Raw genomic sequence first — 72089 nt, forward strand, 5'->3', positions numbered from 1 at the left:
TTAATTAGACTTGAGCAATGTGAATCCATGCCGCAATGTCATTACCTTGATCTCATTGCATTGTTAATTGTTAAAGAAACAAATTCCGTGATTCACACTGTAACAATGTCACGAGCATGTACTCTTTTCTCCCGTAATACAAAAGGAACAATAACTAATTTCCAATAATTAAAATTTCTATCAAACATATGATTGGATATTCTTTTCTAATTAAATATAAAGAGATTGGCTGCAGAGATTTTAAGAGTTAAGACTAAAAGTTGGTTGGACTATTCGCATATATAACAAAAAAAGTTAAATTACTGCCATAACAGTAGTTAACTTTATTTCATTTAAAAAAATCACTTATTATTAAGACAAGAGTACTAATTTGTCAATATTTAAATAATGATTTTAATTAAGACTTGAAAATCTAACATTAAAAGTTATATAATGGAAGGTAGGTGAGAGAATAGAGATCCAGCTTTTTTTTGTTTATCTATCCTTTCAGTTTTCATTTACTTAATGAAATTTGTTAATGTACACTTACTGATTTTTTAGTTGAAATTATAGTTATATTTTAAAATAATTTTTAGTTATAACGTGTTAACATATTCAATTAAAAAATAAATAAATGTATGCTAAAAAAAATCTAAAAAACATTTATTAAGGTTCGCTTGCTTATTTTTTTTTTTAATTGGAATATGTTAGCATCACGTGAGTGAAGTATTTTAGGAAAAAATTCTAATTATAACTTGATAAAATACTTCAACTAAAAAACATGTGAATTTATGTTAACAATGCCCTTACTTAATAACTTTACTTCTTGTCTTGAATCATCAAAAGAGACAATTTAAAGCTGCAAGTTGACCTTATTATTGAATATAATGGTACATCTTGGGCCCTTGGCTTGACTTAAGGGTCATATCAATTAGTCTATTGATAAAGAAAAAAGTAACGATATACTAATGAAAAACATTGTAACATTTTTATATTTTTATCACATTATTTATTTTATCTAATATTTTTATGTTTTCAAATTATATAATTTGTTGTATAAAAGTGACTTCAATTTTGTTACACCATGAGTGTTTTTTTTACATTATCTAAAAAATTATTAAATATGCTTTTAGAGTAATTATGACAATGTAAAAAAAATATTTGTGACAAAAATAATAATCTTATCCTATATAATAATTAATGATTAAATAATAGTATAAAAATGTTACGTATTATATTATTTATGTGATTGTCATAATTAAAATTTTAATATTACGTATTATATAGATGCCTCCTTGTTAAGGTAAGAATCGGGGTGTTCCAAGTTCTTCTCTGGGTGAAAGATCTAGACATGACTCACATTATATTTGAATCAATCTGATTGAAAGACAATTGTCCACAAGATCTGTGTTCCTAAGTTGGAGTCCTCATAAGTTGATGTCATCATTAGAGATTGTTGTTGCATTCTTTCTCGCAATCCAAACTTTAGTTTCGATCGAGTTTGTTAGCAAGACAAGCTAATGTGGTTGTCCACACTCTTCCTAGGGCACCCACAAATAATGCTAGTCCTAGTTTATATCATTCATCCCCTGATTATGTTACCGTGTATATATATATGAGAATGTTAATGCATTTACATTTTTTTTTAATATGAATAATCAACTTCATAAAATTTTGACAGAAACTAATAATTTTTTTTTCTGTAATGAATTTAACTTAAAGATATTGTAATACTTTACTATTCAATTTAAACAATCATTTCTTTCTCTTTTATGGCCAATATTGGATTTTTTAAACGCTCTTTTCTATCCTCTTTCATAGGCATTAAATTTTCAATTTCTCTCTTCTTTCTCATCTCTCACCAGATATAATGTATTAAAAAACAATATAAATTAGAATATGCATTTATTTAAAAATTCATAAATGCGACTGCTTCAAATTTATTTTTAAAAAAGTAGTAAATATTGTACTATTTAAATAAATTTGAAAATCTAACTATTTTTCTAAAAATAATTTATAGTAAAAAATAAACATAAGTTTGACCTCTGCTATCCATATTTTATTCTTTAAAAAAATAACGTTTTGCAAAGTTAATTTACATTAAAAACAACTGTTTTTAATTACTTTAAAAAAAATAGATAATCATTTTTTTATATTTTTTACGTCATTATTTCTTTATATTTAATTGTATAGAAATCAACTTTTAAAAAATAGGTTCCCTTTAATATGTTCGGGAAATTTTTAATTTTACGACATGATTTCTTTATATTAAATTTTACTTTTAAAAATAAGTATTATATAGAAATCAACTTTTTCTTACTTCTCTTTAATATGTAGCTGATTTTTTTAAAAAGAAAACTATAAATTACAATATATGCTTATTTTCGTAATTCATTTATTATATTATGTTGAGAGATGAAAGGGGAGATGAGAGAGGAGAGAATGTAGGGGTGTTTATGGGTACGGGTCATCCGCAAATTCGGATTGACTCAATCTGATCTGAATAGTTTGGGTTGGATCATTTATGTATTTGGGTCAAAACCAAACCGAATCAATCAAAACTGTTTATGTACGGATTGGATCATGAGTTTAGATTAATAGATCCGATCAAAATCGAATCGAACCGATCAAAATTTTTACAGTTATTTGGTTTGACTTTAAATATTACTAATATTTAGACTCCAGGTGTTGAAACTACAAGTGTTGAGACTACTTGTATTGGAACCTATTACTTTCAAGTATATTGTTATTTGTTTCACATTTTTTGTCCATATTTATTTTTCTGTCATGTTTATAATATTAATGGATCATATTTTGTTCATTTGTTTAAGCAAATCTTGTAACAAATTTGATTGTAGCAAATTTGGTTGCAACAAAACTTATTATAAGAAATTAATTTGTAAGAAATAATTGTGATTTAAACTATTATAATAAATCTCATTGAATAATATTTTATTTTAATTTGTATTAATCTATTTTAGAATATTATGCTGATGATATTAAATGAATCAACTACTTTTTAAACATTTGATAACATTGTGTTAATTGTATTGAATATTTGAATGAATCATGATAAGTTGTGTAACATGTTGACCTCAATCAAACCAAATCGTTCATGAATAAGTTGTGTTGGGTTTCAAAAAAAAATGTGAAAACTAAATTGAACTAAACTAATCAAATTTGATTGAGTTAAGTCTTGAATTTAACAAAAATTGACTTGAACTGGCCCAATTTAACCAGTGGGCATAGTATTATCTAAAAGTTAGAAATCAAACATAGGATGTTAGGCAACTATGTAACTTTAGGTCACTTAATTAATTTACATACTTTGCATTACATTTTTTACAATTGTTGTTTCATTTTAACATTAAATAACCTTTGTTGATAGCTAGTTTTCTGCTAAAACCTATTTGAAAGCAGAATGCAAATGATATATGTTTTGTGCTGTGTGATCTTATTTTAAATTTACAGGTTAAATTTTGGTTTTTTTGTAAAAACAGAGACATTATTTAAAAAAAATTCCTAAAAACAACATCGATTTTTTGGAAAAACCGATGTTAACGAATGTGTTAATTTGACAGTTAACATCAATTTTTTAAAAACACCGATGTTAACATACGTTAATATCGGTTTTTTGGAAAAATCGATGTTAACAAATATGTTAATGTTGACAGTTAAAATCGATTTTTTGAAAAAATCGATGTTAATGTACGTTAATATCAATTTTTTGTAAAATAACCGATGTTAATATCGAAAACGTTAACATCGATTCTTTACAAAAAAATCGATGTTAACTTACGTTAACATCGATTTTTTCAAAAACCCAATGTTAACGGTCAACATTAACACATTCGTTAACATCAGTTTTTTACAGAAAAATCGATGTTAACTTTTGTAAAAAATCAATGTTAACTTTCAACATTAATATACATTTTTTTTATGTAATTCATATTACCAACATCCGTTATTTATATAACCGATGTTGGTAATTTTACGTTAACATCGATTTTTAAAAAACCAATGTTAACGATAATACTATCAACGTTGATACTTTTAATATCGATTCAAAAATCGATGTTAAAAGTCATAAATAACCGATGTAAAAAGCATATTTTTTAATAGTGTTTTTTTTTTAGTTTAATTTCATACAAATTAATATATTAATGCATGCAGCTAAGGGTGCAAATAAAGTTGGGCGTTGACTTCATCAACATAGATTTGACATCTCTTTATCAGCATTATTGCTGGACTACTATTTTGAGTAACATACAAATGCATGTAATCATAATAGCTAAGACATCAATCTCCAATTTTCTTTAAGTACCTGGACATAGCACAAGAACATAAATTTGGGCGGTTATTAGAATATATGGTACATATATGACCATTGACTAGCGACCCATATGATGGCATGAAGATATATATTGTGGGTGAATTATGGCTCTAATGTCTGCTGCAGCTGGGACCCCTACATTGTGGCTGAAATCCATTTAGGATAATAGTTGAGTTATAGGCTTATAACAACGCATGTTTAAACAAGGACCCCCCCCCCACTAAAATAATATTCTAACATTGAGAAACTGTGGCTTACGTCACGCAATGGTTATATATTAGATGAATGTTACGTAAACATCCAATTATTTTAAATATTTCATCAACATTTTATTTTTTTATTATATCATAAATCTTATTATACCTATATATTTTATTTTCTTTTTAAGTGTTGCATGTAGATTTGAGATGTCCATTAAACTTTTTTCTATCTATTATAGTGACCCTTATAGACTTATGTTATGGTCTTCTGATAGGACCGGAGTGATCGTTTAGCTTTATGCATGATTCTTACATTTAGTACATATTGCCGTTTTATCTTGTTATGGACAGCGTTGTACCATGCCTTGTGCAGTTCAGATGAAACCAGGAGTTGGCAGAGTTGAAGAGGGTGTCAATGCAATGCAAATTCGAGTCAAATTAGTGTAATTAGTTGGTTTTTTTTCATTCAGACCTTCATCATATGATTTGATTTGGCCGGGTCCAATTAAATTTCTTAAAAAATAGTTATATCTTTTACATTTCCTTTATTTTCATTATTAAACTCATTGTTAGTCGTTTAATTAATTTGTCGTATATTATTTAAAATTTTAAAGCTATTATGATTCTATATGTTAGTGTTGGAATAATAGAAAAGAATTTATAAACCTTAAACGGAATGGGAGATTTTAATCTACTTGGATTTCGGATATAACCTGGACATGTATACACCACTAGTTGGCAATTCAAGACTGGCCCCACTATATATCCTTCAAAAATCCGGAAAATGAAATGTCTATTACAAAGTATTCGCCCACATTACCGACTACTGAACGTTTGAGTGAACTTAAAGATTATGCGACTTCAAACCTAGGCCTACATTACATTTTGTCCCTTTTTTTTTTTATTTTCCTTTTGTATTTCAATAAGTCTTTGAGACACATTTTTTGTTCATAAAGGTGAGGTTGGCATGCCACCGAAGGTGGACGAATTGAAGTCAAGCCCTAGTTGAAGATTGTACGAAATGAAAGGTAAAGAGCTGAAGAAATTTTGCTACAGAATATTCATAGATAAGGTACGAAGGATTTGATATGCATGTGTGGTTTTGATCGGGCTACGACTAAGCTCTGAGTTGACAAGGGAACATATGGTGCAAATTTTAGTGTTATATATAGAGTGCCATCATATCATTAAATTAGTGAAACAAGATTATAGAGTGCCATTTTAGTGTTTAAGAAATAGAATATTTGGCGAGTTAATTGGAATCTTTGGTGAAATCTTGTGCATCAAGTTATTATGGTACTCAAATTAATAATATTTATAGAAAATGATGGAAGTGAATAATCGTAAATGTGTGTATTGATATCATTTATGCTTGCTTGTGCTAGGGTAGTGCCACATGCACCCTCTAGGTTTCCACAATTACCCGATTTTGTTTCAACCTTGAACTGTCTTGCTACCAACCCCATCACTTTCAACTTTCAAGGTTTATTTTCAATTTAATTATTATCCGATCCAATCACGTTTTGGTAATTATCTTGCTATATTGTCCCTACTGGCTACTACTAGAATGTACATAGATAATGAAAAACCATATGCAATAGAAAAAAGTGAGAGAAATTACTCGTCCAAGGGGTAGCAATTGAATCAAAATTAAACTGTATACAGAGCTTTCTTATGGTGCATAAGTTACAGTAGCAACTTAAAATTACATAAACTTTTTTTTTATGATTGGTGTTGAACTGTTTACGATAAACAATATTAATATTAAAATTAAATTAATCATATAAACCTCATGTGTTAATTTTCATTAAGTGTTTTGCAACAGAAGATTCATTTTGCAACTTGTATATAAGTCATTAGGAGATTAATTTGCACAGTTTCAAATTTTAGATACTAATTGGAACATGACTCAAATATTAAGGGAATAATGTAAAATGATTAAATGAAAATAATTAAAAGTAATAATCTAATAATTTTTTAATTATAAATATCAAAATTTTACCTATGAAAAAGTTATTATCAAGATATAAACATACTATTTTTTATTTAAAACATATTTTATCATTTAAAAAAATCATCCCATAAATAATCTTTACTAAACGTATTGTAACACTGGTTTAAAGGCCAAGAATTGATTAGAAAAGTCTTATTGTATTTTCAGGAAACGTATTGTACCCTGGTTAAAGGCCCAAGAATTGGTTAGAAAAGTCTTATGTATTTTTCGGCAAATATATATATATATATATATATATATATATATATATATATATATATATATATATATATATATATATATATATATATATATATATATATATTTTTTTTTTTTTTTTTTTTTTTTATATGTGATAGTGATACTTCATGATCCGACTATTAATTTGTTGATGGAAAACAATATCAAGTACCAAAAAGTTCTTCTAAAAAAGAAGTACCTAAAGTTACCATGGAACTAATGGTTGCTGATAAAAAAAGTACCTATATATTTAATTTGAGAATATATTTATTTTGTTTTATTACAAATATATTGCCTTAATTTTACTTTATTTTCTGATTTTAAATACTTTACAATATAGTGAAAATAATACAATCATTTAAAACACAAAAAATAAAATGAAAATAATTAAAAAAATATAACAAAAAAATGAAAGTAATCAGATCCAAAAAATTCCTCGAAGTGGTGAAGGCATAAATGTATGCCAATGAGAAAAAATTGTGGCTCATAAGTTGTGAGAAACCTTGTCCTCGCATTGTGATATCAAATAAATAAATAAATAAAAACATGTCCTCGACCATTTAAGCTATTTTTTAGGCCTAGTTTAATATTGTAGAGTCATTTTCCAGTTAAAACTCAAAAGGAAAAGGTTTCCGTATATGGAAAGCCAGTATAATGTGTCTATCGATTTCCTGTAGAATGAATATATATATATATTAAACCTAAAGCCAAGACCACATATAGTGCTTCTTTAATTGATCGCTATTCACACTACCTTAGCATTTGTTGGGTGATAGCTACGGTACGTAGTCAATGGTGGTTAACATTATGTTTGTGATTTTTTTTTTCTTTTTAGTTGTTTTAATTATTTCTAAACTAAAAACTTTCACTGTGCTTTTCGTTTTCAATTGTACGTGTGATTGTGATATGAAAATCAATATTTGTGCTTAATCCAATTATATTATATGTTCGTTTTATTTTGATTTTTTTCAGATAATTCGTTGTTTTTATATGAATTTATTCCTAAATAAACCACATATTGGTCTTTATTTTTTGTGCATACTTAGCACTACAATTTAATAGAAAGGAAACATCCAAATTAAATTACGTTTCATGCTTCGTATTTATACAATTTGAAAGAAAGTCCTGCAGTATATTTAAATCAATTTGGTCACTTATTAGGCTATAAATAAAATAAATGACCAGTTTCATTTCTAAGAGTGTGAGACATTGTGAATTTAATCTTTAAAAGTGATAAAATAACAAAAAAAAAGTCGTATAATTTGTCACTTATTTTAATCTGAAATTCAAAAGGTTGTGTAACTTTAGTAATAATATTAATATATTTTTAGGGACTAAAATAATAATAAATATTTTAAAAAATTGATCGTATCTTTTACTTTGAAGGACAAAATTAATCATTTACTGACAGTAAATATAAGTTCTCAAATTTATTATTTTTTGCAAAATGTTGCGATAAATATAAGTTTAACCAAGATAGTTGAATTGGTTTACACTTGATCAAACAATCTCATGATCAAATCTGTGGTAATTGAATATATATTTTTTCCCTTACGTAATATATTAAACACTTAAAATTAAATTAAGATCTGACATAATATTTAAAACAATATTGTCCGTCCTTATATATGTGTGTGTGTGTGTGTAAAGAAGAGAACAAACGGGAACCAGCATAGTATAAGAAATAGAGCCGCTCTAGCTAAACTATGAGAACTGTTTTCACTTAATTGCCTCCTAAGTTAGCAAACTTATTGAGATAAGACAACACCAAATTCAGAAAAATCTTGCCTACAGCTATTGAGACTGTTAACAACACGCTGGTTAATTGTCCATGCATGATCTCAAATCTCAATAATAACATTCTCAACCATCCAGATTCGCCAGTTTAGAGCCCATGCTTCACCTTCATGCACCTCTGGAAGTAATGCTCTCCAATCAGAATATATATGCATCATAGATAAACAGGCCATGATCACCTCTGATAATTTATATAAGTCATTTAATTAAAGAAATCTTTAAAGCGGTTTAACAGACTTTGTAGATTTTTCATCAGTTTGGTCAATTATATACTTTTATTGATTTAATAATATATCGAGCATATGACGAGTTCATCACTTTCTTAATTAATTGAAATAACCAGTCATCAGTCTAGTTTAATATTTTTTATCAATGATTTTATGGGACATGACTATGGTGCAACAATGACTATGGTTATAAGTTATAAGGTTGGCTTGATAATAAAAAGAAAAAAAAAGAAAAAAATTGAGTTTGATTTATTCTGCTAACAAAAAGTTAATCATTAAAGATTAATATTTATTGATAAAAAGAGAATTCTAGTCTTTTTTTTTTCTTTTTTTGCATTTTCTCTTCCTGGTTGCCCTATTTCATTTAACAAGCCTTCATTGAGTGCTACTTTGGAACTATACTAAGCCCAGTAGTCCAATTAAAATATCGAAGTACTAGGGCTTTGCTATTCCAAACTATACTTTACTAATTTCATATGCAATTTTTCATTTTTTTTGACAAAATTACTCTTGACAAAAATTGTTTTCATTGTGTTATAGAGGTGTGATTCTGCAATACACAATGAAAATATATTTATGTTGAAAAAATAAACACAATGGAAACATATTTTCATTGTATATTTAATCTAATACACAACAAAAACTTACTTTTATTGTATATTTAATTATATATACAATTTTTTTAGAAAAAAAGTTACTACCCTTTAGATGAAATTAAAGAAATTATTATACATTAACAAGTTGTTGATTTAAGTAGAAGTGGGTTTGGTTCCTTTAGTAAGATTTCAGGTTCAAATCTTTCTTATAGTAATTGAATTAATTATGATATAAATTAGTATCATAGTTAATTTGACTATAACTAAAAAAATATAATTTGTATAATAATTAATTTGATTAAACTATAAATGGTAACTTCTATCATTATTAATTCAACTTCAATTAAATCAAATTAATTTATATTATCATTAATTTGATTACTTTAAAAAATAATTTATATCTATAAATTGTGAACCAACACAAAAAAAAAACGTGTTTTTGTTTTGTATTGCTTCAACACACCCTTGCAACAAATTTGAAAATGTTTCTATTGTATATTGTAAACTATGAAAATATGTTTCCATCAAGGATATTTTTGTAAAAAAAATTAGATATAAGCATGGAAGTAAACTTAGTAAAAATTAACATGAAATAGCAAAGCCCAAGTAACTATTACAGCATTCGTTTGAAAAAAAAGTATAGCATTTGCCTTTCGTATGATATTATTAAGTTAAAAATATAATATTTTATGTTACTAATTTAATGATGATTTATAAAAGTTAATAAAAAGTATTCTTACTAAGCAAATTTAATTATATATATATAATGTTACTACATTTTTCTTATGTTTGAGAAAATTGTTTATCTATAAATTGATATAAAGGTGCATATATAAGTGATATACGCGAATTAAAACAATATATAAAGCCGGACATTAATTTTCTATAAAGAAGATATGGACAACCTAACTTAAATTAACTTAGAATTGACATGTTTGTAAAAAAAAAAAAAAAAAAAAACTTAGAATAGGCATTGAAAGAACTAAAAACTAACTACAAGGGAAAACGGTTCTTATAAATTTGGATATGCATTTACTAAAAGGTGAGAGATATATCAACAAGCTGCATTACTAGTATGATTAATGCATTTATTATTAGTTATCGTCTTTATGAAATATATAGAAGTGGGTATGCTTTAGGTAGATTAGATACATGATTAAAGGAATCAAAAGTACGTAAAGAAAGTCACGTTTGGTAGGATAATTTTTCTTCATACATGGGAATTATAATTTTTGGTTGTCATAATTCTTGTAAATAATTAAAATTTGTTTGTTAGACATAAATATTTTTTTAGAATATTTACAATTTTTTAAATAAAAAAATTGTTATGTTTATTTTTAATAGAAATTTTCTAAATATATATGTTGATTTTTTGCCTAATAATACTCTTTTAGTGAAATAACTTCATTATCTTCTTTACTCAAATTATAGACAGCCATAAAGCGGGTGTTTAAAGGAAGATGTTATGTTAAATTTGTTAACAAAAATCTGCAACTCTTTTAAAAAAATGTCATACTAAAATAAAAGTTAAATCATTTTTTATTTTTATCTTTATTTGAAGCTTTAATTTTTTTTTCTTAATTTAATCCTTTATCTTCTATTTTTATTGTCATCGCCGGTTAGGTTGTGACTTAATTAATCTACCTAGAACTTAACCTAGTTTGATTTTTTTATAATTATTAAGGTAGTTACTAACCCTGCTTTTTTATTTTTGTTTTGCTTCTCCTTAAGAGCTGAAATTGGTCCAAACACTCTTTATACAAAAGCTCTTAATTAAAAATATAATTAACTTATTTGTTTAGAAGAAATTGTGATAATAAGGAGCTTTTTGAAGAAAAAAACTAATTGAAAAAAACTTTAAAGAGCTTTTGTGGACTTTTTTTAATGCTTGACCTCACTTTGAATCTTATATACATATATTTTGTGTTACTTTTCTTTGTTACTTTGTTGTATACTTTTTTCTGAGTTTTCTTATTACATGGTCTAATTTTTTTTTAATTATTACTTTGATTTTTTTTATTAATGCTTATTGTAATCAATTCTTATTTTTATTCCTTTAATATACTATTAAACAAAAATATAGAATAATTTAAGCGTTTTGTCATTTATAATCAATATATAAGTTTCTTTGATTAATTAATTATATATATAATTTAAAAATAATCACTTAAATAAATCATTATTAAATATTTTTTAATATCTTAAAAATTAAAGTTTTAAATATATGAATTTAATATTTTTATTATCATTAAATTAAATTAATTTTGTTGCTATTTAATATTTTCAGTAAAGTTTGACTTTGCCTAACCTATTTTCTAATTTTTTATTACATAGAATTATAGTGATATTTGTAATAATAGTATTTTGTTGACCATTATTAAAACCAATAGTTTGATAAAAAAAAAGAATGAAAATAAAAAAATAGAACACTTTTTTGGTTGAGAGAGAAGAAAGACAAAAGTGAGATTAAAATTTGAAATTAATGTATAATAATAATTTAATCTGGGTTAAATTAGTTTATTATTTTTTTAATTTATTTTAGGTTTAATTTGATCTTTTAACTTTTTTTAGATTTAATTTGATCATTTAATTTTTAGAATCGATTCAACTTGATTCTGCTATCTAGATTGAATTAATGACGTTAAACAACTATACTTTTGTGATTGACTTTAAATTATTTAGTGATGATTTTAAAACGTTACAAAATACACATATGATCAAAGTTAAATGAAATGATCAGTCAAATTAATTTAGATGATGAGATCAAATTAATTTCATTTTAAAAATTAGAAAATCAAATTAAATAAAAAATAAAGAATTAAATCGAATCAATTTTAAAAAATAGAGAATAAAATTAAAAAAATAGAAATCTAAATAAACGTTAAAAATAAATTATTTGATAAAAAAAAACTGATATAACCTTTAATCCGAAAAAATTGACAACACATTAGCACATATTTTGAAGGAGAGAAAAAATATGATGCGTATCTGGTGGCGGGGTGCGGTGCGGCGGTGTGAATAAGGTACGTTTATGCCACACCACCCGTGCACCTCTTTTGTCCTTAAGTGCTCTCCCTTTCCACCAAAAAGCTTTTACACTTAGGAGTCTTTGTCACTCTCTTATTATTTTTAAGAGTTATATTATATATAAAATATTTTTATAGTATTATTTTTTCCCATCATATTAACAACTTTATCATATGTATTTTTTCTTTTATTTTTTTTGTTAACATATTGTTTTTCTTTTTTCATCGTACAAATTTTTGCATGAAAAAAATATGTAAATATAATTTAACATTTTGGAATCACACGTCGCTTTTGCGTGCACTTTCGTTCTTCTTTGGTTTTGGCGCTCTCTCTCTTTCTAATATTGATTGCTCGATTTCAAAATAAAATAAAAGCAACAACATTATTTTATCATATAGTATTTATTATTAATATATTATATTATTATATGATATGGTTATGCTAACTTAAAATATTAACAGGGGCTGCTCAGTGCTCACTTTTAAAAACTGCAACTGCAAATTTCTCTGTACCTTTGCCAAATTGCGTTTTCAATTTCTTGAATTCAGGTTCTTTTCTCTTCTCTCAGTAAGAGTTCATTGCAAATCCTGCTCTTGTGCTATCTGCATATGTAGCTTTTGCCTTGTAACTTGTAACTTGCTTGTTGTCTTTTTGTTATGCTTTGTGTATGTTTCTGAGAATTCCATGTTTTTCCCCTCTTCTATGTTTTCCGTTTCAGTTTTCATTAGTTTTATTTTTTTTCATTTTTGGTTATTAATTAATTGTCAAATTTCACAGCTTGTCAAAATATGAGGGGTATATATAATTAAATGCCAACTTCATATTCCGAATTATGCACGTACTATTAATAATTGCAATCATATTTAATGTAACTGGGTTTTACATGAAGTTGATTTTCTGCGTTTTGTTCCACTTTTTTTAGTTAACAAGTTTGAATTTAACTTTCTAAAAAAGTCCAATTTTTTGGGGGTGGGGTGGTCTTGTAAACATGTCTTTCTTTCGTCCTGGGTAAGATTAATGAGTAGATGGACACAAGAAGGATCAGTACTTGGAACTGAAGATATTATGGACAGTTTATTCAGCAGTTCTGAGTGATTGCCCTTAAAGTTTAACCTCATAGTTGTTGGTTATGGCCTTGAACAATTAAAGGAAGTTAAAGAACCAAACCAGAGTTGTTTGGTCACATTTGGTGCTCTTTATTACTTGTATTGTATGGCAGTCTTTCTATGTTTCTTATATAATTATGAGCCTAGTGTGAGACAGTTTAGAAACTTTGGGCTTTACCATTTACTTTTTTTCCAAAATGATGAGTTCCTTAATGAAAGAGTTACATATCTGTCATAAAGTGTTGAATGCTTATTTGATTTTAGTCGTGTTCTATTTCTATGTCCATACTCCAGATCTTGTTCGGCAAGAATCAGGTAGAGCTGTCAGTTGCCACCACAGAATTGTGTTTTGTGGCTGTACTGGTGGCCTAACATCTGGACCTGAAATACATTCCAGAGCTGAAAATTGGTTTTTCAATTCTTCTGTTGTAGACAGACTTTGTCAGGTAACTTTGTTGCATGAAGTTTGATTTGTGTTGTAAAGCATGTTGCCACAAAATATGTCGCTAGGGTTAGCGACTAAATTTGTGCATCATATTGTTCTGAATCTGATTATCAATTGTTGTTATTGGAAATAGCTCAACATATTTGAAGCGACAAGAATTATGTTTCATTATGGGTGTGTTTGTTAATATTTATTTATGACTAGTCATGAGCTAAATTTTGCTAACATTACTCGATCATTCATAGTGGGAGGTAAAGTGATAGGTTCAAATGGAGCAGTATGAAATTCTAGAACAGATTGGCAAAGGTGCATTTGGTTCTGCCCTTCTTGTGAGGCACAAGCACGAAAAGAAAAAGTGAGGATCATTCAATCTCTCAATGAAATGTGTTTTAAGATATAATGTATCTCTTTGCAGGTTAAGGTTAATTTTTTTTTTGTTTAGGTTGATTGGTTAATTATTTATTTGTGAACTTAAGAGTATTGCTAATTTTGGTTACTTGTTATATCATATGGTGTATTTTCTTTTTCTTAATTTGTGTCATTTACGTTTTAGGTATGTCCTTAAAAAGATCCGCCTTGCTCGTCAAACTGACAGAACCCGTAGATCTGCCCACCAGGAGGTAATTTACTCTACTTTTTATTTCCCACTCTCCAGTTGTTACAGGAAAATTGAATCGAGTGCTTAAGTGGCTTACCTCTTTGTGTTTCAATGATTGATTGTCCTTTCTCTGGAAGAGATTAACAAAGGCAACATGTTTTGATGTTGAAAATGACACATTCATTCTTGTACATTTTCTATATTATGTTGTGCTAGTTTTTACAGCTTGAAAATTTGAAGTTGATCTTTAAGCCTAAGTTTTATTCATTCCAGTCATTTTTACATTTGAATTTTCTTGTAATATTTAATGTTAATTTCGTTCTTGTTATTTTATATCCTTAAATGTGAAAATGATATTTATGTTGTCTTTCTCATTTATTAGATTGTAAGATGCTTTGTGGGTTCCTTGTCTTGTAGATGGAGCTTATATCTAAAGTTCGAAATCCATTTATTGTGGAATATAAAGATTCCTGGGTAGAAAAGGTCAGCCTTGTTTCCAATTAGAACTTCCTAATTTAGTTGTTTTTCAAGTTTGTGTGTGTATATTTTTGCTCAACTTATTAAGATTGTTAGGGGTCGTTTCAAATTTAATGTTTTGTTCCTTACTTATCTGTTTACAGATGCTTTTATTTTTTTCATACTAATGGAAATGCTGATAGCAGAACCTCTTTTGTAACCCATCATATTGGTCTATAAACTTGATTGATTCATCATACTGAAATTGGCAAAGCCGGTGTTTTTATTTCCAGGGTTGTTTTGTATGTATCATCATTGGCTATTGTGAAGCAGGGGATATGTAAGTGTCATAATTTGCACCTAAGTCAAATATTTGAGGAAGTTATTGCATTTATTAACACATAATATCTTTTACTGGCCATTATGTAGTCATTTGAGAGTTTGCTTCTGTTGTACAGGGCCGAAGCTATAAAAAAGGCTAATGGTGTTAACTTTCCTGAAGAGGTTGATCACTCTTGCAGCAACTCCTTTCACATATGAGCCTGACAGTTTTCATTCCTATTTCCGAGCTCTTTGGAACTAAATGAAATAATCGATATTCATCAACTTTTGCATACAGAAACTTTCTAAGTGGCTTGTTCAATTGCTGATGGCACTTGATTACTTGCATGGAAACCATATTCTTCATCGCGACGTCAAGGTAATGGATAGGACTTCTTTAAGTTAAATTACAGTTGATGTTATGTAGCTAATAATATCTCAGAATTTTGAGGACTAACTTTATGTTGATGTTAGATTTTCATCTGTTTCAGTGTTCAAATATATTCTTGACAAAAGATCAAGATATACGTCTAGGTAATTGGCCTTTACCCATTTTATCCTCACACTAAACTTTCAATTAGATATCTAAATTGGGATTTGGTGTGTTGTATATCCTTATGTTATGCATGATGGATGTAGGTGACTTTGGTCTTGCTAAAATGTTGACATCTGATGATCTTGCTTCTTCGGTGAGTGATATTGCCAAAATATTGTTATGTTCATTGTTTCAGCATTTTTTTTCCTGAATTAATGGTTGTTTGTTCTTGCTTTAAACTTAGGTTGTTGGGACTCCAAGTTATATGTGCCCTGAGCTTCTTGCTGATATACCCTATGGCTCGAAGTCTGATATTTGGTCTTTGGGTAGGATAGATTCCATTTGTACTCCTGAAATTGCCTAATCTTAATTACTCTTTTTGTTTCCCTCTTTTACAATGTCTTTTTAACTTCATTTGTCATTTGGTTTTGACATAACATTTTACAGGATGTTGTATCTATGAAATGGCTGCTCACAAGCCAGCTTTCAAAGCTTTTGTAAGATATGATCTGAAGATTTTGTATTCATTTTTTAATCAAATGTTGTTCACAATGTTCTATTCTTAAGTAGGAGGATTTACTAGGATACAATAATTCGTTTAAAACTTTTAAAATCATTTGAGACTTTGAATTATATTGTTTTGGAAAACTCATTCGTTTATGATGGCTTACTGACTTTCAGTATTTCACATTTCTGAAGTTTGGTGCTCAACATTAAATCATTGACTCTTTATTTTATTTTATTTTATTGTGTTGTCTTCATTTGAGCAGGACATACAGTCATTGATTATCAAAATAAACAAGTGTATAGTAGCTCCCCTACCAACTATGTATTCTGCTGCTTTGTAAGTTCTCTGTTTCGTGATAATCCTTAGTTATTTAGAATTATCTGTTTTTATTTTTGAACTTCTTTACATAATTGATATGTTAGTATCTATAGTTGCTGAATTTGAAAAACACCAATGGCTGGTTTATGTGAGTATACATGCAGATATTGATCAAATTTGTAATTGGTAATGATCCTCCTACACATTCATAGTTAACATGACCTACCACTAGATTTTATGGTAATTATTGTGGAGTTGGAAGTTCAAGTATTCTTCCATCATGGAATGATCCTTGTAAATTGTCAAGTGTCATGTCATTTAAAATTTGACAGCATTTTTCAATACTCAATTTACAAAATTACTATTTATTATGGTAGAACTAGAAGAATGACACTTAATTCAGTCATGGCATTTGGTTTACCACTATACATTTTGCAATGCTGCCTTTCTCTCTTAGCAATGCGCAATACTATTCTGTTTAACTCCAGAGTCCTGATATGTGTCCTGACCTGTAAATATTATATTATATCTCATGTATTCTCCTTATAGTTTGATCTTTGCCATTATATTTTCCCTCTCTTTTAGTTATGAACCTCATTCAGTGACATGATTAGTTTAACTTGTGACATACATATTTCTTCTTTCAGTCGAGGGCTTGTCAAAAGTATGCTGCGGAAAAATCCAGAGTTGAGGCCAACTGTAAGTTTTATTTGTTGGGTAATTTCTTTGCATTTATTAAGACACTACTTATTTATAAATTATAACTAGTCTCAAAGAAAAATAATATGCATATGATATGCTACTGTCTATGTGGCCTACATGATTACATCAAATTTTAAGTGATAAATATGACTCATGTTATCAGTTTGACAATTTTAAAGGTAGTTTTATATTTGTGCTCTCATATTTTTCCCTTTCAATTTTTAAAAAATAATTTTAGCTTTTAATTTTTTTCACCTAATTTGTTGTTAGGGAGAGCAATTCTTCTAGATTATTTCCTCCGTCTTCCTGTCTCCTCTTGGGTTCTAGTCTCAAGGCATAATGCTTTTCAAGCTTGACATGTGCTGTTATGAGGCATGATCTATTTTCTTGTGGAAAATGGCTAATGGGAAAAGCATAAACGTATGGCATTTCAGGAACTTAAACTAGTTTCACACTTCTGCTTAACAATACTTATCTGATTAGTCAAGAGAAATTCAAAGTCAAGTACAACTAAAAGTATATTGATTGAGGTTATGCTGGACAATGTGAAGAGTTGGTGAACATTAATATTTGTAGAGGCAAGCAGTAAGAGATTGGGAGATTTAAATTTTAAAATAATACATGTCCTTTACTTGATGATAGGAGTAGAATTGTAGAAAGTTTGGGAAACTCACATAATATGGTAACTTTTACATTATTTTTTATTTAAAAATGTCAAAACTTAAATTGTGAGGCTACTACTTTCATCACTTTTTAAGGAGATATGTCTGCACTATGCAGTTAGAAAAGAGGAAAAACCTTTTGAGCATGCATATTAATGTACATACACTATACAAATAAATAGCTAAATAAAAGCTAAAAGGCTAGTTACACTTACAGGACCATTTGCTTAGACCAGACCATTAGTCCTTTGTATTTCATTTCCATTTTCACCATACTTTTGGGTGCAGTAAGTGTGTTGTTAAGCACATGATATATTAATAATAAGATTGTGCGTACTTTTCCTTTTTGTCCTCCCCATCTATTATTGACTCTTGTGTTGACCAAGTGTAATATAGTTGAAACTCCAAGTGTAAATGTTTTAAGTTGATATTATCTTTGTAGTCATTGTAATCATTAGTTTAAGTTTCACTTCTATTTTATGAAGCAAATCTTGAAAGTTGAAACTCCAAATGTAAATGTTTTAAGCATAGAGCGATGGCCACAATAAATTTTATGTGAGACATTACTATATTCCAAATTCAATTGTTTGCTATAAAAGTTTTCTTTGTTCTTTTTCAACCCTTACATAATTAATCTGTGCAAAATTAGCATCAGATTGACCCTTGGCTAACTTCGTTTTGATGTATTTTTTCAAAACAAATTAACCTCAGTTTGTTTTGACAGGCTGCAGAATTACTAAATCATCCGCATCTTCAGCCTTACATTCATAAAATTCACCTAAAATTAAATAGCCCCATAAGAAGTACTTTTCCATTCCAATGGCCAGAGTCAAATTACATAAGGAGAACTCAGTTTGTAGAGCCAGAGTCTGTTTCTACTCTTTCTGATCTAGATAAATGCTTGTCATTCAACAATGACAGGACCTTGAATCCTAGTATTTCTGGAACTGAACAAATTTCTCAGTGTTCTACTGAAAGAGCTGATGGATTATCCACTTGTTCAGAAGAGAAGATCTATGAACTATCTGTAGGTTGTGTTCGTGGCAAATACAAAACTGACAAATCAAAAGCCACAAAGTTCTCAACCGTTGAGAGAACACCAAGATCTAGAGGAGTTACAGTTTCTGCCACTACCAAAAGGCAAACAATGGCAACATCAAAGACAACCCATTCTGGTCCAAGTGATTCAGTAAGTTTATCCTCTGCATGACTCAATATTTTCATTTCTCTTGATGGCCATAGAAAAAATAAATGAACTGCGGCTGAACTGATTGAATTAATTTCTCATCTATCCTAAGCAAGTGGAGAATTAGGCTGTGTACATGCTGGATGCATGGGTGAACATGTCTACTTCCTGTATTAGCAAAAGATCATGCTGATGACATTTTTCACTGTTATTTAATCACAAACCACCATATATGTTAAGTTTGTTGACTTTTATGATTCTACCTTAAAAGTCATACCAATAATGATTTCTAATTGATTGACTGTATAAAAAAATTTAGTGACTATAGAAATTGACCTCAAGAAATATTTCCTTATTTTATAAAAATTTTCTTAGAAAACTGATAAAATAAACGATTATCGCTTCAAAATAAGCTGAGCCAAAAGCTTAATTGTTGATGTGGTTTGCAATGTTTGACTTGATGAAGATACTTCACATGTTGCCAGCGAATCCAGGCTATATACTTATAAGTTATATTTCTGCTTTTCATTTCAGCTTCCAGCATCTCATGCACCATCTGGAAAATTTTCCACACCACCAAGAGCCAGGGCAAGGGCAACACCAAACTTGTACACTAATGTTCTTGGAAGTGTAGACTCTCTTGACGTTTCCATTAATGCACCGCGAATTGACAAGATTGCCGAATTCCCAATGACTTTCTGCGAGGATCCTTTTTCACCTATCCGTGGACCATCATCAACATCTGCACGTTGCTCTTCTAGCTCAGCAGGAAGTACTGCTGATTGCTCCATCACAAAGGACAAGTGTACAATCCAGGAGGACAAAGTTATTCTCCCCACAAGTATCACTAATGCTTGCCCGGGTCCAAAGGGCACTGAATGCTCTCCTGAGCACGTAAAAGCTTGTGTTTCAAGCCATTCCTCTGCTGACTTAGATCAGCACTGGTTTGACACCTCGTCGTACCAGCAACGAGCAGAGGCACTGGAGGGGTTGCTGGAGTTCAGTGCCAGGCTCCTACAACAAGAAAGGTTTGATGAGCTTGGGGTGTTGCTGAAGCCATTCGGGCCTGAGAAGGTTTCTCCAAGGGAAACAGCTATTTGGTTGACTAAGAGCTTTAAACAAACTGCGGTCTAAGGTTTTCTTTTCATGCACGTATATGATCATTTGCTAACGGATAGTGTACATAACGTTGTACATTTGACGATAGAATAATGACGAGTGGCTTTTATTATTGGTGTTAGCATTTTCCATTAAATGAACACTGCTGGGCAACAAAATGAAACATGGGAACTACTTACAAATAATGTTATTTAAACTACCCATGTGGGTAGTTTTTTTCTTTATTCCTAAAATAACCTCACGGAAACATGTTTCTCTTGTCAAAATATATAGCATAAATGCATTTGTTATAGAATGGGTGTGTGCATACAAAATTCAAAATGGAAATACATTTCCGTTGTAATTTTGTACAAGGAAACATATCTCCATTTTGAATTTTATACACATTTCTTGAACTATAACAAAAATATGTTTTTGTTGTGATTTTGTAGTGAAAATATATTATTGATATAGAATAGGGTAGGATGATCGTTTTGCTATGCTTGGTGGGCCATTAGCAAATGTGATAGTGATAGTAGTAGTTCCCATGAAATATTGTGTTAGTCCTCGTTATAAAAGAAATGCCTCATAAGAATAATGAAGGGACAGTGCTATTGTCACTATCAAATTAGTTATCGGGACTACCAACTATAACAAATTGTCCATTTTACCCTTCTCTCTTTTCCCTACACCGTCAACCCTTTTCCCTTCCTTCCCATCCGCCCCAACTCCCCCCTTAGTGTGCGTCCAATCCATTCTCCCTTCAACTCTCTAATTTCTCCTTCATCTCTCTATCAAATTGTTGTGGTAAGTTCTTTATTTTTTGTCTTTTTACACAACGAAAGTATATTTTTATTGTATTATGGGTTAAGGAACACAACGAAATCATATTTCAATTATATTTATTACAAAACAAAAAATACACAATAGAAATGAACTTTTGTTGTATATTTTTTGGGGGTGAAAAATTATACAAAGGAATCATGATTTAGTTGTTATTGGAGAGGGGGGAATTGCACAAGGAATCATGATTCTGTTATGCAATTTTCTTAATCCCCAAAAATACACAACAATCATAATTTCATTGCATTTATGTCAAAAGGACATTATTGAAATAATGCTAAAAGACACTCATGTGGGTAGTGTCATTAGCAATTTTAGTAGTGTGAATAGCTACTCCCAAAAGAAAGATGGGTCGTTTAGTCTGTGAAATGGAGGCCCAAGAAACCTAAATTCATCAGAGTCAATTATTGGGGAACTGTAGAAACATAATATTTGTCCAGAGAGGCTTGATTTAATCGTGGAACAAATTGGTCACGGGTAAGTGTACCAAAACCATGGAGCTCCAGAATTGATCGCTTTCTGAAAAGAAAAGAAAGCATTTACTAATGCTATGGAATTCAAAAATATTGAAAATAAATGGTATATAGTGACAATGAAAAAAGCAAAAGGGATGCATTCGGTGCATCATGTTTATGGCTTGGGAGTGATGAAAGTCCATCCGTATGACTAAACTAGAACTGGGCTACATGTTTACAGAAAGTGTATGATCCCAAGGAGAGAATTGTCCTTTCGGGAAGCCCCTCTTCACAGTTATTGGAGAAACTGCTGACATAATCTCAAAAGGGCACCTTCTCTCAACCCTAGACAATAATAGAGTCACTCACCCAGCTTGCTTTGCACCTAATTTTAGAGCTTCTTATAACTGTTGCCAATCACCGGAAAACTTTTGTAATTATCCCCTTTTTCTTTTAGTCTGTTTGGTTTATAATAAATAAATAAAAGAAAAGAAAGTGAGAATAAAATTAAAATAGTAGAATATGAAATAATTATTTGATTATTATACATGAGAGAAAAAGGAAGGAAAGAATATAAAATGTATTTTTTAAAAGATATAAATGATTATAATAAAAATGAGATATAATAATTTTATTTGTATATGTTGTAATTGTAAAAGGTATAATAACTCTCCTTTAATGGTAGTTTTCTTCTCAAATTGGAGAAAATTAATTTAATTTTAATGTAGGACCTACAAGATGTTTTTTTTTCTTTCCTCTTATTTTTATGGGTACTAAAGAGAGTTTTTCTTTTAAAAATGTGTATTCTTTCATTTTCTTTCCCTTCCATGACTTTTCTTTGTCAAATAAAGTATTAAAGTTTGATTTAAAATGTTTAACTATTATTATTAGTTTAAAATTTATTTAGTGACAATGTTAAATAATTTTTCAGTAATTAATCACAAATCTTGTAAGAAATTATAAGGAAGTGTGTGTTGGGATAAATGTTGGTTTAAAATGTGTAACTTTATTATTAGTTAGAATTTTGGACTAAGATGAGTAATGAAGTGTGTTTAGGTAAATGTTGATAAAATTAATTGTGAATAAAAATGATTTTACAAAATTAATTTTGATAAAAATTAATTCTAAAGTAATCAGACTTATATTTAGATTATAAAAACAAGTTGAGATTAAAACTTAGTATAAATTTTTTTATGCACCATAATTATTATCTCAAGTTGTTTGAACTCAATTAATTGTGAATCAAAATCAATTATAAACTCACGTGAAATTAAATATATAAAAAATTATCTAAAATTTATTTTAAACTTAAAATAAATTATCCAACATGGATCTAAACACACAATTTATACTTTTTGGAACATTTTTATTATTATTTTTTACTACTAAGGTGACAATGTCTCCTACTTTTCAAAAATCAAATTGACTATTTACTTTCTTTTTTTACCATCTCATATAGTAAGACACTCAGACCCTTCCACTATAACCAACCTACATCTACATCTACACTATAACGTAATCTAGATTCAACACCTGGCAACCCTATAGCTGCTCAAATTGTTGCCCACTACTCCCTAAAGGGTACGAAGCTTATCTCTTTCCACAGACAATCATCTTTTTCTTCACGCCTCCAACTCAAACTACTATTAATTACAATTTTCTATGAACTCACCTTCTCGTACAACCATCCTTTATTTCATGCATGAAATGGAATGAAGATGATGGAATCTCCTTTGTGATGAAAAGTTAAATGGGAATAATGAGGCAATTGAGGGATGGAGATTTTTGTTTAAAAAGCTTAAATTGAAATATAACTTTTTAAATGTCACGAAGCAAGTCATTGGCATTTGTATGAGAACTATTATGTACAGGGGGTTAATTAAGTCATGTAGAATGGATTAGTATCCCCATTGGCGAATCAATATTAGTTTTAAAATAAAATTAAAATTTATAATGAATTAATTAACCATCTAACTATTTTTATTGATCATGATAAATTAAATAATTATTTGTTTTATATATAAGACGGAGATAATACTTTATAAATAGGAAACATTATCTCATCATATCTCGTATATCAATATTAATATAAATATTCAAGTATCAATGTTTTTCCTTACAGTGGCTGGCCAATGAAGAATAGACCTGCATCTGATTCCTTCTCTCTTTGGCTTCTCTGTGTTGAGGTTTTCAGTCAACATTCCCTACTGCTACATATTTGGTTGTGTCAGGAGATATATGTCGGGCAAGGTTAGGTTTGTGCCTCCTGTTTTTTGTCGTCAGTCACCCAACCCTTGGCTTAAACCTGAAACGCATAAATTAAGAGGAACATTAATTACCCACATTTATTTTAGCTAAATGAACATGACCATATTACCACATTTAAATGTCATTTTCCTCGTTGATGATGTTTCTTTTGACGCTTTAAATAGTCTGGCCAAAAATAGCACACCTGCAATGTGGTGTGGGGGGTTGGTAATTTTGCATGGAGAAGTCCTCTTTCTTAAGTAAATAAAGTTAAAAAGAAGGCAAAAGAAAAATAAAAAGTGGGGTTGTGATAGAAGAAACAAAAAAATGTCCTTATACCTTTTTTGTACAATGAAGTATAGCCTATAGGTTGTAATAGGTCGCGCTTTGTCATTCTGGTCCAAAAGGGTAGCCAAAATTGACTTGTAAAGTAAACTCATTAGATGGAAAAAAATTAAAAAAAAAATAAAGGGTCATTCTTTCTCTTGAAAACACCAACAAAGCACATTTGAATGACAATTGAGATCGAAAGGGAGCAATTATTAGTGAGAAAATGAGGCAATAGGAATAAAGGTTGTGTCTTTTGTCAGAAATTATTATGAAGGACAGAACAAAATACTCCCACCAAAAGCAAAGGCTGTTGTGGTTTGTCATAGCCTTTCAGAAAATGATGAGATTATGTTCATACTACTCCTCATGGGCAGAAAATTTTGAAGAAAAAAAAAGCTGAAGGGGGTGATGACGTCTCTAGGCACGCGCATTTTAGCTTAGGTCCCCTTCTGGAACTCAGCTTTTGTGTGTGCTGCAATAGCATTTGTTTGCACTTCCTAACATGTCGGCCTTGGACGTAGCCAACACCTATAACAAGAAGGAACACCATCACTACTCACCTCATTCCACAAAGCCTATACACTCTGACATTTTTCCAGTTGTGTAATTTCAGAGCCGCAGCATCTACATTCTACACCAATGGTCCTAAATAGGGGATTACATATATGGGGGAACAACATTAACTTAATTAACATTGTTTTTGGCCAAGGACTGAACTACTATATACTATGGTGCAAGACTAATTATGATTAAACCAAGCTAAGAGTGTGTTCGGATACACGTTCTATCCATGTTCAATAGGAAAACATTCCAATGCACAAACAGAAAAGCTACCAGCGATGTATTGAGTTTAATGAGTTTAGTTGGATGCATCTGTAATCAAAACACACCCTAAGTGTAATATTCTTCTACTTGGTTCCTGCATCCAAAAACTGACATTTAACCGTAATTTTCTTACAATTAATATCTAATGAACTTTAGTTGAACACACATAATTCTACTTAACACTCACAACTGCAGGAGATTGCCATCAACATTTGAAATTGTATGAAAGTTAACACTTAGTAGCTAGCTATCCGCTTCTTTTGGATTTGAACCAATAATTAGATTCTTTACAAGTTTCAAAGCGTTGTCAATGAGTTGATTTGTTATATAACGGCCTCGGTCTGTCGAACATTCTCCGAGGAAACATCATTTTACATCCTTGTAAATTCTTTCAAGTGTCCTATCATTTCTAGCTAGTAAGCTTTAAAGGAAAATCAGTAACATCTGCCCCACTTTGGATGCATAAGGTTGATGAAAGACAAAAAAGAAAGAGAACTCATTAAAAATAACAGAATGCTACAAAATGTGATTTATGCTTGCTTCGTTCACTTCTGATATTCTCTACAAGTCTTTATCTAAGCTTCAGCGAAGATATGTCTCTTGTGTTGTGAGAGTGAGTCCTTCAAATTCTCCCATTCTAAAGTCTTCATTTAATACACGAAGAACATAATACGTTATTGTTTTTTATGTGTCTACTTTTACGTAGGAGAGAGAAAAGACATGTACCCTTTCTTTTTCAAAAAGGTTCTAACACTCTTTGAAACATGTTAGCCTTCTTTTGTCATTCCTACTTCATTCTTCATGTCTCGGACCTTGATATGAGACTTGCTTTTGATTAAAAGATGTATTTATATACTAAGAAAATCTTACTTTATATTAAATACTTGAAAGAGAAATGCTACCTACATATTTTTTAACATGGTGTTTTGAATATACTCTTGATTAAAATTTATTAAAAATCATAAATATGTGTGAACTTTATCTTCAATTTAATGACTATTTCTTAATTTTATAATTTTGAATAAGTTTCAATATGAGAGTGTGTATTAGGAGGAACGTATTATTAACACTTCTCATACTTTAAATTTAAACGTTAGTGCATATTCGAAAAATAAAAAAGAATGAAAAGTGTAATGTTATATAGGAAAGAATATAAGATCAATAAACCTTAGCATTTGAACTTTATAGGATAAAGCTTAGGCACATGTACATTTATGAGTTGAGAAAACTTAGTTAGACATAAAAGATAAATGTAAGTTTTCTTTAATAAACGTTGGACGAAAACAATGCATTGGACGCTGGCTTTTCAAGAAAGCATGGGACGCAATATTTTTAATATAATGCTTTGGATGCTAAGTTATTACGAAAGCTTTGGACCCATGTCCAATTTAGTGTGTTGGACACTTCTAATTTAAACTCTCTTTTTTGTATAAGATAGAACGAATTATACCTATATAGGCATTAGACTCATATTTTTCCTACAAAGCTTGATAGACCTCATTAGTTTATTAAAATTTAATATTCTTTGTTATCATTAAAATTACGAGATTTTTAGGAGTTAGAAATTCTTCACGTATTTGGTTCCAACAAAACAGGGTGAGTCAAACTATCATTAATACTCTAGTTTAGTTTACCTAAAAAGGTGGATTAAAAAATTAGCCCAATTGGCCCTCACATGTTTTATCACTCCTAATTTTAGAAGTCTTTTTTTTTTTTTTGTATTTTTAGGTGAAATTTTCTATTCTAAATTTGACATGGTGACACTTGTGCTAAAAAGTTTTAATAATGGTCACATTTCTTTTTAATAATAGACGTGTATAAAATATAAATGACATGTATATAATAAGTAAGCAATCTCTAGGATACTTGAAATACTTGGATTCTTCAACTATGTAATTAAAATTCTTGGATTGGATGTTCAAACGCTCCAATCACATTCTGAGACACTATTTAATTTTTATAAAACTAATTGAGGATTCTATACACGTTATAAATGTACCAGCTTTATATCTATCAAAATTTTGTAGTATGAAGTATCTTAACAGTAAATACCAAATACTAATAAACCGTTAACCATGAAGTCCCTTAAGGGATTGAATGATCTTAAAAGTTAAAAGCATTGGATTCAACTCGATTGCTTTGCTTAAGGTTACATGTTGTAGACAGAGTAGTACAATTATGGCACCCTCCAAACGTGGCCCAAGTCATTCAGCTGTCTCGCATTATCTTTTTGTCTCATGCCTATAATTATGTCCGCTCTCATCTTAGATTTCTCCATGCATGTAACCTTTGGGATGAGAGCAAATAATAAGAAAAATATTAAATAGAGACCGAGAAAAATGATAGATGTTGATAAAATATTTAAAATGAAAGATAATATGTGGATATTACTCCGCTAGATTCCTTTCTCCTCAATATCTATGACATCATACTCTCAAATCCTCAAATATTATTGTCACGTGAATCAATCACTAATAGCTCGATGATACCGTCAACATTGATTCAAAAGAAACATCTGAACCTTTTCTTTAATTTGTTGAATAAAAGAAACATATGAACCATGCTTTGTTATACGAAGGGATTATATTTTAATTAATAAATAATAACAAGATGTGTGAGAGGAGAATCATCCCATGTTAGTTTTCTATTCGTATGAACTCACTGACACTAATTTTGTACATATATTATATCTATACGTTGTTAAGAGACAAATCCAAGTGGTGCCCAGTGTGAAAATATTGTGGAAATCCCGGACATGTAGAATATGATTGGTTTTCTATTCGGGTGTTTTAAATTTAACTTTTGAGAATAAATTCAGTTTAAAAGTATGTTGAATATTAAAACTTTAGTATTATGTAAAAACATTTTTATAGAAGTAAGACATGAATTACTATTGAAATAAACTTAAGTTCAACAAAAAAAAAAACAAATTTTAATTAAACATGCATTGTATGTCCAGTTCATAATTATGCTTTGTGTAAAACATGCTTGGGTCTATGTAAAATTTTAATTTCGTCTTTGTAATTTTTTTTTTATTAATTTGGTTTCTAAAAGGTAAAATATATTTTTATTGATCTTTAGTGGTAACTCTATTCGAAAGTAATCTAGGTAATTAAGAAATTTACATGTTGTGTATTTTGATTATAAATAAATTAAATAATTTGAGATGGTTAAAATATTTTAAAATGAATTAAACAATATATGGTGGTGACTAAGCACTCTCCAAAGTTATAATTTTTGTTCACTTCCTAGGCTATTTTTCTTGTACTTTTGATAAGATTAGGCGGGAAGATAAAACAACAATAAATTTTGGAATTTTTTAAGTGTGTTTGAAAAGATAAAGAAAAAATAATTAAGTCCGTAAGTTATGTCACAAAATTATTTAACGAATTTATTATTGATGACCAACTAAAATATGTTTTATTTTTATAAAAAATAAATTAATACGAAAATTTTTAAAGAGAACCAAATTAATATTTTTCAAATTATAGAGGAAGGGAAACATATTTTACTCTTATTCATTTGTTTTACTCTACTAATCAATTCCAAGACATTAAAATTAATTTGGGTGGAATTAAGTACTGTGTTTGCTAATTTGTTTGGATAATTGTTGCAACATAGAAAATTAATTTTGTGACAGATAAAATTGATTCTCAAATGTGAACATTTTGAACTTTCTTATTATTAGGTAGAATTAATTTTGAGTGCGATCAGCTATAGTTTATTTGTGCTTTAAAGTAATTATGTTTTTCCAATAAATAAAGTCAATTTTTCCAATTTCACTAATAAAATATTATATCCAAATATAAATTAGTCCGCATAATAAGGATATGTACAAGAATAGAGGTTCCTCGTTTGAATCCTGTGCAAAAATATTTGTTGGGTAGGAATGAATTGGTACAAATCTGAACAAGATTGCTTAGAAATAAATAAGTGAATATATTAAAACGAAAACAAGATTACATGAGATATTGTAGAATTTACTAAAAATAATTAAGCAACTAAAATATAATTATACAATTGTCCTGTGTATGGTAACGCGTTTCAGGCATGAAACGTGGATCCTCAAAGCAAAAAATAATTGTTTCTGCAGCGTTTTAGACATGAATATTGATTCAACCTGGATGTCAAATGCGAAAATAATTAAACATGCACTTAGTATTTGTTTGATTTCACGCCGCATAATTAATCTTGGATCCAAAATTAATTTTAAATAAATTTGTGCATATTTAATTATTTAATTTCACTACAGGAGATTTTAAAATTAATTTGAATTAAAATCAATTTCAAAATGCAGTTGTATTCTTAGCAATAGTGGCAGTAAAGTAAAGCAGGTGGATAAATATAATTAAGCATTAATGCTTGACGACAAAAAGTACTTGACAGGGTGAGTTTTGACCATTCCTTAGCCCACTTTAACGTTTGCTGACACATTTAAACATTCTCCAAAGTGTTACTATATATTGATGCTGCCAAACCCAAAAACACAATAATAATTATAGTAATAGTTAGTTCACCAGACAGACACATGGAACCAAAGTGCACCATAAACTGTCGCCGGCCGGAGTTCGTTCCGACCCCTCTGCCGGAGAGTCCTCGTGTGCCCATGGAGTTTCTGTCACGCTCATGGAGTGCCTCAGCTCTTGAGGTCTCAAAAGCTCTTGCACCTCACTCTTCTTACAACAACTCCTCTTCCATTCCAGAACAAACTTCTGCTTCTGCTCCCAACCACAACAACAACCCTTTTTCTGAGGACTTGTCAACCATCTCTTCTAAGAATCAGTTCTCTTTTGCTTCCTCTGCCACCTCCCAGCTCGTCCTTGAACGCATTATGTCACAGTCCGCAAGAGAGGTGCTTTTAAATGTTATACGAAGCTTGCTAGTTTTTACGTACATACATACATTGTTTTTAATCTTGATGTCAACGATTTGGGGTTTTGAAGTTTGTTTTATTGTTGACTATGTAACAGGAAGTGTCTCCATTAACTTCTGGAAGATTATCTCACAGCAGCGAGCCTTTGAATGGTGGTGGTTCCTTAACCGGAACAGATAGCCCTCCGATTTCACCTTCAGATGAATTTGACGATGTTGTTAAGGTATCATCATCTCTCACACTCTCTCTCAGTCTTTCCCCTTCTTTTTTTTTCTTTTCATTTTTCGAGTGGGGTGGGCCCCAATGGAGCCAGTTGCTTCCACTCTCACAGGTGCAATTTGTTTGAGTAAACTCTCCCTTTGGTTTATCTACTTTTCTTTTTAAGAATATCAATTTAGTAAATTAAATTCCTTTTATTTTTTTTAATATGGAGAATAGTGCATTTGTTTTGTCCTCTCTGATTAGTCTTACAATCTTACAATACAAGACATGGAAGAAGATTCTCTTCTTAAAAGACACAGAAAAGTAATATTAAAGAATCTAAAAAAATTTTGCAAAGACAGATTTGAGGGCCCCATCTGTATCCCTATAGAGTGGGGATTCAGTGCTGTTTATAGCTTATGCAGCTCCTTTGGTTTGTGTGTGTGGATGCATGGAAGAAAGGTCTCTGTTCATAAAAATGCTAGTAATTCGTTGGAACTTGGTGCTTTCGGCTCGAGGGGAGAGTTTAATGAATTTGGATCAACTTTATCTTCCCCCACTCTGCACGGAAAATGGAGTGTGAAAAGAAAGGGAAAAAATGGGAACTGGAGTTGTGAAGATGAATTAATGAGGGCCATGTCTCAATGAAATTTTACATTTTGAAACCAGCAAAGTGCTGAATGCTGAGGTGTGTAATGTTGCAAATTACTGATTAAAGGTGTTAAATGTTAATGATGTTATGTGTTCAAGTCAACTTGCCCGATTTGTTGATTCTGTTTGCTTCACAACAGGACAAAGATATTGCCTGAACACTGCTCTTTCTCTCTACATTCACGCTAACAATTTCACCTTTTAGTCTTAGTAGGCAAAGTGTTGCTGATTTAGCCTTAGAAAGAACAAGAACGGAAAAGAGTCTTGGTTTTGTTTATGTAAGTTGGAGATACTAATAGGATGTGTTGTCGTACCTTTTGGTTTTGTTTGTTTTTCTTCACCGCTGAAACCAATCAATGAAAACTAACATAATGTGGCGAGGAAAAGACGTGTGCCAGTGATTCGAGAGACAGCCTTGAATGTTGTCAGCAGTCCCATGACATGTTTTCTTGAAATGAAAGAGGAAACAGCTCTATGATGTTAAACCAATACAAGTACACAACATGACAAACTTACATGTTTTTTCTGTCTAAAAAAGGAAAATCAAAACAAGCTGAACTTGAAATTACTAGGGTTAAAGTGTGTTTTGACTTAGGTTAAATGGACATGAATTTCCATGCACATTTTTTGAAAAGAATTCAGAACTTTTGATTCAACAGCCGTTTGAGGCCTCCCAATAAAACTCAAAGTAATGCTTATGGTTTAAACATCATTAATCCTTATGAATGTGGATGCAGTTTTTTCGGGCAAACAATTCCATTCACCCATTATTCAATGGTGGAAGAGCCAGTGCAACTATTGGCAATGGCACGGCTTGCTCAGGACCTAAAACTGTTGGAAGATGGTTGAAGGACCGAAGAGAAAAGAAGAAAGAAGAAAACAGAACCCACAATGCTCAGTTGCATGCTACTATATCAGTGGCTGCAGTGGCTGCTGCTGTAGCAGCCATTGCGGCTGCAACAGCAGGCTCATCTGCACCAAGCAAGGATGAGAAGATGGCAAAGACTGACACGGCTGTTGCTTCTGCAGCAACATTGGTTGCTGCACAGTGTGTGGAGGCTGCTGAAGCAATGGGGGCTGAGCGTGATCACCTTGCTTCTGTGGTTAGCTCTGCTGTGAATGTCCGTTCTCATGATGATATCACTACTCTTACTGCTGCAGCTGCCACAGGTAGAGTTTTTGCACTCATTAAGCATCCATTTCTTGTAATAGTGGATAAATTTTCAAAACAAGAAATCATTATGGTCATTAGGTTCTACTTTTACAACAGTTGGAAGATGTTTGCAAAAGGTTGCGAGACTTAACCATACAGAATGACTAATTAAGCTGTTTCAACTGTCAAGAATCAACCAGAGTCTAAACTCTAATGCTTCATAGTTAATTAGTCCCTTGGTACCATAAGTATAAGATGTGTGTCATGTTCATGTTTTGGTTTCCTTTATGTATTTATTGTCTTTCATATGCAGCTCTAAGAGGGGCAGCAACCTTGAAAGCAAGAGCTTTGAAGGAGGTATGGAATATTGCCACTGTGACACCACTAGAAAGAGGCATAGGGGGAATTGGACTATGTGGTAAAAGTATTAACAGTAATACCAGTAATACCAGCAATACCAGCACTAGTGATAGTGGGGAAATTTTCAAAGGAGAAAATTTTCCAGGGTCCTGCAGCCAAGATCTACTTGCTAAGGGCAGTGAATTACTCAAGCGCACCCGTAAAGGTAATAACAATCACAAATGCTACTATTAGCAGCACTATCTCAGTCATTTTCTTATTTGCAAAAATGATTAAACTGCATTTTTGTTGTAAATGCAGGTGATCTTCACTGGAAAATAGTGTCTGTTTATATACATCGAACGGGCCAGGTAAATTTTTGTTTTAAGAATTCACAGCAGATGGAGTTGTATTAATGTTCATTCAATTCAATCACAAGGCTTGCAAACATTTCAGGTAATGCTAAAAATGAAGAGCAGACATGTTGCAGGAACCATTACCAAAAAGAAAAAGAGTAAGCAGCCATTAGATTACAACTTTGTTTTGCTAGCACAGCACTGAACCAGCCATAAACAATTAACGACTCATAACTTGTGCTCTAAAATTTGCAGATGTTGTGTTAGATATATGCGCGGATTTACCAGCATGGCCAGGAAGACATCTTCTTGATGATGGTGAAAAGCGACGGTACTTTGGATTGAAGACAGATGCAAGAGGGATTGTGGAGTTTGAGTGTCGAAATCAAAGAGAATATGACATTTGGACACAAGGGGTTTCAAGGCTTCTCTCTGTTGTTGCACAAAGACAAAGCAGATATGGAAATTGAACTTAATTTATCTTGTTACTACCAACAGGGTCTAGCTAGCTTTTGCTGAGTACTGAACTCAATTCAAACTATATATGTATTGTGATGTAATTTGCATGTGTTTAGCCTCAAACAAGCATCATTGGCAAGGGCTCAAATGGACTTGGTGACTTCCGCAAAAAAAAAAAAAAAAACAATTTGCCATCTAAACTTGTATAATCGTAGGAATATTTTTTCACCCCATGACAATGCGTGTCAGGTCACCTAGAGCTAAGAATCGTTGCGAAGTTGTCATACGTTGTCATGAATAGCTTATAAATATAAAACGATTCATGTGTTTTCATTCAACAACTTTAGCTTTTTATTGTTTCTTGACTTGGCATTTAAAGGTTTTATCGTCAAGAGTTCGATCTCCTGCTCCCCTTATTAATAAAAATAAAAGATAAGCAACGTAGGAGAACTTCAGATTTTGGATAATTAGTTCACAACAATAATGAGATGTATGTGAACATGCATGCGGAGGACTATTCAAAGACGCAGTACAATTGAGAGCGTGCAGCCAACAGTGAAGAAAATTGCTAGGATTTTCCTCGCTATTACTGTAATCTTAATTGCCTCTGAAATAGTGCTCGGTTGGACTTTTAGATAGTTTGTCAACATCAAATACAGTTCCACACTATATGGAACATCAAATACAATCCAACACTAAACAGAATAGGATGTGTTTCTTTGTGCAGAAAGAGAGTAGAAATTCAGTGCAATGTGGAACTTATATTTTTACACTTTATTTTAATTTAATTTTTTTTATCTCAATCATTTTCTTTCTATTTCTTTCCTTTTTACCGAATGGATATTTGTACCAAAAACCCAATTGTCGTACTTATATTAGCTATCACCTAGGCAAAATAAAGCGAAATAAATCGGTAAAGCATATAACAGTTAACTGGGCCAAAATGAAGAAAGGCATAAAGATGACATGTATATTTGCAATTCAATGCAAAATTCCATCTTTTAATCGACAAGATGACAATTACAAGGAATTACTCAAGAGATAATTTCATAAAGAAGTATCTTTTGACATGACATTCTAGCTCTCCTTAAAGCAAACACATGTACCAAGGCAAGGAATATATGCTACTAGAATTATGTCCTTAGTTAACGGCTCTAAAAATAGTAAGCAGAGAAAGGAAGAGGTTGATGACATCCAAATACAAGGCGACCGAAGCCCATATGTACTGATCGTAGGTGTATCTCTTGATGAGGTTGTTTGTGTCATATATGATGTATCCAGAAAATATGATTGATGCCAGGACCCCATAGATCATCGTAGAAATCCTACCCAGAGGAAACAGAAGCTGCAAGGAAAGGAACAACACATTATAACATAATTACATAAGAGAGGCTAATAGCCCAATAGTATTGTGCATATCAAGTACAAGACTGTTGTTTCCTGCACTTCCAAGTTGCTTCTTGTACATCTTTTTTTTAGCTTCCGGAATGTAAAATTACTCCAGAAAGATTATAAATTTTGGCTTTTATAATGGCCAATCCGAAAGTTAAAAAAAAAAACATTCCAGAAAAGGTGCAGAAAACAACTTGGAAGTGCAGTGCAGGAAGAAACAGCCCAAGCACAAAGGTTTGATGACCCAAATACCTGTATAAAGGCAAAGAGCATAAGAACTAGCAAGGCTCCGAACAAGAATGGGCCCAAAAAGTTGAAATCATGTCCTCTTTTTGCGGCCCAAAAGGTGTACAGAGTCAAGCTGACCACCACTATTGTAGTTAATATCACAGATTCCAGAATAATTCTCCCTGTATCCAGTTTCCAGCTTCATTAGAAAAAAAAATGGCAATTCTCACTCAAAAATGAAACTATTCACCAGCCACCACAAGAGGAAGTAAGAAAAATGCTAACATGTGATGTGACTGCCAAAATTAAAGCTTGTTGTCAATGACTACAGAAATTTAATGCTAGGCTTCCAAATTTTCACTTTGCTGCATGCTTAGGGAGGCTAATAGACCTGCACAGTACCTAATGAGGTGCTTATGGCCTAAACTCATGATGTTCTTGTCATTTTATCTTAATAAAGTTTCCACCTTAAAAAAATAATAAAAAGCAGTGTCATTGATGGTATTAAATTCCAAGACCCTAAGCTAAAGTAACCCAAATGAAATTATAAAAAGGGTTAATAACAAGTTAAGAACAAACAGCCTGCCTGACATCCTCCTCTTCGTACGCCTAAAACATAAAACCAAATAAATATGATTTTTTTTTTTTACATTTAAAAAACATCATAATCATTGGTAAACGTACAAATGAAGCATTTGTTTGTTTGTTTTAAAAATTACAAAACAAATTCTTACACTTTCCCATGAAGCAGAAAAACACACATTCCACTATAAGTATAACTATGTGATTCAGATTTAATCTAAACACAAATTTTGAGCACTTTCATTGATTCAAAACCAATTCTACTAAACTTCAAACCAAACGGTCACGCAATGTATATAAATAGTTCTACTATCCGAATATAAAAAAATTTAACATTTAATTTTGTCTCTTTCTTACTTTTCATTTTTTTCGTATACAAACATCTAAAAAATGCATCCCATAATAAGATACAAATCATAAATGACAAAAACAAATTATCATTAACAAAAGAATACTATAAAAGAAGAGAGAATGTTGACGAGATAGATGTTACCGCTAGTAAAGGCGCAAGTCAATCCAACCGCAAAGGCTAACGTAACGGTGAAAATGAAGAGAAGGATGTAATTCAGAGGGTGTTTCTGGTGGTAATAGTAAAGCGGACACACAGCTGCATGCAAAATTAAAAAAAAGAAGAAGAAGAAGAAAGAATTATAATATTATACAATAAAACATTTATTTTCGGTAACAGACCAAATATTCTTTTGCAATCATAAGGGTAATAAAAAAAAAAAAAAGAAGAAGAAGAAAGAAAGCATTTATTTATTAAGAATAGTAAATTAACGAGCGGGGAAGGTATATACGTACTTATCAATGGAGCAATGAGGAGGACAATGTAAAGAGCAAGGCCTCCGGGGGAGGAAACGAAGAAAAGAGCGATGGGGCGAACGAAGACGACGACGGAGGCGACGGCGATGGTGAGGAGCAACTGAATGGTGAGGATGGTGTAGACCTTGCGAATGAAGGCCCAACGGAGTTGAGGGTTCTCAAGCATGGCGGGGTAGAGTGGCCTGGGATTGGCATTGCCATCCCCACCGCTTTCAACATCTCTTTTCATCAACATGTTTTCTTTCTTTCCTCAGTGCTTAGCCTACGTACGAGTGGAGTCTTATATTCTATTCTCTGTGTTATCTCTTTAATTTGTTTTTTGTAAGAGAAGAGAAGAGATTCTTACCCTTCAATTCAGGAAAGGATAACATGTCTCATATGTGCATTGTCTTCTAGGCCTTTTCTCCTACTCTACTTCTTCCCAGTGCACCTACTCTATCACCTTCTTACCTTATTCCCTGCCGACTCTTTTTTTTCCACGTTATTATTGAGCTTAATGCCACGCATGCCTTTTTCGTGAATACATTTTTTTTAGGATAAAAAATAGTACCTTTTTATTTCTTTAAATATTTTCAAATTTGCTTTTTATATAGGTTTTTCAAAATTATTTGTCTTATTCAAGTATTCTAAGATTATCATAAACAAATTCTTCCTTCAAATATTTGACAATTACATACTCATAATTTAAATTTAAGACTTCTCTTCCACCTGTGTTTTCTCTAGTGTAGTATAAATCTAACAATTTTTTTTAAAAGGTAAAAGTAGCTCTATTTTTTTCTATTCCAACTTGATTTTCCTCAATTAAAAGTTTTTCTTTTGATACAGACATTCTAAATTCCAGTCAAACTTAGTTTGACTAAAATGAACTTAGTTCACTAAGATTCCACCATATGAAATTAAACATGGACTAAATGAACCAACACCCAACCAAGACATTCTTTAACTTGCTTTCCATTCTTTTATTGAATTTCATTTTATTTTTTAAAATCCACCCACATCACCTCAATCTAAACCTAGTCTTTCAGAAAACTTGATTTCGAGAGGTTATTTTCACATCCTCACGTTATTACCATCTAGAAATAATGGAGATATATTTTCCATCGCCGGATGGATCGTGCATGTACAGTCATGCAACAAGACATGGAACATCAAATAGAGACAAACACGAAATGCAGGGAAGATCCTTTTCTCTTCTAGGATTTGTCGAGAAACAAATGATAATGGAGGTACGTAGTGCCAAGAAGCAACATAACACGGAAAAAAACGCAAACAGGAGGTACAAAAATAGGTGTACAGAACAATTTGTTCTGCTGTGTTGGACAATTTAGACATATGCATTGTTATAATTGGGAAAACAACAATATTACAAGCCAAAGTGTTTGTGCGAAAAAAAGCCAACAATTATACGAATTTTTTTAGTTATTATTTATGATCACTCAATCACAATAAAGTGTCAATGAATCGTTAAAACATATCACAGCTTAATTGAGCCGAACAAAAGAAAGGTGTCAAGATGGTAAGTGATGTGTTGAAAAATTCCATCTTCAAATCATCAGTCTTATAAGGGTGTCTTTATTTGTGTCCCACCAATAAAAAGTTGTCATGTTATTTAAAATATTCACTTGTATTTTTTGCTTTTTCCCTAATGCCCTTAACAGATCCCATACGATGTTACTTTTTTTTTTTTTTTTCCTATCATCATTCTTATTTTAAATCTGGGCAGTTCTAATGCCGTTATTTTCTTCCATCCTCATCGTCACATACGCCTTACTTGTTTTTTGAAACTTAGTAACATTTGTATATAATTGTTATTGTTAAGATGATCGGTAAGTTTGTATAGATATATTGACATTATTTCCATAAAATTTAGACGGACGTACAATAGCAAATGTATGAATCGGCAGCAATATCAATAATTTAGTTGCGGGAAGATAGATGAATGATACTATACTTAATTGTGATAGTGATTCCTGTAAATATCAACGGTCAACTGTTAATTTTACATCCTTTTAGTTAATTTGTACTTTTGGATTTAGGTTTAATTGTATTTTTTTAGTTAATTATTTTTTTCAAAAGTAAATAAATTTGATTTTTTTCATTAATTTTCTTTCATTTAAAAATCTCAAATTATCATTATTTATTTATTTTAAAAATAAAGTAAATTAAATTAGCTTTAATTTTCTGCAAAAATTTCTCTAATCAAAACATTAATTTCGCCTGATATGAAAAACCTTTAAATTTTCATTTCTTAAGCTTATTTATATATCCTATAAAAAATTCATTAAACTTTCATTCGTTTTCTTCTTTTTTTTTTACTTTTAAACTTTGAAAACTATTTATATACCAAATTTATCATAAATCCTTCAAATATTAAGATAAAAACAATAACTTTTTAAAGTAGAAAATATGGTATTAAACATAATTTTTCTTATTTCTAAAATAAAATGACTTAACTATTTTTTTAAGAGACTCAAATTGCAAAAAAATCTAAGTTAAAATTATCAAAAGTATAATTAATAAAAAATTTGGGAGAAAACAAAAGCAAATTCACCTTCCAAGTAATTAAGCCTAAATCTCGCAGCATGACGGGCAACAATGAGCTAATACCATAATGTTCTCCTTCTCCCTCTGCTTACTGAAAGCCGAGTTCTAGCTTGGAGGGCACAAGAGTGGAAAATATGCTCAAATTTGCTAGTTGTGCTTACTTCTTAATATATATATATATATATATATCCAACTTGCATTGTGCCCTTTTGTTGCATGAAAACTAAAGAACTATATATGATCGCATACATGGACATGTTAATTAGATGATGACACGATATTGGGATGGTTGGGGAAATTATATATCAACGTGTCGTGTCATGCATGCGTAAGAATGGAACAAGAGTCATGGCCTAGGTAGGGACTAAATGAGAAGAAAAATTTGATGGGTGCATGGTTAGATCAATTGTTGCCTTCTTGAGGGCTCATTTTGAACTGCCTGTGGATGTAAATTATAATTAAGTTGAGGATGTACCATCATGAATTCAAGCTAGCTTTGTGCATGCGCTAGGTTTATTCATCAAGGGTATCATTTTTCAAATATGTTTCTCTCAAAATTGTTTAGTTGTAATTATTAACATTAAATTTCAATTTACTGTTTATTTTTATGGAGTTGTGTTCAGATAGTACGTACGTCGTTGCTTTCTGTCTCAGGGTCCAAGGAGACGTACAGCACATTTCTCTCTTAGCAATTAACATTGCTGATTAAATTTATATATAGTGACCACGAAATTTCGACGAGAATGAAACTAATAACAAATTACAACACATTTACTAAATTATTTTATAAAATAACACCATTTACTTGAGTTTTCTTCGCGTAATAATTCTCTGTTGTGTTGCTTCTCCGTTTAACTCAATTTTGGCAATTGTAATTAGTAAGGTTGAGTTCAAATATTGATAAATATGTAATAATAATTATTGATTATAAATATTTTAAGGCAGCACTCTATTCACTCCATATTGTTTACGTGATTTGCGTGCTGGGTTGTGGACTATTTTGATAGGCTGGTGGCTTTCGACAGTTTGTGGTTGAATGGGATTCTCAAATTGCTATTAACTTGCTTAGGAATGGTTGCCCTTCTCATCATCCTTGTCTTAGTCTCTTTCAGATTATTAATCATTTTATTCTCAATGAGGAATCTTGCAGTAGTCTCATGTTTTTAGAGAAGGAAATCAAGTCACAGTAAACTATGGGTTGTCTTTAAACAGGCAAATGAAATAATGAAAATATGGATAAACAATTTATTCTTACTGATGTGAATAACTGAATATACGTAAATATGAACAGCAATGTATCACAACACGGCACAAAAGTGTCAAATCCAGCTCAAATAGATATTCCATCACATTTTTATTATGCTTATCTCATACAGCTAGTAATTATGTGGTTGGTGTTCATCTTTTGCGCGTTATCATCTTCTATTAATTTTAATTGAGATAATGCTATCTATATAAAATTTCTTTTACAACATGTTTAATAATTAAATATATAAGAATAAAAATATAAAATAAGATGAGTGATTAAAGATTTTTTTTTATAAAAAGTATTATAAAACTATGTAATGAATGTAATGTTATTCTTTCTAATAACAGTAGGAAATTTGAAAAATAAAATAAGATAATAAAATTTATTTCCATAATAATAATTGGTTTTCTTTTGTAAAAGTACAATGATTTATTGTATGCATTTGTCATATGCAATTATGCATTTCCAAACCACATCCTAAGATTTATCCTATAAAAAATTATTTCGTAGGAATCACTCTGTTCGAATTCTTTTGAGAAAACAAAAGGTACACGATGTTTACACAAAATTTTCAATATATCATTTCTGGATTACACTATAAATAATAAAATGAAACATTATAATTTCCCACATGCATTTTTTTATTTTTTTTAATTCTTGTTTCAGGCTCCAAGTATAGTTTTTTTATTTCATTGTTTATTTGACTTAATTTGTTTCAAATTTAAAATTAAAATACGTTATAAAACATAGTGAAAAAAGTAAAAAAAAAAAACGTTTAAAACTAAAGTAATTATTATTATTTAAAAAATAATCAACTCTGGTGTCAGCATATTTTCAATTTCAACTCGGAAGGAAAAAGTTTTCAAGTGTGAAGCAACAGTGGCCGTAATTTGTATGCTCTGTCTCCGGGGAAAGGAAAGTGAGATACTCTCTCTATCACCAAACCAAAAGCACAAAAAAAAAGGTTAGTTAAAGTCCCAATTTTTCAATTTGATTTTCCTCTGCAGATTCAATTCACAGTTGAACTCTCTCTATCAATTTCTCAGCAGCTGATTCGGTGAGTTGCATTTTTCTGCTTGAGATCTTTTCGTAGCCATTAATTATGTATGGGGTTTGCTTTGTTTCATTTTATGCTGAACTCAAGAGACTAAGCATATCAGAATAATTAAAATTAAACTTCATTTTATTTTATTGCTTGTTGAATGTTGGTTGGTGCACCAAATCCTTAGCTTGAGATTGATTGTTGTGTTTGTTGGCTGTGGAATGTGCACCCAGTTTGTGAAGTTTTGATTTTGCAGTAAAAGGGTGTGGTGCTGTTGTGGAGATCCGAGATTTGTTTCGTCTCTTATGCCCCATGAGGAGTTTCTTCCCTGCTGAATCCTGTAAAGAGGCTCACCCAAATGCTTTGAATCCTCAGTCTTGGCTTCATATTGAAAGAGGGAAACTTCCCAAGTTGTCATCACACCCCTCATCTGCCTCAATGTGAGTTTCTATCTCTGAACTCACCCTTTTATTTATTTCAATCTCAAGCTTTGCTTTTTGCCAAATTTTAATTAGGTGTTGTTGTTTTTTGGTGGGGTTGGGGTGTGGCGTTTGTTTTGCTGTCATCTGCTTTAGTGAATCTCTGATCAAGGTCCCACAGCCAGCTATACTGCCTTTCTTTAAGCCTGTTGATTATGTGGAAGTTTTAGCTCGAATCCATGAAGAACTCGAGTCTTGTCCTCCGCAAGAGAGATCAAACTTGTTTTTGTTACAATACCAGGTCTTCAGGGGCCTTGGGGAAGTTAAATTGATGCGTAGAAGCCTCCAGGGAGCTTGGCAGAGAGCTCACACTGTTCATGAGAAGATTATATTTGGGGCATGGCTGAAATATGAGAAGCAAGAGGAAGAGCTAATGGCTGACTTGCTTGCAGCTTGTGGTAAATGTGCGAAGGAGTTTGCACCTGTAGATATAGCATTTCATCTTCCATTTGATGTAAATGCAAGTTCTGAGGGGAGAACGACCAATGAGAACCGCATTTCTCAAAATGTTACTTTTACGATTGGAAGTGAAAAGATAGTTTGTGATAGACAAAAAATTTCAGAACTTTCAGCACCATTTCATGCAATGCTCAAGGGGCATTTCAGTGAATCACTCTCTGAGACAATAGATTTGTCAGAAAACAATATCTCTCCCTCAGGTATGAAGGCAATAAGTGATTTCAGTTTGAATGGCAGTTTAATTGAGGTCCCTCCAAATCTTTTGTTGGAGATATTAGTTTTTGCAAACAAGTATTGTTGTGAAAGACTTAAAGATGCTTGTGATAGAAGACTTGCATCCTTAGTTTCCTCCAAAGAAGATGCTGTGGAGCTCATGGAATATGCTCTTGATGAACATTCAAGTGTCCTTGCTGCATCTTGTTTACAAGTCCTTTTGCGTGACCTTCCAAACTGTATGAATGACAATCGGGTGGTGGAGATATTTGTTCATGCTAATAAGCAGCAGCTAGAAGTCATGGTTGGGCCAGGTATATTTGCACTTTTCTGTTTCTTAAGTGAAGTTTCTATGAACCTTAATTCTAGTTCAGACACAACAGCTCATTTCCTGGAACGGTTAGTTGAGTTTGCTGAGAATGGCAAGCAGAGACTTCTAGCTTTACATCAATTGGGATGTGTAAGACTCTTAAGGAAAGAATATGATGAAGCACGTTGTCTTTTTGAAGGGGCTGTAAATGCAGGCCATATGTATTCTGTGGCAGGTTTAGCTAGACTGGACTATATAAAGGGTGACAAGCTGCTATCTTATGGGCAACTTAGCTCAGTCATTTCATCTGTTACTTCACTTGGATGGATGTATCAGGAAAGATCACTATACTGTGACGGTGACAAAAGGTGGGAGGACCTTGAGAAAGCAAGTAATTTGGATCCTACTCTTATATATCCTTACATGTACAGAGCTGCCACTTTAATGAGGACACAGAATGCTCATGCTGCACTAGCAGAAATCAATCGGATTCTTGGGTTCAAACTTTCACTAGAATGCTTGGAAATACGATTTTTTATCCACCTTTCTCTTGAGGACTATAAAGCAGCTCTATGTGATGTTCAAACAATTCTTACTCTGCGTTCAGATTATAGAATGTTTGAGGGGCGTGTTGCTGCATCCCAACTCTGTACTCTTGTGCGTGAGCATGTTGAACGTTGGACAACTGCAGATTGTTGGGCACGATTATATGATTGTTGGTCTGCAGTTGATGATATTGGATCTCTATCTGTTATCTACCAGATGCTTGAATCTGATGCAGCAAAAGGTATTCTATACTTCAGACAGTCATTGCTTCTCCTAAGGTACGTTATGAACTTTTGGAAGTCACTAGGAGTGAGTCAGTGATCAAGGACTTAGTTTTGCAGGAAGTCATACTAGGTCCAAACCTCCATATTGTAACCCCCCTCCCCTTTCCTCAAACAAAATGTTACAGATATTTGGTAACTGTCATTAATTGTTCAAAGCCTTGAACTTAACATACCATCATGTATATTAGGAATCTAACATTGTACTTGGTGTTTTAGGTTCACAATATAGAATCACATTGTAAGTTTCATAGCTAAAGAACAGATCAATGATAGCTACTTTTGATCCACCAGTTACTTTCACTTGAAATTCTGTTCTTTTAGAAGTTGCACATCTGTGAGACCGTGACAATAAACTCTACCACAAAGGATGAAAAATCCACAAAACATAATATTTTTCTTTGAAATACAAGTTACCCCTGTGAAATTGTATCTGGAAAGGGAAAATTCTCTGGCTTCAGGGTCTTTATATTTCTAAATATTGACTGAGTTTTATACAATGACTCTATAAATCTGATCTATTTTATTTATTTGACTTAGGTTGAACTGTCCCGAGGCTGCTATGCGTAGTTTACTGTTAGCTCGGCAACATGCATCAAGTGAGCATGAACGACTTGTATATGAGGGGTGGATCTTATATGATACAGGTCATTATGAGGAAGGGCTCCAGAAAGCTGAAGAGTCTATTGACATCAAAAGATCTTTTGAGGCCTTTTTCCTGAAGGCCTATGCATTGGCTGACTCTAGTATAGATCCATCATGTTCACCAACTGTTATTTCACTTCTGGAAGATGCCTTGAAGTGTCCTTCAGATAATCTGCGCAAAGGTCAGGTATGGTTCTATTGTACTACTTTTGCAAAAATATTTCACTACTTGTTAGGAACTAAGAGAAATGGAAAATTAATAGAAATGAATGTAAAAAAAATGAACAATTTTATTGAGTGATTGAGAATAGGAGAGATCTCTCCAAGGGTTTCCCCTTCGTAAATGATTTTTCCTGACACAAACTATCAGATTCACTTGACGAATCCCTCTAATCTTATTTCTCCTATTTATCAACCAACCCCTCGTAACTAACTAATGGACTAACTAGCTAACAGTTCCCTTATTCCATCCTCTCTATACATCCTAACAATGCCTGCTTTTCATCCCAATTCGCATTTTTTGTCAAAAGACTTCCAATGGACTTCACTATCAACTGAAACCCACTTTGGCTATCTATTAGCACTCCTTTGTCTGAATTTTTTGTTGGGGCCAAATGTGTCGTGGCTGGCCTCAACAGGGTCTGACCTTGCATTGAGCTGGGTGAAGCTCGCCAAGCAAGGGTTGCATGAAACCTGATATTGCATTCTGAAACAAATATCCAATTTGTACCCTTGGGTTTGGGTGGTCTTTGATTGGGGTAGTCTTCAACAACCAGCTTCTCCTTGATCACAGTCACTTTGACCCCCATCAGGTATTTGTGTGGGGCATCTTCGGCATATAACTCCTCTAGAGTAGTGCCTTCATCATCTGAATTTTCACTAATAGCTTCTACAACTCTCAGCTCCTCCTTAACAGAGGTGTCTTCCTCTAGGGCAATTGTGTGTTTGCTGTTTGGTGGTTCTGGAGATGGTGGTGGGCTGACCAGTCTTTTCAAAATCCTTAGTTTGATTGCCACTGCAAGGCACTCCTTCCCTTGGATTCTAGCAAGAAGGTGCTTCTTTTTCTGAAGATATTCCCAAAGCAATTTTTTTTCCAGTCTTTCAAAGAGTCCGTGAGTCTGTTCATGTTTGAGTTCCAGCAGTCACTCAGATTCCAAGCATTTTGGACTATAGAAGTCAATTCAGGGTGGTCAAGTCAAGCTCCAAGAAACTTGAAAAATCCCTGTTTCTGCCTAGTCAAGCCATTGTCCACAAATGATCCGACATATATAGACTGGATGGAGTGCTCCCTTTCCAATGGATGAACTATTTCAATATATTTTTCTCTCATTGATTTTGCTTCATCATTTTTGTTTCTTCTCCACCACAAGGGGGGTGGCTTGTTCGCCAAACCTTCTTTACTTCTGTTCTGGCTCCAAGAATTGCAACAGGGCGCCATCACACTAAAAACTGCTACCGTTTGAGTTCTCCTCCACCCACTTAGTCACATGCTGCATTGAATTCCTTTGTCCATTCACGTGTTCATTCTCAAGATTCTTTGCTTCTTCAGCTACCTTACGCATCATCTGGTTTAACTCTTTTATTACTTATAACATTTTTCTTGATCTCCAAAAACTGATTACTGCGGTCATTGGTTACCTGTTTCCATGACTCTTCTGAACACAAAACTCTACTATGGCCGCTGCTTGGTTCTGGTTTAGTTGCTTTCAATTGACTGCTACAGCATTAGTCAAAGATCAGAAATGCTAGACCTAGACTTCCTAGAATGAAGCTGCAATTCACAATCGCTGGTTTCCTCCTTCAAGAATACCATGGAATTCTCCATTCTTCTCCTCAACAAGGGTATTGTAGTTTCCTTCTCCCCAGAATATGGATCTGACAGTACTTCCCCTTATCCCTGGAATTTGGATCTTGCAGGTTGAACTGATTTGTCAGGAACCAAGAGAGAAATGGAAAATTTGGATCCCTGGAATTACCTTCTTTGCATAATAGTCTAGACCTCTACAATCAGCTATCTTAACCTTGTTGAGAACCAAACCTGTGTGATATCTCTGATGGGAGGAACTGGTAGCAGACAATTAATAAGATCCTCCTGTAAGGAGGGTTTGTTTGTACTTTATGCTGGCCAAACTTTAAATCCTTAGATAGACTATGGAGAACAATGACTATGACCACTTTGTCAATGTGTGATTCTAGTCTTCCTAAAGTTACGAACACTAGGCCTAAGTTGTAATCTTACTTCATTCCAGTTCTGAACATTAGCCTAAAGTTATAAGCATGATTTATTGGAGTTATAGCGGACCAACAACTATGGGTCAATAAACTACCATAATAAGGATACCAATTGATAATCTGCTTCTTGCCATTGCTTCTGCACATCAGCGTCAATCTCCTTGGCCTTCTCAGGTGCTTTGGCCCTGAAATTAAAAAAACACAACATCGTATGTAGCATATCAATCTAAGTAAATTTTACCGTTTGGTTTCTCATGTATTATAGTTTAAATATCTGGGATCAAATTACAAAATGGTGAAGAAATTAATGAGGATGTCAAACACATGATACAAGTAAAATGACTAAAATGGAGAAAGGCATTGAGGGTTATTTGCAATTGCAAAGTACCTACAGAGCTCGAAGGAAGTTTTATCATAGTGCTATTTGTTAAACTATATTCTATGGTAGTGAATGATGAACTTTAAAGGTATAACAAGAAAAAGGTGGAAGTAGCAAAAGGATATTGCAGAAAGTTTTTAAGAGGTTTCATGGGGAAAAAATGTCTCTGAAGTCATTTGGTCTTTAATTGAGTTGAATGACGTCGTGTGACTCGTGTAGCCGGCCTTACCTAGTAAGATAAGATTTCTGTTGTAGTTTCTCATGTGTTTTAGTAGGAGTTCCCAGGAAAGCAAAGTAGATGAAGTTCTTGGAAGAGTCAATGGACATTGGGAGGGCGGTGTATGTTGTGAAGCTGCATATGGAGGTTACTGGTGGTTATTCTAGCAACAGGGAGCAGAGGGATGACATGTTGGAACTCTCAGAGACACTTTTCACCTTCACTTTGCCAAGTGAAGTTGTTTGACCAGGAGATCCAAATTTGATGGTGACTAGAAGTATAAAACATTCAGGGTTCAGGACCAGCGCATGCAAGCTATATTATTGATTTCAACCAGAGCTTTTCTGATGTGAATGACGAGAGAGATATTTTCTAGTCCTCATGAATTTATAATTACGGTATACACAATTTAATCCCTTAGTTTTAACTATCAACTGAACTAAATACGGCAAGCATATAATCTGTTTCCCATTCTACATACAGAATGTATCAACTACTTACAAGGAATATCCAGACATTGTATTGTTGAACTATTTATCATGGATTTCAAATGAAAATGCTTATTGCCCCACTCCCTCTCCCTCTCCCTCTGCTTCTGAATACTGGATTTGTACACCCATGTATTATGGTGGTTGTAAGTTTTGGTCACTCTGTAAAAGTCCAGAAGATGAACTATGAAGCTCTGTTGTTTGAGCTGAACTGATGAACACATAAAAGCAACAAGTTTTTATACTGTTATAAATTTATAATATCCATATATTTCTGCAACTTTGGGCATAATTAGTTTGTATTTTAATGAGCTATAATTCTATTTGATTTTCAGGCACTTAACAATCTTGGAAGTGTTTATGTTGACTGTGGTAAATTGGACTTGGCTGCTGATTGTTATATCAATGCTCTTAAAATCCGACACACCCGAGCTCATCATGGTCTTGCTCGCGTTCATTGTCTGAAAAATGATAAGGCTGCAGCTTATATGGAAATGACCGAACTTATTAAGAAGGCAAAAAACAATGCATCTGCTTATGAGAAGAGGTCTGAGTACTGTGATCGTGAACAAGCAAAGGCAGATCTGGAGATGGTCACTAGATTAGATCCACTTCGGGCCTATCCTTATAGATATCGTGCTGCAGGTAAGTTTTTTACCTAACTGACTTGTGTCCTCATAAATCATAATGTCTAGGGATAGTAAATATGCATAAATCTGGACTTGTTCTGCTAGATTCTATTGAAATTCAACACATTCCATGGCATTGCTTGAGTAGATGTATTCATGTGCATGTGAATAGTTATGTGCTCTTGGGGTTACCAAGTGGTATAAAGCTAAACATGGAATATTTAGCATCTATAAACTATAGACTATAGTCTATACTGTCTGAATTTGATGGCTTAGCTCCTAAATTGTTTAACTGGCCCGTTTTAGGATCCATGTTAAACATTTTCTTTCTCATGTTATTGACAAATATTTTCGTCTTATTTTAAATATATTTCAATCATATTGCAATGTATACCTTTTTTTGGGTAAAAGGCCAATTAATTATTTGTAGAAATATGAATTTAAAGTTTATAGCAAAATATTTCCAGTTTAAGGACAATCAGGGAAACAAGTGGTTGACAATTTTCAGAGAACAGTAAAATGTGTCAATCATATATTGACTTAATTAGCCATCTGTTTCAATTGTTCCAAAAAATGACAATATTTTCGCCCAGAATTCCTAAATTGTTGTTCAAATTTGTGGAGAAAAGAGATTTTGCTGTGGGACTTACTTTCATTTTTTTTTTCCCCTCATGGTCAACTGCATTGTACAAAATGAACGCATGGATGCAAAAGCTATCATTAAACCCTACGCTATTAGAAACTTTGTAGTTAGGGGTGGCAATTCAATTCATTTATCCACTAACTGTCCAATTCATCCATGTACAAATTCAACCAATCCATCCAATTATAAAATAAAAATTAATGGATCCATGTAGCCGACCCCACCTAGTGGGATAAGGCGTTGTTGTTGTTGTTGTTGGTTGGATTGGGTCGCCGTTTATTATTAAATGGATAACGAACCATGTAACATATTTTGTAATCTATTGGGTCAAGTAGTCCAAAGTGCATTGGTTGGGATCTTGGACTCTGCCGCATTTGGATGCAAGAATGTGTTTAAATATTGAACTTTATTTTATAAAAAATATATTTTTGAAAAAATATAATATAATATACTGCAGTTGGATATCCATGTATAAAAAGTGGTTACTGGATGAGTTGGATGGTTTTTTCTCGAGCAATGTATGAATTGGATTATATTTTTTTAACACAATTTTAATGGATCATAAATGAATTAATGGTTTATTTTTTATCAATCCATTATAATTCAATTCAAAATATATCCAATCCATGAATTTGACATCCCTATTTGTAGTTAGTTCTGATGTTAATTTTGCCCATGCCTGAAAAAGTTTGGATCACTACAAGTGTATTAAAAAGGTTATGGGATGTTTGTCTGATTTTTTTTTAAATGTCTTTATTTATTATTTATAATTTGTAGGATTTGGTCAAGGAGCTGCCACACTGCCAATAACCTTGAGTCTGATAATTACCTCTGAAAAATCTTCTCGTTTTATGCTACAAAGATCATGGCTTCAAAATCCACTAGACACCTGCTTGATGATGTGGTTCCCCCATTAAAAAAATACAAGAATATTAGCACTATACTCTCACACAATCTTTCAAATGTAATCTCTACCGACGGTTAAAATTTATTGGAGAAAACAAAATTTCATGAGTTACTAATAAATTCCAGCCAATAATAAAGTGTATTTGAAAAAATATGCTAGAGTGTGTTGCTAGCATTTTGAAAGGAAAAAAAAAAACACAATGATTCTAGTGTTCTTAAGTACTAATAATTACTGTCATGTTGAGTTGTGGTTATTCTTAAGTGGATTGTATTTGTATATTAAATTTTCCAAATTTTAGATATTGTCCATAATTATTGTCATTGTTGATTGGGGTTGCTACTGCCACAGCAAATTTTACTCTTCATTGTGAAATAGTTCTATTGCTGCTAGTAGTGAAATAATAGCGTATGCACTGTGACCAATGAATGAAATCAGAATTTGATCTTATTCTCTTTAGCTTTTATTTGTAGTTTTAGCGGTGTTTTCTTAGGAGTAGTGGTAGAGTAGAATTAGCAGTCTATCATAGTGCTGAAATGTTTGGTATTTGCTGTTGCAGTATTGATGGACAACCACAAGGAAGAGGAAGCCATTGCAGAACTCTCTAGAGCTATTGCGTTTAAAGCTGATTTGCACCTCTTGCATCTACGTGCAGCATTCCATGAACATAAAGAGGACGTCTTAGGTGCGCTAAGAGACTGTCGTGCTGCTCTCTCAGTTGATCCAAACCACCAAGAAATGCTGGAACTTCATAGTCGAGTCAATAGACACGAGCCATGAGCTGAAAACATGGAATTGCACTTTGAAAACTTGGCTGCACTGAAAAAGTTACAGTCATGCATGCCATGAAGAATGGATATTGGAGTGAACCATGCACCATTGCAGCTGCCATCAGCTCAGTCATGAAAATCAAATTTGTAACATAGAAAGTATAGTTAAATTATCATCCTGTCTATAGTAATGAACATGTGAATTTATTACCATTCTTTTGCCCCGGGGGAGTGGTCCCAATTTTGTAATTGTTAATCTTGATTTTTTGGGGTATATTATGAGTGTCAAATGTGTTGTTTATCTCCCCTTTTGTTTCTTGATTAATATGGTGTGCAAGGCAATATATGATGATATTTATTTATTAAGAAGTTTATCCAAGTCTTTATTCACAATTAAAAAACAATTGCAGTAAAACAACAACATTTCTATAAGGAGGTTTAGTCAAGGTGATTGAACTGTGTATACGTAATACCTGTTATCGGAGTTCCATTCCTTCCTTTGAACCAAAACAAAAAAAATTCAAAAGCATTTTCATGAAAAAAGTCGCGTTACTTAAAAAAAACGTTAATAGGATATATCGTTTTTAAGAATTTTAGTGTTTCATAATTAATATCAACCATTACTTTGAAAACCAAAAAGTGCAAATAATTCATCACGCATGGAGTGGTTGCAGTTTATTGATTTTGATTGTGATTGAACCATAGTTCATTCATAATAATTACAGTAACATATAATATATTCAATAATAAAATAATATAAATTATTAAAATCAAGTAAGATAAAATTATAAATTAATATGAAATAAGTATATTATTTAGTTATAAGATAAAAGATAATTTTAATTAAATTAATTAATAAAAATGAATAAAGATAGTTTAAATTTGATGTACAAGGTAAAAATTTACGTTAATTTTAACAAACAAACAAAGATGACAAAGCAACGATAAATGCATGTCTTAGAAACATAAATCCGTTCATTCTGTTATTGGCCAGACCGATTGGCTTGTTCCAATATATATGTTATTTATTTTAAATGTAATTCAAAATTATGCTAGTCACTATATTAACTTTTAATTCAATATATGTTCCATAATATAAGCAAATTGTCTGGATTAGTTTGGGAGCATGTTCCCTAACAGAAAATAGAAACAGAAACTATCGCTTCAGGGGAGAAAGAAAAACAGACCACCAATAACGTACCAAACAAAAAAGAACTACTAATAATAAGTGTGCCAAATTAAAAATAACATGTATGGTGATATAAAAACTAATACTTTCAAGAACATTCATACGGATTAATTTATTTACATAAATAACGTTCAGTAGATTTTTCATGTTACGTGTCGTACATCAGGATATTCTATTCACGCCATCTCCACAATATAATTAATAATACGTTCATTACTTAAGAACAAGAACTGAGAACCAACGCTTAACTGTGCATGTTATTTTTTATTGGATCACAAAGTACTATTATTATAATAATCAATAAGGTGACGATGCACAGTATATTAAAATGGGTGATATTGTGACTTGCTAGCTTAAGATTAAACAAATGCAACTTGGACATATAATAATGGGGGGAGGGAAACCAAGATGTCTATGGCTGACTCACTCACTCATATTCCAAGGACATAGATATGGAGTAGGGTATAGGTTACGTGTCACACTACTGTAATTGCCAACAAATGCTTCGTGTTTTGCAATTTTTTGCCAGTGATTTGAAATTGTAAATGGTATAAACAATACTATATTTCATATATTATATGCAAGTTTATTTTTAATTACATGTAGTGGTAGCAGCAGCAGTAGTATATATATACTATACGTAAATTGAATTATACCTGCAGTACTAAACTATTTTATTTTATTGCAGTCTTAGCTTGTCATTTATTATATTTGGTTTCTTCTATTTATTCTATATCACAACCTATACTCTTCAATATAAAATATAAAAGTTATATAACAACAATGAATAAGAGGTAAAAACATTTCAAATTAAATAAGTTAATAGTTTCTCATTTTTTGAAACGTTACTGTAATATTTTATAAAAAAATTAACTTTTTAATTTTTATATTTTATTCTCTTTTATTCTTAAAATATTTATTAAATTTTTAATTATTATTTTTTAAATAAAACATAATTTTATTATTTTTTTCACTCATTTCCTCTATATGATCAGTGTTATTTTTCAATAAAACAATATCATCTTATGTTAGTTGATTCATATGATCAGTGTTATGATTTCAAAATTTTGAATATACCTCATAAAATGTCAAATTATCTAAATAAATATTTAAGAACAACGTTTCCTATTACATTAAGAGGAATAAAGAAAAGGTTATACCATTGATCATTGGTGAATAGGAATGTCAAAATGGGATAGGCTCAATGGATTGGGTTGTGTAATTCAATACTTTAACTTGCATAATTCACCCACCCAACGGGTTGATTGAGTTGACATTTCTTCCCCTGGAATTAGGTTAGATTTTCACTAAGTGTGTTCCTTGATTTACTAGATTTATAACAATTTTTTTTCTTTTAATTATGTTTGATCATAAAGTTTGAAAAAAAATTAAGACAAATAAAATAAATAAAAGTTTTACAACATTTTTTTGTTAATAGGTGAACTCAATCTAACTTATCAACACATAAAGTCAAGTTAAAATTTTAAACCCATATAAAAAATGAGTTGAACCCAACTAAACTCATTTTTAAGTACATTAAACTGAGTTGAATTTATCTATTTGACGATTTTATTGATAAACCCAAATAGATAAAGACTATTCTATAATAACTTAATGTTAAAAATACAAAAGTAAAAGAATTTTTTTGTAAAAGTAAATAAATCAATTTTTAATGTAACAAATATTTTTAAAATAAAACTTAATATTATATCATTAACATTAACCATAATAATGAATACTAACATAACTGTATTCAATTTAATTACGTAATGAGAATTGACAAGACACTTGAATAGTAAATATGTGATAGTTTTTAAATACGTCATTTATATTGTTAAAATTGATATAGTATATTTTTATGAAAAGGAATGCTGCAAATGTTTTAAAATATTATTATTGATAACTTGGATGAGAGTATATATGAAAGACTTTTATTCTTTTAGTTGTTTTTTTCTTCATTGAATTATCTATGATTTTTTTTCTAAAACTAAACATATTTTGTTATTTAAATATAAAATTGTCAACATAAATAATATTACATGAATACATGTAATTATGTTCATTGTATATTTTTTATATAACATTTTCAAAATACATTAAAAATCAAATAACCAACTTTTTTTATTGTTCACGAAATATTTTGCCACAAAAAGTAAGCAGTGAGGTGACACTAGATATTTATGTACGGAAATACTAAGCAAAGGTTTTTTGTCGGATTAGTGGCAGAGTTAAGCTTACCTCCCTAGACCAATGAGAAATAAGTAATAAATAACATTAAAAAAATAGCATATAACACTAAAATCTTGTTCTGACAACAAAACCGGTTTATCTACTTCCGAAAATCCCTCCCATAATTTCTTTGTGGTTTTGAATCTTATAATTTTAATGAATCAAGTGGCTTCTTACATATGTTACCATCGGATTGAGGAGAGGGGATCAAATTTGCCACCATTTGAAATCATATATTAAAAAAATATATCAATATTTCAACATTTGGATTAAAAAACCATACATTCCCGTTAGAATTTATTAATTGGAAGGATTAGATATGATTTAAATTTAAATTATAATTGATTTAAATTTGTGTATTTTTTTTATTTGTAATTCTGTTTTGATATTTTATTCTCAATAATCATGAAAAGACGATAGAAATAATATGTATTTGATCACTGTTTCATATCAATAAAAATTATCAAATTTTATTTTCTTACCATGGTATCAGAGCAAATTCCAATTATCTCTCTTCTTTAGGAATTAGAAATTAACTTATGAGTATGAAAATGAAGGATATGTCAAATAAATTAGATTTTTCACATGGAGATTTAAAGGTTCTTAATAATTCTCCTAACAAGTTGGAAATATATAACATCCAAGATTTTTTTAGTAATTCTCTTGACAAGTTGAAAATGTGTGACATCCATACACCAACCTGAGAGAGGGGTGCTAGAATTCATTAATGGTAGGAATTAGATATGATTTAAATTTAAATTGTAATTTATCCAAATTCCTGTATTATTTTTTCTTTTTTTATTTGTAATTCTGTTTTAATATTTTGTCCTCAATAAACATGAAAAAATGGTAGAAAAAATCATATATTTATTTGCTATTTCATATCAACAAAAATTATCATATTCCATTTTCTTAACATCCCCCACCACCACACCATGGTGCTTGCCTCTATAACTTCCAGAGCTTTCAGAGCCATATATCCACCCACTCTCTTTCTCTCCCAATATGTGTAGAATGTTCTAATTAATTCTCCTTTTTATTTTATAATCCACATAATATTTTATTTAAATTTTTCTACTACACTCCACTATTAAATTTTTTCTTTCTACATAAACCCTCAAAACACTTCAATAGCTTTCTTCCTAATTAGGTATGTGTTATGACACACTCCATCCTGTGTTTTTTTAACTGCTTAAACGACTTTCCTAACAAGGAAACAGAGTCCTCTGCATTCTTCAAAATCCAAAGCTTCACTTTTTTCCTCCACGTTTCACTTTTTTTTTTTATTCCTCTTCTTCTTGCTCCTCTGTTTCGATGTAGTTTTCTTCTCTGTTTTATGCCAAGTCCATCCTTAGTTTTTATAGTTTCTGCATATGAAGGAACCTCTCAGACATTAACTTGAGACAAATTGATCGTGAGAAGAGTGAATTAAAATTAACATAACCCAACCTTAACCCATCAAGTTTGTTCATTTTCTAAAAAATGAACTACCTGTACCCTGTGAAAGAAGAGTACTTAGAATCGCCGCCACCATCATCGTCGTCGCCAACAACAGGAGTTGATGAGTCAGCAATGGTTCCTCCTCCGAGGCCAATGGAGGGGCTTCACGAAATAGGGCCACCCCCATTTCTGACCAAGACTTACGATGCAGTGGAGGACCCCACCACTAGCCACATAGTTTCATGGAACAGAGGAGGTGCCAGCTTTGTGGTTTGGGATCCACACGCTTTCTCCAGAGACCTTCTTCCTAGATACTTCAAGCACAACAATTTCTCAAGCTTCGTCAGGCAACTAAACACTTACGTAAGTCCTCTCTTCACCACCACCACCTTCTTCACTCGTTTTGTCTCTAATCCTTCTAGTTTTATGGGAATAATGTTTTGACATAACTTAAATTTGGTTTCATGGGTATTTTGATACCTGTTCTCTGATCAGAATTGTGTTTTTTTTTTCTCAGTAACATTTAATGCAAACTTTTTTCTCTGATAAAATTTCATTTTTGATTGGAAAACAAACAATACTAATAATACTTATGGAAATGTTTTTAAGTTTTGTTGTTTTTGTTTTGCTTGCTCATATAAGTAACAATCTCATCTTCTGTTTGAATGAGAAATAAGTTCTCTATCTCTTTTTTCCTGCTAGCTTTTGTAGTGGAATATAGTTTCACTGTTCTATCGTTTTATATTTTCTTTACTCCTAGTCTCAGTGGTAAGTTTTCATGTTTTATTACTAAAACTAATTAAAAAGTTATTATATGGTATTGTAATATTCAAATATTTAAAGTCACATGTTCTCTTGTGGGTTTTTTCTTGACTTCTAGATTTCTCTTTTTCTCCTATCCTATCTGTTCCTGCTGTGGCCAGTGGTACAGTTTGGCTTCACGCCCAACGACTTTGTCCATTTCCTGTCATAATTATAGCAATTATGGTTCCAATTTATTCAGTGTGTATTGAGTTTTTATGGATTTTGGGTACTAAAAAATATGTGGGGTTAAATTTCATAGGGTTTTAGAAAAATTGATCCAGATAGGTGGGAGTTTGCAAATGAAGGATTCCTTAGAGGGCACAGGCACCAGTTGGCAAGCATAAGGAGAAGGAAACAACCTTCTCGGCCTTATTCTTCTTCTTCTTCTTCTCAACAAGCACAAGGTCACTGTGTTGAAGTTGGTCGCTTTGGACTTGATGAAGAGGTTGATCGTTTGAGGCGTGACAAGCACGTGCTGATGATGGAGCTTGTGAGGCTGAGACAGCAGCAACTGAACACAAGGTCATACCTTCAAGCAATGGAGGAGAGGCTAAGAGGGACAGAAATTAAGCAGCAACAAATGATGGCTTTCTTGGCTAGAGCTTTGAAGAATCCAACTTTTATTCAGCAGCTACTTCAGCAGAAGGAGAAGAGGAAGGAGCTTGAAGAGGCCATGTCCAAGAAGAGGAGAAGGCCAATTGAGGGAGGGCCAAGTGGGGTTGGAGAACCAAGCAGTGGAGGAGAAGAAGGAAGAAGCAGTGTTAAGGTTGAGCCTCTTGTGTTAGGTGAATATGGTTTTGGAGTGTCAGAGTTGGAAGTGTTAGCTATGGAGATGCAAGGTTATGGTAGGGGAAGGAGGGAACAAGAGGAGGAGCCTGAGGCACTAGAATCACAAGAGAGGCTGGAGAAAGAGCTTGATGAAGGGTTCTGGGAAGAACTTTTCAGTGAGGGTTTTGAGGGTGAATTGGATATTCCAACTTCCCAAGACCAAGATGAAGATGTCAGTGTGTTGGCCAATCGCTTTGGTTACTTGGGTTCAAGTCCTAAATGAATGAACCAACCACATATTATTGGTTAACCTTATTCATTTATTTGGTTCTAGTAGTGTGAGTTTTTTTTTTTTTATCAAGTGGAGGCACTCATGTGGGGGAGGAGCCATCCCATTTTGGCATGATACATGTGGAAATGATTTTACTTTTTTGGTGTTTCTAACCCCCATTATATCATGATGTCCCTTTGTAGCACTTTGTAGAACCTAAAAATTTTCTCACTTTTCTCTATGTTTGATTAGGTAGGTTGCAGCTGTTGCTTGGACAAGAATCTATGGTAGTGATAGCAATCGTTATTTACTCAAGGTTCAGTTTTATATATTATATATATGTCTTTTTCTTTTTAACCACTCAAACCCCTCCCTCCTTTGTAATGTTCATCTTAATTATATATCAACCCAGCTATTGTATTTGCCTATTTGTTGTTTTGATTATATATTACCTTAACGAATGTAGATTATTCAGAAGCCGTAGAATGGATACGAATTCGAAGTAGCTGGTCTCCAAGAATCATAACTGATTGTTGCTTTTGAACCAAGATCCGGTTGGTGGTTAACCTTGTCGGTTTGATTTTTTTTCCCCTCTATACTTTTCATTGCTTGAGACTTCGTCATGTGGCTTGAAATAAAACGAGGCCACACGTGGAATTTCATAATGTTACATATATATGGACAATTTTGTTAGGTATCTTCATGCTTTCAAGATTCCGTTCACGTTTAAACCTTAAAAGCTAAATAACAAAAATCACACGGGGCTCTAAACGTGTCAAGTGTCTAGGACATAATCAAATAACGAAAGTGATCGTTTTTAGTTAGAGCATTTCCAATAAAAATGTTTTAAGTGAGTTTTTAAATTATTTTTTTTGTAATTTTTAAGGTATTTTTTTGTAGTCCCCACAATATTATGTCATTAAAAGAAATTCATATATAATTTTATTTAAATGATAAGAAATTTTAAAAAAATTATATTTATATGTTTTTTTTTATTTTCACCTAGTTATAGTGTTATTATGTGCCATATAAATATTATTTTTTATTATTAAGAAATAATTTCTTGCACAAAATACAAATTTTATTAAGAAATTCTACCTATCATATAAATTTATTCCTATAAAAAATAGTTTCTTGGATCGACAACCTTGTAAACAGTAAATTGTGTCAAGTTATGTACAATCACAAGGTTCCCAAAGTGAATTTTGTAACCTTCAATCGGATGCAATTTTTTTCCTCTCAGTTTGGGTATAGTGATTTAGAGTTATGAGAAGTGTTGATATTATACTTGTTTTTCTTTATTCTTTTTAATATTTATTGAGCAATACTTCATATCAGCAATTATAAACAGTAAATTGACTCAGGTTGTTCATTGAAAGGGCTTAGTTTTTCTAAACGAGTAAAGATAGAGTGAGTAATATAGTAACACATGCATGATTTATTATGCATTTAAAACTTGTAAGCTATTAACTCATTCGTATAAATATTGATGGTTAGCCATTAATTTTAGAACATAGCATGTGGTTATCTTCGATTAACATAGGCAACAGATGTTGATGACGGTTATACTTGGCGAGAATAATGGGGAAAATTAAAACAATAATAAGTACGTCGATTGCCAAAGTAGCATACGAAGGGGCATTTTTTTTTTTACAAAAGCATAGGAAGAGACATAAATCTTTCACCATCATTATTTCCGGTTGCTCCTTCTCCAATAAAGTCTTAGCAGGTCTACTTATTAATGACAAACAATTATCTCATGCATTTGAATCATTGAGAATTAAATATCCCTTCAAACAGTCTTATTGTACGGTATATTCATTGCAATTTTTTTTTTACTGATATTCATTGCAAGTTTCTCATTCCTTTTAAATGTAATTTCTTTTTGTTTTCACTTTTTGAAAACTTTGTTAAAGTTACCGCATGAACGAACATGTATGGTAGTAAAAGTGATTGTGAAAGTTCTCAAAAGCTAATTACATGTAACATTTATATTGATTCCAAGATTGTTCTATTCTTTTAAACTTATTGGATCTTTATTGGTGCCCATTTTCAACTTTAAATTTCTGTTCTAAGTAACCTAGAAGTATATAGATTTTGATAGTACGTGGTTACTCAGAAAATTGAAGAAACATTTGTAGAGACAACTTATAATTTGAAACAGATTAGACTGTTTTATTAGTTTCTCTAAAGATTTAATTTATTCATAGTGAAGATCTATTTTATATGTAATTTTATTTGTAAAATTAAACGTTTTATTTTAAGAAATTATATTTCTGTATTTATTTTGTTGATTATATCTATAAATTATTTTTAACAAGTTTGAGACGCTTTCTTAATGCGCGACTCAAGTTAGCAATTACTCCTATATACTATATTATACGTTCTGAAACAAGTTGTGGGAGAAATTGAGAAGCAATTGGATGATTACCTTCGTGATATTTTTTGGAGGTAGAGGATGGAACTTTTTGCCTCCACACTGTTTACAAATTTTATGAAGGAGATTGATGGTTTTGTTTAAAAAGATTTGATTTCTTTAGAGTGGCGTATATTTCTAATCATCATTGATGATAAAATGAATTGTTGAAATTGTGATATATTCATCTTTAATAAATTACAAAAGTATTAAAATTTATTTTTGTCATTTTTTTATTAGTGCTACAATTTTGCATATTATCGTCTGCTGAACATTTTTTATTATAAATAACTAAAATCCAGATCAGTAGGCAGTTTCACATTTGAAATTTCAAGCTCTAATGATGGGAAAAGACTATGTTTATCTATAATTCCCGTAGTCACCTGGATTGCATATCTTGTTAGTGATATTATTTATGTTAAACTATATAACATTAAATTGTAATGTTATAACTTTGGATGAGCATTTGCAAAAATCCTTACAGTCCATTCATTACCGATTATTTTCGTTTTGCATATATACCTTTTGGGAAAAAGTATAATTAACCTTCCATTAATCTTCTCGTTTATTAGGATATCGTTATTTGTCGTTTCACTATTCCCCCAAATCAATAAGCAGTACAGGCTATTTTTTTTCCTTTTATGTAATTTCATATTTTTTTCTTTTTTTCCTACAGTTCAAGTTAATTATATATGCCTTTCGTGTGCCTATGCACTTTTGATTTTGTATTACTTTAAAAAAACAGCCATTTTGCAGGTTTTTATTAGCTAAAAGAAACTTTTACACCTCTGTTATTTCGTTTAATCAAAATTCTAATATTACATGACACTGTAACGACACATCTACCAGGTAGTTTCTCCTTATGTAATTTCTTGAAATTTAATCAATCTATAAGATTAGACGTCATGTATATGTCATCAACACATAACCACACATACATGACTTAATAATTGTTTTCATTATACATATGTATAATTTTGTCATTATACATATAATTGAAGACCCTAAAAATTATTATAATGGTTATAATAATATTAGTCTATTATATTAGATGTCTTTCATATTTGTCTTTTGTTTCCTATATTTATATTTACGGACTTTTATTTATGCTGTTCCTTTTGCTTTTTGCGTCTTTTTTCCTCTAAATTTGTTTTCCTTTATTCAATTTCAAAAATAGTGATTGATTGATTGATATTTTTGTTATGATACTTATTTTTTGGTGGTTTATACATAAACATCGTTATTTTGACAACCTGTCTCTATCATTTTTAATCAGTATCTTTATTTGAATTTTTTTATGAAGTTAGACTAGATGTTGATATTAATTCTCAGTTCTCCATATAATTGTTGCATTATTAAATTGGGTATGTTTGGGAGAATAAAACTAAAATGTAAATATTCATGATGTATAGCATATCTCTATTTGTGGAGAAAAATTAATATGCACAGTACATAACACTATATCATCAGTTAAGTAGTAAGTAGTGATATGTGACAGAATAATTAAATAAATTTGACAATAATTCAAAAAAACTGATAGTAAAATCTGGACCATATATATATATATATATATATATATTGCAAAGGCAAAATCTGGACCATATGAATATTTAAGAATATCTGCCCATGTCTTACTATGAATACCACACAAATTAAAATTTTATGTTGTGGCACACTAGTTAGTAGCTATGATACTGAATGGACTGGATCACACATTTGGGTGACACAAATTTCGTACAACCTAATCACATATAGAGATTAAACGAGGCATGCAAACTTCTCATTTACCTGATGACATTGTTCGCATATTCTTTTGGGTCACATGAATACATGTGGGCTTTTCTTTTGATGCTAGTTATCTTCCTGTATATGTTGACGATTGCTTTTCTTGTCGTTTTCCTTCTGCATTTGGATCGAGCAAAGTACATGCACGGCAAAGACAAAGGGAAACACGTCATCCGTAAACAACATTATAATATATATATATACTCCTAGCTGATAGATTTCGCGACTTTGATGCCATTACAAAACAACCACGAGATCAGAGAACCCTCCCAAATCAGAGACACATTGTGTCTTTATCATAGGGAAGCCCAAATTTAGTAGGCTCCTGTCCACCCTCACAAAAATTAATTTGTAATAAAAATATTATAAATTTAAACTAATAATACGATAAAATCATACTAAAAGATATAAGAAATTGATTTGTATAATGAATATATTAAGTATGATATAATATAGATTTAATTAATCCCTAAAATATACGTCTATTTTGGTCTTAATTTCTAGATTTTTTTTTGCCTATTCTAGTCTTTTCCGTCGTTTGTTTTAGGTGTACTCTTTATCATTGCTAAGAAATAATTTGACTAATGGATATTACAAAGTAGACCTAATTAATATATCTTAAATAATAAGGAGTAAAATGAAAATTTTCTAATATAAAAAGGATGTATATACCGTTTCCTTTTTATTGCACAAGGTAGCTACACAATGATTTAGAGTTGCAGCATAACAACAGCATTTTAGGAGGCTTTCTTCCTCCATGAGAGGGTTTACCTTCATGCGAGGGTTTCCGCTCCAATGAAGATAGTTTTTTTCCCAAGAGGAATCGCCCCTGCGTATAAGAGTAAAGTGTCTTTGTTTTGTTTTTATAATGACTTAAGTATATTTTTATTTTTGTTTAATATTTTTTAATTTTTGTTTCATGTTAGTTTTTTTTATTTTAATTTTAATCTTGTAAGTATAATGGCCCAATAATAGATTTGAATGTGCAGGTTAAGTTGTTGGATTGGGCAAGACCTTGTTGGCTACCTAAAACAAAAGCCCTTCAACTTGAAAAAAGTGTGTCAAATTGAAAAAAAAAATTGATCCATTTAAGAGAAGCTTTCTTGCAACAAATCGATATTTTGATTGTCCAAGCACACTTATAGACAGTCTTACAATTATGTGTGTACGTCTAGTATTACTGTTGCATTATACGGCTCACTTGTCATGGATTCGGACTTTTCAAATTGTGCAGTACACTTACTATGTGTTGGAGCCTTGGAGGAGTGTTTACTGTTTACCAAAATAATTTTAAATAAAATTGATTTTGGTTAAAACTTAAAAGTCATTTTTAAATGAAGTAATTTGTGCCTCGATATGTTTTATCCTGAAACAAAATTTATAACCATTACATCCCAACATAAAAAAAAAAACTATATTTAATTGCTTCAAGTTAAATTGAGGTTTTTTGAAGCAAAATTATTTTTTTTCCTAATGATAAGCAAACATTTATATTTTTATAAAATCAAGTTTAACTTCTGCCAAAATCAATTCTTATCAAACACATTCTTAAATTGTTATCTGGTTTGTTTGGTAAACCAAAGGAGAATGAGAAATTGAAAGAGACCCTCTCTGGTCTCTGGAAAACCGCACAGAAAGTATAAAAAGGATGTAGTTGTTTTCTGCACTTCTTATATTACTTCCGGAATTACACTTGTCCAAATTCCAGAAGCAATATTAGAGGTAGCAATGGAGGAAAAAAAAAAAACACCCAAAGAAGGAGCACAAGACACGGGGAGAAGCATCTCCATGTTGTGCCATCTGGCCCAATACATCACAAATTAACAAATAAGCTTCTCAAACGTTGTGGCGTACACATACTTGGGTTTGGAATTCACCAACTCATTTTTTATGTGATTAGAAAACTTAACTTACATTATCCCTTATTCATCACTAAAAAAAAAGATACAAATTAAATTATATCTGCCCCTTATTTATAGTATAACATTGATGATGTGATGATAAAAATTAAGTGAAGTCATATGTAATAACCTCACCATTAATATTTTTTCTCACATATATTCTCTTTTAGTGATAATCTTGTTTAAAGCATAGTTAGACATTAAATATGAATACATTGTAATTTAAATCTTAATTTATCATATCTTATGAGAGACTAATTTTTTATGCTAGACTGCTCAACCCCATTGGTCTTGATTGGTAATGCTTAGTTGCTTACTTCCAACAAGTGTTTATATGAAATATTAACTGTTATACATTCTGTAAAATAACAAAATGAGCATATGAGAAAGTTTGACATATATGAGAAATAAGTTGTCTTTTGAATTTCTTTTTATTCTCTACAAATATTCTCTAACCAGAGACAACTCAGTTTGAATTATTTCATCAAATACACATGAATATCTTTTCTAATCAAAATTTGGATTCTTATTCACCATACTGTAATGTCAAACGCCAAATACAAATATTTGAATTTTTATTCACCATATTGTGAATATTAACTCCTCTACGTGTTGAAATTATCCTTTGCAAAAAAAGCTAGAGATAATAATGGAATAAAATAAAAATGCGGATGCATTTATCCAATTACATACATATGCATACCTTATGGAGATGAAGATAGAAATTTTGATATAAGATATAAGATGATGCGCGAATCTAGAAATAGAGGAACCCGTGAATAATGTATGGCCCGCATGGAGATGAAGTCGTATTCCTTTCCACTCATCAATATGCCTCCCGGCCCTCACCTTTCTCTGCAGAATATTGCAGAGAGCTACGCACCAGCACTGGAATGAATTATGAATATCATCTTGTAAGAAATTAGATAAACATGTAACACTCTTACAAGATTATTCTTACCATAACCTCTTGCCTGAGTATTCTACAATCACTTTGGACCATTTGTTTAAAGTTGATATAATTGATTTTGATAAAACTAATTTTAAATCATTGAATATAATGAGGATTATGTATATATTTCCAAATTAGCTTTAATCACAATATTTTATGTTACAACACGTGTACACGTGAGAATTTGATTCTTAGTATAAGATAATAATGACTTCAAAAAAGAATTATCAAATGATTGAATAAACCTAAGCAATTTACTAATGATACTTAGATGACATTCATAAAAAATATCTAATGATTTATCAATACATTTTGTTTAACAAAAAGACATATATTTCTTGCTAATTATAGAAAATGACTTTTTCATAAATCTTGTGGGGTTAATATGTTGACCGTTTACGCAAAATTTGAATGGAAATTAAATAATTTTTTGTCCAACCTAATATAATGTATTTATATTTTATTCAAAGTTCCTGTATGGAACTAATTTTATCTTTTTGTCTTGATTCTCTCATGTTTTTTTTTTTTGCTTGGAAAGCAATTCCTTTAGTTTCAGTCTCGAATTTTTAATATTTCTTTTTATTTCTTATGAATAACATCTTTGGCCAAAATAACCATGAGCAGTATTATAAGTTTTTTCCTCTTGACAAAATTTGTGTCCTGAGAACCTTACTTATCTTATAATTTAGGTGATTTATCAGTTTTTGGTTTTATTGCTTGTTGTTTTGTCTGATATATGTACGTACTAGCTACCTTAGAGAGTATTAACTAATTGAAAAATCTTATATCACCTATACCTTAATTATTAGGGTGTTAGTATAACTTCATTAAGTACCAATTAATTTTAAAATAAAATCAGCATAATGTTTTAGAATTTATAATATCTATCTTTAATTTGTTGTTTCTGTGGTTTGTAGTGGAGATCTCCACTGTTTCAGAAGTTTGGTAGCTAGGTATATGTGGAAGAGAGGAGTGTTAATTAGATAGTCTCATATTACCTATCTCAATTATTAAGCTGTGGTTTTAATTAAGATGAAACTTAACAGTAGCATTCACATCTTTTGAGTGAATTGGATTTCATTTCAGACCAAGGGTAATCGTAATGGGGATTCTCTCTCTCTTTCTCTCCCCATTTGAAAACGTCACATTATTTGGAAGCTTGCACTGGTCATTGAGTAATTTTCACTTACTCGTGAATGTTTTTCCATGGCATTCAGATATATGTTCTACTCCTACATATGTGAAGTAAGCGTTGATCTTGGAATTAGTGCGTGTAAATTCAACTTGAATTTTCCTTCTATAGTTTGTTTTATATAAGAAAAAAGTTAACAAGCACTACACAGTTTACGCGGATTATGGGGAATGCGTTTGATCCGTTATTTTCGTAGAATCAATTGATTCAATTGACTATACATGGATGTATGCTAATGTTGAGTTGACTTGCATGATCAATCTTCTGGATCATGTAAAATTAAGACTTGGATTTGATTTTTACTTTTTCTCGGAATGAGTCTCTCCTAAGTTCCTAAGTTTTTTTTTTTGAATCATAACCTGTTTTTTTTAATCATAACCTAAGTTTTTAATTAAAGAAAGAAAGCATGTACGTATGGACTTCCTATTACACCTAAAAGTAGGAAAATTCTCTTGTTTCATGAGTAGCACACCTTGTTAGAGTAATTAAAACAGGAAATTTTCTACATGAAACGATAAAAGTTAGGCGCCATCTCAAATGAGAATCCAAGTTAAGTAGTCAAAATGAAGGGCCATCCATCTTTGAGCCATCATTATCTTCAAGAGAGTACTCAGAGTTCTCAACAAATTAAATTAACTAACTTCCACGTCAATTTGTCAATTCCCTGCAAGATTTTTGGGGGAGAAATTAATGCAACTCAGTAGACCAACTTTGAAAGAGCTGATATTACTAGTCAAAACTATGATAAACCACGAGTTAGGTAGGTTAATATTTATTTTTAGGTCATGTCGGTGTTCCATGTTTAACTTGAGTTCAAAGTTCATGGCTCACAACAACAAAAAACATTGTCATTTTATATTAGATAGAAAAAGCACAGATTATATTTATTAATATATAATAAATATATAGATTAGTTTTATTATGAAAAAGTTAATTAATGAATGCTAATTCAACGCTAATGAGGACATGGCACAATCAATTGATCATAATACTATAGAGTGAATCCTTTAAGCATATACATCATCTTCCGACGCCTCGAAGAAACAAACTAAAGAGAGAAATGAAATCTTTTTTTTGGTGAATAGAGAGAAATGAAATGTAATCCTAATACCCGCAGATTCCAAAAGCTTGGATAAAAAGAACCAACATAGGATTCCAATGGATAAATACAAGAACAAATCTGAAGCTGGATATGCATAGTCGCAAAGGTCTAATTCGTGATGGGTCCTATTTCCTACACGCCTAAGGTTTGGTTCATAGAATGGTTTTTGGTTGGTACGTATGGTTTGCTACTACGGTAGTAGCCCACGCATGTATATTGTATAGCCCCTAAAGTAAGTGAACCTTACTCATTTTAGTCAACGAAATGGGTAAAACGGGCCATTTATGTGATATCTTCCATAGCTTTAGATTTGGGTTTGGAATAAAGATAGATTGAAAAGAGGAAGTAAAAGAAAAGACACATTTGCAAAATTTTGTTAGTGGGGAATTTCCTTGCTTGAGCACTTTCTCTACATGCTAGTTGTAAGGCAATAGTACAAATAAGAGGGACGTAAAATCCTTAAGAATATAATGACAAACAATTATTTGGTATTAAATTCCACGAACAAAATGATAATCTTAGGGAAAGTGTACGAATGACCGAGAAAACAGGCTATATTGATGACTTGTCAATTATTGTTTATCATAGAAAATGTTTAAGCACGAAGCACGTGACAACTCAAAAGGAATGTATACATAATTAAGCACTAAACCCTATAGTTTAATCGGTTTTTTTGCCGAATTATTTTTTTAGAATTTCATGTAACAAATTAAAAAAAAAAGGTCGTACTATGATAATGGCTATATTATATGGACTGTATATAAACCGAATGTCAATCAATGAATCAATCATTTAAGTTGTGGGGTTATCTCTCGCAAATCACCTTTCACAAGCTTTTCTAGTTTCTCATTCCATTTTTTTTATCCAAAATAATTTTACGAAAGCTTGTCAATTTCATCACTCATGACTCATGAGCCTGTTGATGAGCGCAGTATTAATATATGTCTGTCTTTTTTTATAATCATTCCCTTCGTCTCAAGGCGCTTTTGGGATTTGGATGTCTGACTAGTTATTACGGTAACAAAATAAAAGCCAGAAAGTGCCCACCTCAGAACCCTATATACTCAAATCAACCTTAATCAGAATAATATTCCTACATTACTTTTCCATACACAATTTTACCCCTTTTTTTTAGTAAGAAAAGGTTTATTCTTAATAAAATACAAATAATAGAATGTGAGAAAGTATATCAAGACTAACAAAAAATTTATTAATACAAGACATACACAAATTATTAATGAAAGGGTTAATTTAAATAGAGTAATGATGATTTTGCATTTTCTTTTTATATTATACCTACACTCTTCCCTTATATGATAAAAAGAAGAAAATTGAGTCCTCTCTTTTCTTTTCTTTTTTCATCATAAAAGATGAAGATGCAAGTACTTAATGGTCATAATAAAAATAAACTGTAATTTCATATAAATAATAAGTAGTTACAATGTTTACGCTTTAAATTAATTTTATAATCTTTATGTCTAGCAAGATTTTGCCTAACCACCATTCTGATTTGAGAGTTGATTATTAGGCAACTTTGTTCATGGAAATATTTTGTCAAAACCATAAAAAATTTAAAAATGTAAGAAGTATAAAAAAATAATAGTAATCTATAGAAATAAAAATATCATAAACACTATGCATAAAAATAAAATAAAATTAAAATGTTCATACATGAAAAATAGACTGTTTTTAGATTAATATTTAATATTTTTTTTCAATCAATTACTTAAAAGAAATTATATTTCAAATTATTCGTTGTCACTAGCTCTTTCTGTTAAGTGATAAAGATGAGGCGCAACCAATTGAATCATAAATCGTTGCATACGACCTAAAACTATTAAATATATAATAGTTATTTTAAAAGTTACATATAAAGTAATTTTAATTTATTAACAGTATAAAAATTAAACTGCTTAGTGTTAAATAAAAGCTGAAATTTTCCCAAGTTATGACATGGGTGAAGATACTTTCCCGTATTTGCGATGTCTCAGTGTCACTCCATAGTCCATATCCCCCTTCTCTAATTTTCTCTCTCCAGACTTCCACTCCTTTTTGCTCACCAAAGTTTTTCCTTATTTTTATATAATTTAATTTTAAATACTCTATTAATATTTTTTATTTTGTTTTATCTTTTTGTCATGATCAAAAAACGAAGTAAGTCGACTCTTATCACATTTAACTCAGAAGTCGTACAATTTGTTACGATTTTTTATTTATTTGTATTTTTTAAATTGAATTCATAAAATTATTCAAAAAAATTTTTACATTGTAAATTTTTTTACAGTAATTAATGATTTTTTTTATTTTACAACTTTGAAGTCGTAATTTTTTTTTATTTTTTTTAAGATTTACGACTTTAAAGTCGTAAACTTATTTTTTTATATTTTTGTTTTAAATTTACAATTGTTTATGGTTTTATTTTTGTTTTAAATAAAAAATTAAAAATATATATATTTAAATGTATAATAAATAATAGTAAGTTGACTTATTTATTAGTATATTTTTTATGATTTTATTTGATATGTTATTAATTTATTTTAATATTTTATTATTTAAAACATGTTATATATATTTTTAATATAGTTTAATTCAAATATTTTTTTATTTAAAGTTTAAATAATCTATCAATAAAAATTTAAACTAACATAATTAACACATTAATATAAAACCTATTGTGCGTAAAAGTGAATGATATAATCATACTAACTATACATACAAACAAGTATATGACTAAAATAATTTGTAATTTTTATGTTTTCCTTTCATTTGTATTATGCGTTTTATATTAATGTATTAATTATATTGTTTTTAATTTTTATTGATAGATTATTTAAACTTTAAATAAAAAAACATTTAAATTAAACTATATTAAAAATATATATAACATGTTTTAAATAATAAAACATTAAAATAAATTAATAACATATTAAATAAAATCATAAAAATATACTAATTAATAAGTTAACTTAATATTATTTATTATATATTTAAATATATTTTTTTAATTTTTTTATTTAAAATAAAATAAAACCATAAACAATTATAAATTTAAAATAAAAACTAAAAAAAAAAACAGATTTACCACTTCAAAATCATGAACATTTAAAAAATTAAAAAAAAAATTTACAACTTTAAAGTCATAAAACCAAAAAAGAACAATCATAAATTAATAAATTTGTAAATAATTTTATGACTTCAATTAAAAAAATAAAACAAACAAAAAAATGATAACAAGTGGTACAACAAGTTATAATTAAAAGTCCAAATACCTATTATAATTTATCTGATTTTAAATAATTTTTTAAAATATATCTCCAATCCGAAAATTGCATAAAATTTTATCCACAAAGCCGTTTTACATTTTGTCACCTCCCTCCTTAGTCTGCCACTGTCATCATCACCCTTTCTTCTCGTCTCTATTATTTACAATACCCAGAGACATAACATATTTCTCTCCCCTCTCTTTGTATACACAAATAGTCTTTTCTATAAGAAAAGAAATTAAAAAATGTTGACAAGTCCTATTTGGAAATCGAGATTGTTGTATTTAGGAAATTAAATATCTTCTGCTTTCGATTGCATGCTGGATTCTCTTGCATTGATCAATTCCACACATACACAAATTCAAAGAGAGAGAAAAGAGAGAGATCTGTCTGATATAGTTGTGCAGAGTTTCTCAGACAAGCAATCCATGGCTTAGATAGATAGCGACTTGGAAAATAACACACCACCACCATCATCATCATATATCCTCTCTTCACGAGATTAATTTTAGCTTTCTTTTTACCACAAAAGAGAATCTCTACTTATGCCTTTCTCTTTCAACTTGTTTTGCTTAATTATCGTCTTCTTGGTATATCCGTTCCGAACTGCAAAGTAAAGTGGCTACTTGTGGAACCAAAATAGCATATAGAATATAACATCGTGTCTCGCTTTTTCTTCTTTTTTTCATTCGCATCCTGTTGGAGTTTTTCTTCAAAGGCAATATGTTCCCCACTGCTATTTCCAATTCAACTTCTTTGTCTGAGGATGCCAGTGTTTCTTCTGGGACAAAAGTTCAGGACTTGGGAGGACTCAATCCCTGGGTCTCAAACATTTCTCCTCAACAACAACAACAGCCTCAAAAGATCAAGAAAAAGAGAAGCCTACCTGGAAATCCAGGTACAATACTTCATTATCATTATAATTTCACAATTAATTGAACTCTTTGGTACCTGTATATAACATAAATATCCTGCAAACAAAAATAAGTCTAGTTGGTACGGATAAAATTTTTATTCTAAAAGAACAAGAGTTCAAATTCTATTATTGTTGATAGATAATCTATAAGTACTTCTATAAATGCTTTCGAAATTGTGTGGGATGTTTGCTATAAAAAAATGTGTCCTTCAGTTGATCAGTTAGAATATTGAAGGTATATATATCTTTGTTTCAGACCCAGATGCTGAAGTGATAGCCTTATCTCCGAAGACCCTTTTGGCCACTAACAGATTTGTTTGTGAGATCTGTCACAAGGGTTTCCAGAGAGATCAGAACCTGCAGCTTCATAGGAGGGGCCACAACCTCCCTTGGAAGCTGAAGCAAAGGAGCAGCAAAGAGGTGAAAAAGAAAGCCTACGTTTGCCCTGAACCTTCATGCGTTCACCACGACCCCTCAAGAGCCCTGGGGGATCTTACAGGAATCAAGAAACACTTCTGCAGAAAGCATGGAGAGAAGAAGTGGAAATGTGAAAAGTGCTCAAAGATATACGCGGTTCAGTCAGATTGGAAAGCTCACTCAAAAACATGTGGTACTAGAGAATATAGATGTGACTGTGGAATCCTTTTTTCCAGGTAATTATTAACTTGTGTTCTATATCACATCCAATTTCTCTCACAATTTTAAAATGTTCATATTTTGGTATTGATGTGTTACTTAAATTGATGTCGATCCATGAGTGTTCCCCTTCCTTCACTGACCTTTTCTTAAATACAAGCACGCATTTTTTTAAAAAAAGATGTTTCATATTTTTTCAGAAGGCCTATCATTAAGATTTTTATTTTTCAGTGGATCTTTGGTTTTACATAAGAATGGTAAGCACTCACCATGGAATATAAGAATGGCATTTACAGGTAGCACGAAAGTGGGACAACATGCTTCTGTTGCAAGAGAGATTGAAACCTTACTTATCTTTGAATCCCAAAACTGCCAAATGAATATGCGGCAATAACCAAAAAAGCACAATTCACGTATCTTTTGTTTTATCTACTGTGTAGTCTGTGACTCAATAGCAATTTTTATCTTTAATTATTATTTTTTATAAAAAAAAAACTATTATTATTTATAAATAAAAAAACATGTGATGCATGCACATACATAAAGGGCATGATGATGATGATATAATACTATTTCTGCATTATTATCTCCATGGAAAAGTTTAAATCTTAACTTCATAGTTTCAGTGTCAGAGTGCTCAATTGTCTTCTAGAATATTTGTAATTTCTCTTTCCTTCCCTCTTTATGTACATTTGCGCGTGTGCAAGTGGCTGCATACTCAGAAAATGATGATGATGATTTATTTTTGTCTGCTAAAAAACCAATATAAAAGACACAATTGGTGATGATTTCTGACTTTCTCCTTCTCTTAATTTTGTTTTATTGAGAATGCTGTGCATTGTATCTCTCAATTTTCATCATTGTGAAATCTGATAAATCTGCAAAAATATCAGATGCCAAGTTGCTTTCTTTCCTCAAGCTTTCATCAGTGAATATATATACATGAGATCGACTTCTTCAATTCCATATTTTTGTGTCTTGCATGAGCACTAGTTTCCAAAGGCTTTTGACATCACTAACACACAAACTATAACCATCAACACTATGTGCCAATATATAGTCATAGCTTGTATAGCCATTTCTTCGTGCACAAAAGCATAAGCGTGTGA

The 72089-nt window shown here is 31.1% G+C and overlaps 6 protein-coding genes across 18 annotated transcripts in view; 5 read left to right on the forward strand and 1 right to left on the reverse strand.

Annotated features, from left to right (window-relative positions):
* The first annotated feature begins 12763 nt into the window (after positions 1 to 12763).
* Positions 12764 to 20460, forward strand: LOC100792678 (serine/threonine-protein kinase Nek4). 3 transcript variants are annotated; one of them, XM_014772129.3, is made up of 16 exons: positions 12764 to 12959; positions 13793 to 13944; positions 14189 to 14298; positions 14497 to 14563; positions 14959 to 15024; positions 15291 to 15337; positions 15456 to 15501; positions 15617 to 15697; positions 15810 to 15852; positions 15958 to 16007; positions 16098 to 16179; positions 16301 to 16350; positions 16624 to 16697; positions 17327 to 17378; positions 18768 to 19232; positions 19764 to 20460. In XM_014772129.3, exons 3-16 carry the CDS (start codon positions 14213 to 14215, stop codon positions 20361 to 20363), a joined length of 1809 nt encoding a protein of 602 aa, XP_014627615.1. In that variant the 5' UTR covers positions 12764 to 12959; positions 13793 to 13944; positions 14189 to 14212; the 3' UTR covers positions 20364 to 20460. The 3 variants fall into 3 exon arrangements, with proteins under 3 accessions (XP_014627615.1, XP_003554268.1, XP_014627616.1); XM_003554220.4 differs by having other exon boundaries at positions 12764 to 12940; XM_014772130.2 differs by lacking the exons at positions 12764 to 12959; positions 13793 to 13944; positions 14189 to 14298 and having other exon boundaries at positions 14513 to 14563; positions 14924 to 15024.
* A 9028-nt stretch (positions 20461 to 29488) lies between these two features.
* On the forward strand, positions 29489 to 33403 carry LOC100793202 (VAN3-binding protein). Its single transcript, XM_003554221.5, has 7 exons — positions 29489 to 29879; positions 29998 to 30123; positions 31490 to 31922; positions 32219 to 32470; positions 32566 to 32615; positions 32701 to 32758; positions 32856 to 33403. The coding sequence occupies exons 1-7, from the start codon at positions 29556 to 29558 to the stop codon at positions 33068 to 33070; spliced, it is 1458 nt and encodes a 485-aa protein (XP_003554269.1). The 5' UTR covers positions 29489 to 29555; the 3' UTR covers positions 33071 to 33403.
* A 600-nt stretch (positions 33404 to 34003) lies between these two features.
* LOC100787911 (protein LIFEGUARD 4) lies at positions 34004 to 36490 on the reverse strand. The gene is made up of 4 exons (XM_003553422.5): positions 36066 to 36490; positions 35755 to 35868; positions 34704 to 34861; positions 34004 to 34404 (listed from the first exon to the last, which is right to left on the reverse strand). Exons 1-4 carry the CDS (start codon positions 36319 to 36321, stop codon positions 34201 to 34203), a joined length of 732 nt encoding a protein of 243 aa, XP_003553470.1. The 5' UTR covers positions 36322 to 36490; the 3' UTR covers positions 34004 to 34200.
* Positions 36491 to 40688: 4198 nt separating this feature from the next.
* Positions 40689 to 50417, forward strand: LOC100793740 (ETO1-like protein 1). 9 transcript variants are annotated; one of them, XR_419996.3, is made up of 6 exons: positions 40689 to 40843; positions 41178 to 41361; positions 41497 to 43206; positions 43750 to 44041; positions 46751 to 47080; positions 47506 to 47633. XR_419996.3 is itself a non-coding variant. In XM_006604396.3 (6 exons), exons 1-6 carry the CDS (start codon positions 40774 to 40776, stop codon positions 50124 to 50126), a joined length of 2787 nt encoding a protein of 928 aa, XP_006604459.1. In that variant the 5' UTR covers positions 40689 to 40773; the 3' UTR covers positions 50127 to 50417. The 9 variants fall into 9 exon arrangements, 7 of the variants coding, with proteins under 7 accessions (XP_006604459.1, XP_006604465.1, XP_006604461.1 ...); XR_003265678.2 differs by having other exon boundaries at positions 43750 to 44036; XM_006604396.3 differs by lacking the exon at positions 46751 to 47080 and adding an exon at positions 49906 to 50417 and having other exon boundaries at positions 47506 to 47815.
* A 4087-nt stretch (positions 50418 to 54504) lies between these two features.
* LOC100794264 (heat stress transcription factor A-7a) lies at positions 54505 to 57844 on the forward strand. 3 transcript variants are annotated; one of them, XR_005889911.1, is made up of 4 exons: positions 54505 to 55337; positions 56038 to 56851; positions 57070 to 57133; positions 57284 to 57844. XR_005889911.1 is itself a non-coding variant. In XM_041012582.1 (2 exons), exons 1-2 carry the CDS (start codon positions 55017 to 55019, stop codon positions 56827 to 56829), a joined length of 1113 nt encoding a protein of 370 aa, XP_040868516.1. In that variant the 5' UTR covers positions 54506 to 55016; the 3' UTR covers positions 56830 to 57048. The 3 variants fall into 3 exon arrangements, 1 of the variants encoding a protein (XP_040868516.1); XR_005889912.1 differs by having other exon boundaries at positions 57074 to 57133; XM_041012582.1 differs by lacking the exons at positions 57070 to 57133; positions 57284 to 57844 and having other exon boundaries at positions 54506 to 55337; positions 56038 to 57048.
* An 11662-nt stretch (positions 57845 to 69506) lies between these two features.
* LOC100788975 (protein indeterminate-domain 12) overlaps positions 69507 to 72089 on the forward strand; it is a 4648-nt gene continuing 2065 nt past the window's right edge. The window contains exons 1-2 of the mRNA XM_003553424.5: positions 69507 to 70326; positions 70601 to 70997. Coding sequence (XP_003553472.1) covers positions 70152 to 70326; positions 70601 to 70997 — 572 coding nt within the window. The 5' untranslated portion in view covers positions 69507 to 70151. The remainder of the gene's footprint in view (positions 70327 to 70600; positions 70998 to 72089) is intronic.

This window comes from Glycine max, chromosome 19 (genome assembly GCF_000004515.6).
Source record: "Glycine max cultivar Williams 82 chromosome 19, Glycine_max_v4.0, whole genome shotgun sequence".
NCBI lineage: Eukaryota > Viridiplantae > Streptophyta > Magnoliopsida > Fabales > Fabaceae > Glycine > Glycine max.

Excerpts from the sequence above, each read along its gene's own strand:
- LOC100792678 (XM_014772129.3), top strand. The coding sequence starts at position 14,213 with ATGGAGCAGTATGAAATTCTAGAACAGATTGGCAAAGGTGCATTTGGT. Across the intron at positions 15,502-15,616 it reads GTGTTAACTTTCCTGAAGAG|AAACTTTCTAAGTGGCTTGT; the intron begins GTTGATCACTCT and ends TTTTGCATACAG. Across the intron at positions 16,698-17,326 it reads ACTATGTATTCTGCTGCTTT|TCGAGGGCTTGTCAAAAGTA; the intron begins GTAAGTTCTCTG and ends TTCTTCTTTCAG.
- LOC100787911 (XM_003553422.5), bottom strand. The coding sequence starts at position 36,321 with ATGTTGATGAAAAGAGATGTTGAAAGCGGTGGGGATGGCAATGCCAAT. Across the intron at positions 35,869-36,065 it reads CCTCATTGCTCCATTGATAA|CTGTGTGTCCGCTTTACTAT; the intron begins GTACGTATATAC and ends TTTTGCATGCAG. Across the intron at positions 34,405-34,703 it reads TGCTCTTTGCCTTTATACAG|CTTCTGTTTCCTCTGGGTAG; the intron begins GTATTTGGGTCA and ends CTTTCCTTGCAG.
- LOC100794264 (XM_041012582.1), top strand. The coding sequence starts at position 55,017 with ATGAACTACCTGTACCCTGTGAAAGAAGAGTACTTAGAATCGCCGCCA. Across the intron at positions 55,338-56,037 it reads TCAGGCAACTAAACACTTAC|GGTTTTAGAAAAATTGATCC; the intron begins GTAAGTCCTCTC and ends TAAATTTCATAG.
- LOC100793202 (XM_003554221.5), top strand. The coding sequence starts at position 29,556 with ATGGAACCAAAGTGCACCATAAACTGTCGCCGGCCGGAGTTCGTTCCG. Across the intron at positions 29,880-29,997 it reads TGTCACAGTCCGCAAGAGAG|GAAGTGTCTCCATTAACTTC; the intron begins GTGCTTTTAAAT and ends ACTATGTAACAG. Across the intron at positions 32,759-32,855 it reads CATTACCAAAAAGAAAAAGA|ATGTTGTGTTAGATATATGC; the intron begins GTAAGCAGCCAT and ends TAAAATTTGCAG.
- LOC100793740 (XM_006604396.3), top strand. The coding sequence starts at position 40,774 with ATGCTCTGTCTCCGGGGAAAGGAAAGTGAGATACTCTCTCTATCACCA. Across the intron at positions 43,207-43,749 it reads CAGTCATTGCTTCTCCTAAG|GTTGAACTGTCCCGAGGCTG; the intron begins GTACGTTATGAA and ends TATTTGACTTAG. Across the intron at positions 47,816-49,905 it reads TTATAGATATCGTGCTGCAG|TATTGATGGACAACCACAAG; the intron begins GTAAGTTTTTTA and ends TTGCTGTTGCAG.